General features: G+C 41.1%; 1 protein-coding gene across 2 annotated transcripts; it reads left to right on the top strand.

Annotated features, from left to right (window-relative positions):
- The first annotated feature begins 27,475 nt into the window (after window positions 1–27,475).
- On the top strand, window positions 27,476–51,896 carry FICD (FIC domain protein adenylyltransferase). Of its 2 annotated transcripts, none has more exons than XM_044068410.1 (3): window positions 27,476–27,613; window positions 47,113–47,449; window positions 49,114–51,896. In XM_044068410.1, exons 2-3 carry the CDS (start codon window positions 47,176–47,178, stop codon window positions 50,187–50,189), a joined length of 1,350 nt encoding a protein of 449 aa, XP_043924345.1. In that variant the 5' UTR covers window positions 27,476–27,613; window positions 47,113–47,175; the 3' UTR covers window positions 50,190–51,896. The 2 variants fall into 2 exon arrangements, with proteins under 2 accessions (XP_043924345.1, XP_043924346.1); XM_044068411.1 differs by lacking the exon at window positions 27,476–27,613 and adding an exon at window positions 27,737–27,855.
- Window positions 51,897–72,089: the final 20,193 nt, after the last annotated feature.

Below are 72,089 nucleotides of genomic sequence, written 5' to 3'. Positions count from 1 at the left end.
TTCTAGGGACTTAGTCAGAAGATCAAGTACTTTCAACCCACCCCTTCATCCAGTAGTAAAAATCTTTGAAGATATGATGGAAACAGAAATTAGAAGTTTACCTAGTAAGAATGTTTTCAAACAAAATTTACACCAAGACTGCTTCAAACTTATTGAACAACTAAGGGATGAGCAGATAAGGGTAATGAAACCGGACAAAGGGGGAGGGGTAGTTTTAATGTATAAAACAGAATACGAACAAATAATTTATAATATGCTTCAGGATACAGAACAGTATAGCACCCTTTCAACAAATGAGTTGAACATAGCATATGCAAGGATCAAACACACATTGTATGATATGTTACTACAGGGAGTTATTAATGAGAAATTACACAATTATCTAATAGTTAACAAACCCCTTACACCAGTTATATTTGGTATACCCAAAATTCACAAAGGGTTAGAACCACTCAAGTTTAGACCAATTGTAGCAGGTTCAGGTAGCATTACAGAACCCCTTGGCAAATTTGTTGATGCAACACTCAAAAATACCATCACATCAATAAGACATATTTGTAAGGACTCATGGGATTTCCTTAAAGGCATTAAGGAATGTTATTATACTAAAGTAGACTTCCTAGTGACAATAGATGTAATTGATCTTTTTCCTAGCATCCCACACGATACTGGAACACAATGGTTCAACGAAATATTGATCAAACTTTCAAATTTTAATAATAATATTATAAACTTATTAACTGATTTTATGGTGATTATTTTAAAGAACAATTTTATTTATTTTAATGGGGAGTTCTTCAAGCAAAACAAAGGGGTTGCTATGGGATCACCATGTGCCTCAGCATATGCAAATTTAGTTTTGTGTCACTGGGAAAATGAATATATTTTTGGAACACAATGGGAGAATAATATTTTACACTATAGAAGATACCTAGATGATATATGTATTTTATGGGAAGGTAGTAAAACAAGTTTAGAAACATTTTTAGCATATATAAATGAGACCACAAGTTTTCTAAAATTTACATCCAATATTAGTGACACACACATGAATTATTTAGATGTATTACTAGTTAAAAACACAGAATTACAAACTTTTGAATCTTCTATATATAGAAAACCAACCTTCTCCAACACATATCTTCATTTTAGTAGTGCCCATCCTTTCTCACAGAAGAAGGGCATTGTTAAAGGTCAATTCATCAGGGCTTCAAGAATGTGTAATACAGATGAAAAATTTTTTGTTGAAGCCCAAGTGTTAAGAAAACTCTTCTCTGAAAGAGGTTACCCATTGACATTAATAGAGAAAATGTATCAAGAAGTTTTAGAAGGAAGGACAGGTATATACAGTCCACTATTAGGCACAATGTTGGAACCACCAGTTTTAGTAAACCCCACACTTGAAGTTAAAACGAATTCCCCTTCTTTTCAAACTAATTTTAGTTGTACTTTTAACAATGAAACTGAACAATTAAAGAAAATGGTTAACAAATACTGGCCCATTTTGACTACAAACGAAGAGACTAAAAAATGGGTGCCAGAAAGACCGATGTTTGTAAATGCAAGGAATGCTAATTTGAAAAACATGTTTGAAAATCAACCACCAATACAATCTGGTAATAAAGGTGGTAGAATTGGAACATATAAATGTAATAGCTGCAAACAATGTTCTCACATCCTTGAAAGCAATGGTTATTATATTAAATCAAGAAAATTTTCTTTAAAACCAACATGTTATTACAACTGTGGGTCTAAAGGTATAATATACCTAGGAATTTGCCAGGAATGTGACAGTTTTTATATAGGCAAATCTGAAAGAACACTACGTAAGAGAATTTACGAGCATATGTATGACATTCGGAAAAAGAAAGAAATGAATGCCTTTGTCAAACATCTCACCAAATGCCCTAACATGACACTAAAATTTATAGTTATTGAGCAGGTTCCTCTTAATCCTAGAGGGGGAGACTGGGAAGCTACTATTGAATTTAAAGAGTTGAATTGGCAACTTAGGTTAAATGCATCAAAATTCCCAGGACTCAATGAAGCTATCAGTATTTCAAGCCTCCTCAAATTAAGAAGGGCAAAATTATGATTAATTTAATTAAAATGCTAGGTGCACTTTATGATTAAAAATTTTTAATATTAATAATTTTTCATTGATTAAAGTACATTTTCACATTCACATTTATTATGAAAGAGTTCATAACATTTTTTCATTCTTTCATCTGAAATTAATCATTTAATCATAGACTCATTCCTAATTAAATACAAACGAAATAATAATTTTAAACGAAATAATTTTATTAAATGAAATAATAATTTATTGATAAGATGTTACATGTAGTAGAAAATACCCACATTTTACATTTTAAACGTTTCACATTCTAAATGTTTATGTTCAGTTCAAATACAAGTACATTTTTTAGGTATTTAATGGATATTTAATACATACATATATTTATATTTATTTATATATTTATATATTTATATAATTATATATTTATTTATATATATTTATACATATTTATATAGTTATATATTTATTTATTTATTTTAGTGTCAATCAATAATAATGTACTGAAAGTAGTTGGAATTTAATTAATATAAGAAGATTGTTTCATAGTTATATCCACGTGCATGTACATAGACACACATACAATATTGTATTAAATGGACACTTTTTAGAACTTTTAGCACAAGTTTTAATAGATTTTAAGTAAAGGTTGCTTACTATTAAAATAATATTACAACACTGAAGCTTTATGTTAATTTAACAACATTAGACTTGACATCCGTCTTCCCTTTGAGATGAATTATAAAAGGTCCGATAGAACATGAATTGGTAATTTAAAATTCATATTTATTCTACAAAGTTCGAGCAGTGATAATGTTAAGGAATAAATCTTACATTTGATCTAACTAACATCTAAAAACATATTGTATTTTTTTAATGATTAAAAAACGTTAGAATAAATATTAGGTGGTTAATGATCGTCAAGACAGCATTATGCACGACAACTGAAGAGAACGAAATACACAATACATTAATAGATTTTTCACAATTCATGGGCAACAAAATATACAGAGAGCAATATAAGGACCAAAAGAATTTAGATGAATATAAAACCCAACATTTGGTTCTTCGGCATAGTTTTACCCGCTGTAGAGGACATGACAGCGGAAAGGTTTTTATACAACAAAACTTTCTACGTTTATTTTTATTTTAATACAAGCACTAGTTGAAGAACCTTATTAGTAATTAAAGCAGTAAATTGGTAGTTTTAGCATAATGTTTCACATATCATCACTGTTTGACAGGTATAAATAACAGTGAACAGAATGTACTATGTTAAAGTACTTTAAAAAAACTGTTTGACGAAAATTTATGTGAACTGAATACGTTTAGAAGTGATTCTTCTTTAAGCACTAATGAAATATTACTCTATAAATGACTTAATTGGAGTGTTACAACTTTTCTAATTGAGTAATTGAGTTTTCAGCATTGTATTTAAGCAAGTAAGGAAATGTTAGTATTTTATCTTGAAAAAGCCCGTCATAGGAACGGGTGAAAGCGCTTGACTCATTCTTTGTTTTACTTTGGATTTCATTACTAGCAAGTGTTATACCTGCCGTGTATTTTTAACTGTTGCTTCGCATTAAAGGATTGTTTTATATCAACGGAGAATTATTATTTTCTACTACAAGACTTTCAAGACTTTCAAGAAGAAGTTTATTGGGCTTTTGTGCTTCTGCAACTTTTTTCTAGCTGCCTTTTGGGACTTAGTTCGTGTAGTGTGTTCATCATATATGAACTTATTTCTCCAGGTAATAGTAGCAGTCTTTTGTTTTGGAGGTCTCTCAATATTTCTGGAAACCATGATGTGAAACATGGCCCAAGAACCACTGGCTGAAATTGTTCCATCAGAATTACTCCCAGTTGTAGGTTTGAGGGTTCATTGCCAAATAATAGGCTATTAGTCTGCAGATTATTACAAGCCTAGCTAGTAACCAGAGGTCAGAATCAAACCATGTACCTTGTAGCTCTATGGTAAAAACCTAAACCATTATGCCATCCCCTCTCTTTTTGCCAGATTAGCTGATGACATCTCACCTTCTTCATTCTGCTCTCCCTCTCTGAAATACTTTTTGACTGCCACATTACAGTGCATTGCATCAACATCTCCTAGTTTCTCTTCGCTCATCAACTTGAGCAGCACCATTGTATCTAGACTTCTAGAAGTCACAATACTGACTTCAGTTCAATTTTTTCCATATTACCAGCTTGTTAAATCTGGGACCTTGCAGCACTTCCTAGATCCAGGCAACTGCCACACCATTCCATTGCTGTATTCTTGAGGACTGGCAGCAGCCCCATAGTGACACCTAGTGGTGCAAAATGAGAACGGAAAGTTCCCAGGTGCCTTAGCCAAATTTTCCCTAGTCAGCACAGCTACCACCTCAGGTCTCCCCTAAAAAGAGGTCACCAGCCTAGTTGAACTAATCCAGTTAATAAAGGATAAATAAATAATATATAGAAAGAAAGAAAATAAACTGTTTAGTGAATGACAGTTGCTTGAAACTACAGATTTATAGGTGAGTAAATAAAACTACTTCAGTACATCTCTGACCTAAGAAGTATTGCTAGTGAGCTGTGACCTATTAAACCACCAGCCAAAAACCCCATCATAAATACCTTTCTAAAGAGCACCTACTACATCAGTCCTGAAAGTACTCCTTTTGTGATTACAGTTCTTCAAACCTAGCATTATGGACACTTGGACTACCTTTGTTTCTCCTGCCAGCCTTGTTGATTTGGATTTCCTGAAGCAGTGTAGCAACTGCCTCATGTACACTGACAACCCTCTACTAATAACTCACTCTAGTACAGAGTACAAGAGATATATCTACACCAAGAATCTTGAATCCCTGCTCTCTCACACTCAAAACAGCAGGTTAACTCACCCACCACTACTCATGCACATAGTACCACTACTCATACACATAGTGTGCATCCAACACATAAATCAACATACACAGAGGTTCTCTCAAAAAACTTACTGAAACACCAGAGACCTCCAAAACAAAAGACTGCTACAACTAACAGCTCCTACAGCACCCAAGACACACAGCAACAACAGTGTCCTACCTACCAAGCCCTTAAAACACTCAAAAAACAAATTTTCTTGTCACTGGAGACTCCATAATGAGGCACACAGATGTCCCACTCACCAGGTTAGATAAGGAGAAAGTCGCATTCAGCTGCCTGTCCGATGCCAGAATTCATCAGATTATGCATGAACTCAGGTCTCTCTACAACAAGTACCATTATGACTCTGTCATAGTTCATGTTGGAGTGAACGACCTGAGACATACTTCACTAGACTACATGAAGAGAGACATGATTGAGCTCTCCGAGTATGTGTCCCAGGCAGCTATGTCCCTAGCCTTGAGCAGCATATTACCCTAACCTAGAATGATGTCACAGTTAAAACAAAAAAAATAACTGATTTTAATAAATGGCTTAGATTTTGGTGTCATTCAAAGGGGATCCGGTTTCTGTCAGCCTGGAATGACATGGTCGACAATCCCCGCTGCTTTGCCAGAGAGGGTTTGCACCTGGTACCAGTAGGCTTTTAGCTGCTGGCAAAGGCTCTTGCCTCCCCATAGTGCCTTTTTTACGTAAGGTTTCAAAACCAAAATTGATGACGTGAAAATTGCCAACCATAACAAAATAAGCTTATGTTGCTAAAAGCTAGGATCTTAAACCAAAAACTGCACACACTGGAAGCACTTCTGTCACTGCAGGATGTAGATGCCTGTGCAGTCACAGAAACCTGGTTCAAGGCCTCAGACAGTACCTCAGCCTTGCAAGGCTACAATGCCTTCCATACCTTCAGATTGCAAAATGAATGTGTGAGAACCAAAGGAGGTGATGTTTCTATCTATGTTAGAGATAAATTCACCTCCCGACTAGTTAGACTGGAAAACTTCAGGGAGTTACTCCAACTTCAGATTACTGACAGTAAGATCCCCATTCATGTCATAGTTAGTTATAGATCCCCCTTCATGGACCATCATGCGCACGAGGCCTACTTGACCAAATTGGAGTCAATCCAAATATTGCCAAAAACTCTAGTCATGGGGGATTTCAATTATCCCACCATCATCTGGGAAACCTACTCTAGCCCTAATTCACTAGTGCAAAAGTTCCTTGACATTGTTAACACAAATGCCCTGGAACAAATTGTTCAAACCCCAACAAAAGGAACAAACATACTAGATCTGATCCTCACTAACATGACAAACAAACAAATGCACTAACGCAAATGTCAGACCCTCATTAGTTAAATCTGAACACAAATCAGATGCCCTCGAACTGGCATTAACACCAGAACTCACAAAGGGTGAAGTCAGATTAAAAAACTTCACCAAAGCAAACTATACCCTCCTAGGGAACTGTATAAATGTATTCTAAATCCCACCCCCAGCTAGAAGTGGTAACAACACCAAAGCCTACACTAAAGCCTTGTACAATCACTTGTATAAGTGTACAGACTTAGCTGTTCCAGAAAGAATCAAAGCCAGAGCTCCAAGTAAAAAGGCCACCCTGGTGGACATCCAGCATCAACAAACTTTACAACAAATGCAAAAAGTTGCTGTCTAAGAAAACTAACCTGAGGCACCAGCAATGGAAAAGCCCCCTCTTCAGCTTCAACAGGCAAATAAGACAACATGTCAAATCCTCTAAGGGTAACTTTTAGAAAAACTTAGCAATCACAGCCAAGGATAATCATAAGGTAGGATCCAAGCATGTGCCAAATGAGTGACTAACAGTATCGCACACACTGAACCTGCAGAGATAGCAAACCTGCTAGTGGACAGATTTGGTGAACATTTCACTCCATTATCCCCTCCAAACTTATCACAAACCTTGTCCCCAACTCCCCCTCCTACATATCCAAAGGGAAGGTCATTAAAGCCTTGTCTAAGGCAAAAAACACAGCCTCTATGGAACCAGATGGCATCTCAGACTGTCTTCTAAACAAACTAAATCATGAACTAGTATCACCATTAAGTACCCTATTCAATCATATTCTAACCACTGGCTTTGTTCCTGTGGAATGGAGAACACCAACAGTTATCTTCCACCACAAGGTGGCTTAGCAACAGACCCAGGGAATTATACACCCATAAGTCTGACCAGACTCTTCTGTAAAGCCATGGAACATACCATCATGGACCTCATAAATAAAGATGTAGGCGACCTCCAAACCCTGGATCTGACCCAATTTGGCTTCGCCAAGGGCAGATCATGCCTGTTAAACCTGATGGATTTCTTTGAAAATGTGACCAGGACCACTGACGAGGCAAATCTGTGCACACAGCATACCTTGACTTGGCAAAGGCCTTTGACATAATCCCACACTCTGGCATTACCGATAAACTTGCCATACTGAATGTAAACCTCTTTTTAGTAAGATGGGTTGCCAGCTGGTCACACACTATCAAAGTGGGTGACTCCACATCAATCAGCAGACCTGTTACCAATGGGTTGTCACAAGGATCAGTGCTGGGCCCCCTACTACTTGGTATATACTTCTCAGAAGTCCAGGCCAAAATTAAGGGGCTGTAGCTGACCAAGTTTGCAGATGACTGCAAATTGGGTGCAATTATTGAATCTGCAAATGATGTCAGTATACTTCAGGAGGGTCATATGCAGACCAATGACTGGTGTCTTAGTCACAGTCTCAAAATGAATGCATATGCATCATCATCCCCTTTGGAACAAACAATGTCCCTTCACACTATCAAACTAACAACACTACCCTATGTACTTACAAAGTGGTAAGACATCTGGGATCACAAGTAGACTGCAACCTTAACTTTGATCACCAAGTGTCTACTTGATCACCACATGTCTACTATAGTAAGGAAGGCTTTCTACATAGCACACTTGATTAGCAAAGGCATCACCTCTAGAGCAAAGGAGGTTATAACCCCTCTATACTCGTCACTAATCAGGCCCATAATTGAGTATAAGGCCCCTTTCGGCACATACCGTACAAAGCACCTGCAGTAATTGGACATATCTCAGAGGTTTATAGCTAAGAAGATCAAGGTACTCCAGCACAGACCAGCTAAAGTCCCTGTCACTATACTCAGTATGAAGAAACTAAAAACACTGTCATCTGTGTTAGCATGTCTGGCTGAACCATTTTGCCCTGGTCCTTTGCCTTGGTGACCTTCTCAAAGAAGTCCATCAGGAGATTTATGTATATTTTCAGATTAACTTGTATTGCATGCCAGCATGTCTAACTGTGAAAATGTAAATATGTTTGTTTTAAAATATTGAGTATCACCCTGCTTATACAGAATGTTTAAAGAATCTGGCAGTGTTTTGATATCTTTTCTAATTGTACGTTTGTCAGGGACATTCTAAAGTACTGTGGAGAATCAGATGAACAGTAGTTCATGTCATTAGAATGTTCCTGGTTGCTAGGTGATTATTTGAACGCTGATTGACAGGCAAAGGAACATTTTTTAAAACAGCTGACTGTTGTTTTTACAATTAGATAGTTGAGACTGTTAAATTGAGCAGTTAGTCAAGTACTGTGCAGTTTGTCAAGTACTGAGCAGTTTGTGAAGAGCAGCTGTTAGTGGACACCCATGAAAGAGAACTCAGGAAAAACTGTAAACCTGCCTTTGCCTCGCTGTTATGTGTTAGATTAGATTAGGGACAGTATCATCCAGTTAGATTAGGAAAGTTTAGTTATAAAGATAGAGTTTTTCTAGAATGATGAATTTCTATCCTACAGTTTAATTTTACATTTCTGGTGATTGAATTCTGGTGTTTATTGAAAGCTATTGATATACATTATTGTAATCATTTTACTTATTAGTAAATGTTTTTCATTGCTTTACATTGTGCCTGGAAATCAGTGTTTTTCTTTAAAGATTAGAGAGTGCTTATACCTGTTTGATACTCCCCAGGTCACCTCGAAGGGCTGGTTACTTCTGGTCATAGCTATCATTTATTTTGATATTTAATTTTCATAATTGGACACCCCTTTAGAAGGGCATGAATACACTCTGATTGGTGGCAGCATTATCATATTATTTTGGGGAATGGACAGAGCTGGAAATGTGGCTCAGGCTTTCCCAGAAGTGTTTGGATGTGTGACATTTAAATTTACTTTGAGTGTGAGTGTATCCAAGGTCTTAAACTGGGACACACTGTTCTCAAGTGTGTAATAAGGAGTTACATTAGGGGTGGACAGAAGTATACAATCCAGTCCTAGATTATAGAGCATGTTCCTGTTGTGCATGTAAAGGAAAACTGTGAAATATTACTCCTGTTTAAATGACAGTCTCACATTGGAGTCAGTACTGAGGATTGAAGCTCCTTAGTTGCTGTCCCAGGATAGTGGGGCACATCACATTTTATTGTTGGCAGTCCAGTGGGATATAGTTGGGCATCACATTTAATTGGTGGCAGTCCGGTGGGATATAGTTGGACATCACATTTAATTGGTGGCAGTCTGTTGGGATATAGTTGGACATCACATTAATTGGTGGCAGCGGTGGGATTTTAAATTGGATTCCAGTAACCTGTGGGTAGTTGTTATTAAGGTGTGCACTCTTGACTGCCACAAGGTAAACCTTCAGAATTTCAATCCACCACAGTTTTATTTATTTTTAGTTAGATAGTCAGGGATAGCAGGCAAGGATGTCAGCAGACGATTTTAGCAAGCTGACAAAGATCCAGTTGGCTAAGGAGTGTGAAGAGAGAGGAGCGGTGCATGCCAACCTGACCAAAGAAGTGATGATTTCTGCCTTAGTTGCAGCCAGAGCTCAGACTAGCCATTCAGAGGATATCCAGTTTGGTGCTGGTGATGTGCAGCCTGATGAGATGGGACAGTCCACATTTTCTTCAGAAGACCTAAGAATCCATCTGGAGTTAAGGAGATTGCAACTGGATGCTGAGGAGAAGTAGCACCAGTATGAACTGGAGGCTGAGGCGCAAATGCAACATCAAAAGACTGAAGAGAGACTGCACCTGGAGACCCAACATCTGGAGGCTAAAGAAAGGGAGAGAATGCGACGTTTAGTGGCTGAAGAGAAACAGTGTTAACATGAACTGGAGATCATACAGTTAGAAGCTGAGGAAAATGAGAGACAGCACCAGCATGAAGTGGAGCTTCAAACACTTTGAGAGGGTCATGTAGATAATGAGGAAGGGAATAACCATTCCCAGAAGCTGTACAGGTCAGTACACTTTTTCCTCGGTACAGGGATGGGGATGACTTTGATAGTTTTATTCATATTTTTGCGAGGGTATGTAGACAATATGATGTTAACCGTGATCTCTCGGATCAGCTCCTGACTCCCTTACACCATGTTAAAGCTGTTCAGACCATGTCAAAATTCTCTGATGTAGATTGAATTATGTTAAAGTTAAGAACTGTCTTCTAGATTGTTTTAAACTAACATCTGAAGCTTATAGAAAAAAGTTTTGCGAACATAAACGCAAAGCAGATGAAAATGTATGTGATTATACTGCTGATTTAAGTACTTATTTTCACAGATGGGTGAGTGGGTGTCAGGTCACCACTTCTGAGGGACTGGCATATTTTCTGGTGAGGGAATAAGCCCTCAGTACTTTGCCTGATGACATGCAAGTCTGGTTAGCAGACCGTGAGTGCAACTCTGCAGAGGAGTTTGGGAATAAAGGGGATCTCTACTTGGTAAGCAGAGAGCCACTGCATAGGAAAGGGATACCCAGCACTGTCCATGGACATAAGGGAACTCATGAAGGCAGTCTAAACCACTCCAACAGAGTACACCAGTAACGGGGAAAACTACTAATCCAAGTGCAGAGTTAAGGATTAGATGTTTCAAGTGTAACCAGAGGGGACACATAGCAGTCAAATGTCCATTGAGACAAGGTGAGAAGCAAAAGGTGAGGAAGCTAGCAAGTGGTGATGACAAACTGCCAGTGGTAAGTTGTTTAGAAACAACTGGGGTGCCAAATTATCACCAAAATGTATATTCTATGTTAGTAAATGGTAAACAGGTAACTGCTAAGAGGGACACAGCTTCTTATATAATCATTTTGAGGCCTATAGTAGTTAGAGAAGAGCAGCACTTGCTTGGGCAGTCCATTCCAGTTACAGCACTGGAAGGGACCCCATTCGAAATACCTTTGGTGAGGTTCATCTTGACTAGGAGGGTGGAAGAAGAAGCAAGCAATTAGGTCTGTTTGAGGATATTCCTGCAGATGTCCTGATAGGGAATGACTTTGATGATGCAGTTCCTTGTGTACATGCAGTAACATGCAGTCAGACTTGGAGAAAGGCATGTAGGTCCAGGAGAGAACCAGGAAGATCTCATACCTGAAGCTGGGACTGGCGTGGTGGCTGTTTCAGAGAAGGTGCTATCTGTACCTGGAAGCAGTAAGTCTGAACATTAGTCACAGCTGCTTGTGGGTAATGATGTTCCCTTGGACATGGTGACTGTGAGGATGGAGGTGAGTGGTAGTACCCTGAGTGACAGTGAGGAGCAGCTGTCAGAAGTTACTAAGCTTCCTGTGGAAGAGGAGCTTGTGTTTGAGAATATTCCAGTAGATGTCCTGAAAGGGAATGACTGTGATGATGCAGTGTCTTGTGTGCATGCAGTGACACATACTCAGGCTGGAGACAGGCATGTAGGTCCGATAGTCTGGGAGAGAACTAGACAGATCTCATACCTGAAGCTGAGACTAGTGTGGTGGCTGTTTCAAAGAGGGAGCTATCCTGTAGCAGTAAGTCTGAAAGTGAACCACAGCTGCTGGGAGGTACTGATGTTCCCTTGAACACGATGACTGCAAGGATGGAGGTGAGTGATAGTAATCAAGAGTGACAGTGAGGTGCAGCTGTCAGAAGATACTAGGCTTCCTCTGGAAGGGAAGTTTGGGAGGATCACAAATGTACTATTGAGACAGGCTCAACTTATGGACCCTACAATACAAAGCTTGAGGGAATGGCTAAGGAAGCACATAAGGTTAAGGAAGAGGGGAGTCTGTATATGGGAACAAAGGTTTGTTGCATAAAGAGTGGGCTCCTAAAGAAGGGCTAGAAGGCAAAGTAGTATGGCACTTGTTAGAGCCTAGAGCCTACCATCTGCCACTTCTAGCTATACTGGCTAATATTCAGAATCAGAATCATATTTATTGGCCAAGTATGTGCACATACAAGGAATCTGACTCCGGTTTCAGTGACTCTCCAAGTATGAATTACATATTTGACATACATACAACTATTAAGAACAAGACAAATGACATACATGCAACTATTAAGAACAAGACAAATGACATACATGCAGCTATTAAGAACAAGGCAAAAAAATGTAAATATACATATACCGTATATATACACACAAGGTGCTAAGTGCAACTCAGTGCAAGAAATACTGAAATAAACTCTGAAAGAAACAAATATTAATAATATGTAAACAATACTGCAGAACCCTCAGAGGCTTTAGAAAAATAATACTCCAGCCTAATAAGCTGAGTTAACCATTTATGAACTTGGCCTGTGGAAAAAACTGTTCTTATATCTGCTTATTTTGGTGCGTATTAATCTATAATGCCTGGCTGATGGTAATAGTTCAAAAAGATGGTGGCCTGGATGTGAAGGGTCAGTGATGATTTTCCCTGCCCTTTTCTTGACTCTGGAATAGTACAAGTCCTGTAAAGAGGGCAGATTAGCAACAATGATATTTTTGGCAGACCTGACTATTCTATGTAACCTATTTTTGTCATGATTAGACAGAGTTCCAAACCACAGTATTATGGATGAGCTGAGAACAGACTCAATGACTGCTGTATAGAACTGAATCAACAGTTCCTGTGGGAGGTTGAACTTCCTCAGCTGTTGCAGAAAGTACATTCACTGTTGTGCCTTTTTTGTGATGGATTGGTCACTTCAAGTCCTAGGAGATTATAGACCCCAAAAACTTGAAGGATTCCACAACTGACACAACTGTATTAAATATAAAGGGGGATAATATTGTAGCACCATTCTTAAAGTCTACTTTCATCTCCACAGTTTTAAGAGTTTTCAGCTCCAGATTATTCTGACTACACCAAAGGGGCAGCTGCTCAACCTCCCATCTGTATGCAGACTCATCACCATTCATGATGAGCCTGATGATAGTTGTATCACCCGCATACTTAATATGTTTGACACAGGGGTTCTTAGAGGTGCAGTCATTAGTGTAGAGGGGAGAATAGCAGTGGGGAGAGCAAATATCCCTGAGGGGCACCTGTATTGATTGTGCGATAGCTATAGATTTCCCCAGTTTCACCTGCTGTTTCCTTTTGTTTAGAAAATTGGTGATCCATCGACAGGTGAAAACAGGAACGGAAAGCTGGGAGAGTTTCAAGTGAAGTAGTTCTGGAATTACTATATTAAATGCGGAGCTGAAGTCCACAAATAGAATCCTTGCATCTTCCTTGGGAAAGGGATATTGAGGTAAAGAAGGAAGGCTTGTTGCATAAAGAATGGACTCCTAAGGGAGGGCTGGAAGGTGATGTAGTGCGGCAGTTGGTGGAGCCTACAGCCTACCATCTGCCACTTCTAGCTATACAGCCTACCATCGGCCGCTTCTAGCTAAAGTCCCTAATATTCCTTTTGTGGGTGATATTGATGTGGAAAAGTGGCAAGTGCTTTGCTAGGAATTTTCAACAGAGTAGGTTTTTGCATGGGAAATACTGACTGACCAAAGTGCCAACTTCATGTCAGACCTGCTGACTTGTCTGTGGAAGTGTTTTGGGGTGAAACATTTAAAGAACACTCTCCAGATTAATGGTCTTATGGAGAGGTTAAACTCTAGATTGAAGACTATGCTATGAGCATTTGCAGACCAACATGTGAGGGAGGTCTGGGACAGATTAAGTAGGGCAGGATTAACCATACCCAGTAAGTGTCAAGTGGGTATGGCAGAGGTCACTCACTTAGGACACAGAGTGGGAAGTGGTAACATTAGGCCAGAACCTGTCAAGGTGGAAGCTATCCAAACGTAGCCATTTCCTTTTACTACGAAACAAGGGAGGGCATTTTTAGGGGCAGCAGGGTACTATAGGAAATTTATGCCCAATTACAGTACCATAGCTGCACCCCTTACTGATCTAACTAGGAAGAATAAACCGGACAAGTAGTCTGGACCACAGATTTTTTACAGGCATTCCAAAAACTAAAAGAGATTTTGGGAGGACCCCCCCCCCCATGTTTGCCAGCCTAGTTTATAATAAAGAATTTATTATAAAGGAAGATGCTTCAAATTATGGGGTGGGGGCTGTGCTCAGCCAAGTTCCCTCAGAAGGAGTACAACACCTCAGTGGGGTTAATAATGCCAATGCAAATTGATAGCCCAGGAGAGGAGTGGTGTGATATTCCCAGACAGACCCATTTTTCTTAAGCGTCAGTATTCAAGGGTCACTTGAAAATTGTGCTTGAGTCATAAAGGGGGAGTGTGAAGAAACTGAAAACACTGTCATCTGTGTTAGCATGTCTGACAGGAGATTAGTGTATATTCTCAGATTAACTTGCATCGCATGCCAGCATGTCTAATTGTGAAAATGTAAATATGTTTTAAAATGTTGAGTATCTCCCTGCTTATAAAGCATGTTTAAAGAATCTGGCAGTGTTTTGATATTTTTAATTACACATGGTTGTGAGGGATATTCTAAAGTACTGTGGAGAATCAGATGAACAATAGGTGATGTCATTAGAATGTTCCTGGTTGCTAGGTGATTATTTGAACAGCTAATAGACAGGAAAAATAACTTTTTTAAAACAGTTGACTGTTATTTTTTAAAATTAGACAGTTGAGACTGTTAAACTGAGCAGTTTGCCAAGTACTGAGCAGTTTGTGAAGAGCAGCTGTTAGTGAAGAGTTACAGTCAGTGGACACCTATGAAAGAGAAATCACCAAAAACTATAAACCTGCCTTTGCCTCATTGTAATGTATTAAATTAGATCAGGAAAGTTTAATTATTCAGATAAAGTTTTTCTAGAATGCTGGATTTCTATCCTGCAGTTTTATTTTACATTTCTGGTGACTGAATTCTGGCATTTATTGAAAGCTATTGAATTACATTCTTGTAATCGTTTTACTTATTATTAAATGTTTTTCATTACTTTACATTGTGGCTGGAAATCAATGTTTTTCTTCAGAGATTAGAGGGTTCTTATACCTGTTTGATACTCCCCAGATCACCTTGAAGGGCTGGTCACAGCTATCATTTATTTTTATATTTAATTTTCATAACTGAACACCCCTTTAGAAGGGCAAGAAGATGCTCTGACTGGTGGCAGCATTACTATATTATTTTGGGGAATGGACACAGCTGGAAATTGGGGTCAGGCTTTCCCAGAGGTGTTTGCATGTGTGAGATTTAAATTTACTTTGAATGTGAGTGCATCAGAGATCTTAAACTGGGACAGATTGCAATGAAGTGTGTAATAAGGGGTTACATTAGGGGTGGACAGAAGTATACAGTCCAGTCCCAGATTATAGTGTGTGTTCCTGTTGTGTTCTTAGGGGAAAACTGTGAAATATTACTCATATTTAAATTACAGCCTCACATTGGAGTCAGTAGTGAGGACTGAAGATCCTTAGTTGCTGACCCAGGATGGTGGGGCACGTCACATTTTATTGTTGGCAGTCCAATGGGATATAGCCGGATATCACATTTAATCGGTGGCAGTCTGGTGGGATATAGCCAGACACCACACTCAGCATTATATAGACTTCTTAGGGGAGACTTATGCCTGGCTGACACACCAATCTCCTACCCAAACCTAATGAATTTGCTGCACATCTGTAAATCAAACACGACTAGAGCTACCCATTCCAGGAACCTAAATATGGCCTGCAACTTAAATAAGACATCCTAGAATGACAGATTTGTGTCCCAGTGACTGTCGCATCTTTGAAATAGGCTGCCATTTCATGTTAAGCAGAGTGCCTGTAAGACACTGTTCAAAAGGAACCTGGACAAGTGGATATGGCACCATAAATTCTTACCAGGAATAGCACCCACAACCCTCCTGGACATGGGTAGTCATTAATAAATATAATCTTAGGTATTGACTAGAGTATCTATGGTATTACATTGGGATGAAACTGCTAGGCTTGAAATTACCTCCAGGTCAGTAGCCTATTTACCTCCTATGATCATTTGAGATTTCTTCTGAAGAAGTATAGGTGCTAACCCTAACTGTCCCTATACAGAAACTAGATGGATTTTCTGCCCTCTCTGAGGACACCATACCTTAACAACATTTTTATTAGTAGTGATGAGTAATAATATACATCTGCTCTGTTGTGAGTGGCTGCATACATAAACTGAACTATGCAAGATAATGCAGCTGTAGTAAACAAACTCAGACTCAGAATTTGGGGCTACCAAGAAAAGGACAAAACAACAATATCACAAAACAAATCCAAAAGGACTTGTATGAGATACAAACTGTAAGAGGTCAGTTTCTACCATTCCCCAGCCAAAATTTACTTAATGAATTTGCCTGTTTCTGGCAAACGCCATGCAGTCATGATGCATGACAAAAGTTCCACTATACATCCAATAAAACAGAGCCTTTAAAGTTGTGATACTTTACAGATTGTAATGTATGAGGATCGCTAATATTAAGGTAGATGTAGGTTCTGGAATTAGAATACTGCATGGGTTGAGTGGGGATCCCTAAATGAGTGGTTGTGGGAGCACTAACTTCCAAATGCCTTTTTTTTTTTGCTCCCCACCACCACTGACCTTCATTGTACCAGCCCAGCACCCCAGTACTTATCCATGCCAGGTCTATCGGCTGTTTCATTCCCCCCCCAGGACTTAATCTGATGTTGTTGGGCTGGTTGTAGAACAAAGCATCCGAGAGCATGGCACATTTGTGCATCTATCCAAAGGGAGGACTTTTTGACTTATGATCTACCTCCTTTGTGGACCTAATGGTTTAACCCACACGTGCAATGGAGTCATGTAGTGTATCGCCCTGTCTCCATAGCAGCTCAGCTAAGTTTCCACCCTATACCCTCTTTAGGCACACCTACAAATATGTCCACCCCAGCCTCCACCAAGGACAGACATGGTAGGCATCCATAGGTCCAATCACCCACACAGGGATGATAATTCCCATCCCTCTCTGCCACTCCATCAGTCACTCGAACCACTAATCAAACCCAGGTTGCCTGGGTTGTAGTCAGGGTCTTATTCTTCTTAGCCACTGGAGCAGCTACCTCCCAAATGCTTGAATTTTTTTTATATATTTTGGTTTCTGGCAGCAACTTACAGCAGTTACATCTGTGCTGGAATAAGAGTATTTGGCCATTTGTGACTGCAGTCAGTTTTATTCAGTCAGTTGGTTTATGATATGTCATATACTAAATCAAGAAATATAAGAACATTTACTTTATATATGTGTATACAGAGAGAGAGGGATGCACACACACACACACACACCCACACACACACACACACACACACACACACACACACACACACATACCTAGTCCTCAAATTACAAATATTTTAAAAGCTCCCAAACTTTCTGCCTTTAATATCTTTGCTACCTATACTGAAAAAGTGTTGAGTTAGCAATCTGATCAATGAGGCTAGATTATTCAATAAAATCTATAGTGCAAACTTATTTGAAAACATTTTATGATAGTATGTTATATTCCAAAGTGGTACTCTACAGCCCAGCTTGCAACAGGTTTAGGCATGGTTGTGGTGATTGCAACCATATATGGCAGTGACTGATAGTCATTCCTGCATCATGTACTGATTGTTGTATAACTCATTTGCTCACTTTGTCAAGGATACACACCCCATCTCAAATAATATGTTCATAGGTGTGTAATAAGCTAATGAACACTGGGGCCTTTTAAGCCTAGCCATGCATCCCAAATATCTGACAAATGCAGGTACCCTTGGTAAGTGCAAGCCAGAACTTGGGAGATGAAACATTTACGAGCAGGTGCCTGGGAAATTAACCATCGACAGGCTGTCTCTGTGTCTATTAGAGATATAGGATGCCAAGCCAGGGATGAATTTCCTGTTCCCTATCTAATTGTCCATGTTACACTTGAATTGGGTTAGGAAGGAACTTTGCTTGACGTGGATGAGGAGCCTGTTCCAGAGAAGGGGTAGTCTCTGGGATATATACTTGTCTCTCCAGCACGTCCTATTTATATCACAAGCAAGATTTTTAAGTCTACTGAACAGGCAATTCTGGTGTAGTTTGTTTTGTGGATATGCAAGATCCATCAGGATGGGGTTTGACAATGCCTGGCATGCCAGGCATAGATCTCCCCTCAACAGCCTGTAGGTGACAGAATACAGGGATACGGCCTTGAGGCGGTCTGCATAGCACATGCTACTTACACTCTGTATTCTTTTACTGAGGAACCTCTGTAGACATTCCAATTGTTGGATGTCCCTAGTTAGGTGCAAACCAACAGTGACAATATATTCAATGATAGGTCTGATAAATGCCAAATACTGTGGAACAATGACTCCTTGGACTTACATGCCATACCTTTGTTTAAAAGTTGTGCAACATAGAATAATTTCCTTACTTCCAGACTACCATAGACATATAATGTTCAAAGGCTAAAGTACTGACTCTGCATGTCCCCAAATACCTGACTACTGGGTTGACTGTTAGGGGTATGTCGTCAATATATTTATCGAGGTGGATGACTTTGAGGATAGTATTATGAATTGTTGGCATTTAATGTTAGTCCATGGGTCTGACACCAGTTATTTCTCTGTGCCAGCCCTTCTTCATGAGCATTAGTGTCACTGGGGAATTCTATGACTATTCCTAATTTGCAATTGTCTGAAAATTTGGTCAATCAGAGTCCCTAGACATTGGCCTTGACTTCAGAGAAGTAGATGCCAAAAAGAAGCAGTCATAGAACCAATTGCTGAGGGAATCTGCTGGTGACTGGCCTCTTGGTAGTGGTGGACTCCCCAGTTCTAACTTCCTGGGTCCTGGCTGTGAGCCAGCTGACAATCCACTGGGTGATGTAACAGTTTATAACTAAACTCAGTAGTTTGCCAGCAATGCTCGAGTGGGGTACTCTGTCAAATGCCTTGACCAGGTCAAGGTATGCAGTGTGAACCATTTTGCCCTGGTCCTTTGCATTGGTGACCTTCTCAAAGAAGTCCATCGGGCTAAGTAAGCATGACCTTCCCTTTTTGCCAAAAACAAATTGGGTTGGGTCCAGTGTCTGGAGGTTTTCTATGTCATTATTGATCATTTCCATGATCATTTCTTCCATGGTTTTGTATATGTTACTTGTGGAAATCGATGTTATAAAAATTAATAAAGTACCTGATGTTCAACAGTACAAATACATTTTATTCGTAACATAAAATGCCTTCTCACTTAACCCACTACCAAAAAAGAACCATTATTTATTTAATTTTACAATGACATAATTAATTTGTATCTATTTCCTTTGTTTTAACAGTACAACAGATACAATGCAATATATCTACTGGGGACTGCCATCTCCTTAATCCCACACCACCTTGTTAAAAAAATCATTTTCAACTGGTATAACTGAGTAGTATGTGCAATTTATTTGTTGCTACACATGCAATGTAAGAGGGGGGCTACTGCCCCCTTAAATCCCCTGTAGAAAAAAAATGGTTAAGTAATATGCAGTTTATTTGGTGATAATGGAGAATACTGAGTGTCTCTTAAGTGCAGGTCCAGAATAGCATGTGATATGGTTAAGTCCAGTGTTCTCCACTATCACCATATGGACCAGGCAGTGGTCTCCCTGTGTTATTCTATCAAAGTACTTAAAGGATTATATTTTTTTCTAAAACATGACTGCAATAAACTGTAGTAAACAAAGAACAGTTTCAATCTGTTACAGGTGCTGCAGCTCACAGGTTTCCATCATAATAACCCACTATAGTGGGACTCATGAAGCAAACTTACAGTGAAGCACATCAGTATATTGCAAATGCACTCCTTAAAGCAGTTTACCAATTTCAACAGGTACAGTGTCTGATGTGGTAGTTGTAATACAGCAGTTTCTCTTTATAACTAAGTAATGCAACAGAATTTTGTGGGTTCAATTGATCTTCAGAAAAAAGCTACAAACAAGCTAAACATTGTAAATACAAACAAGGCATGGAGGAAATAAAACATCTTACAATAGTTAATGAACTATAAAATTTATTATCGCAGCTAATATTCAGCTAGTGCTTAGGTATTAATGTTTGGTCAAGTCAGTTGATTGCTTAAATAGACATGTTAGGGCCCATGAGGGAGGAATAGCTCTGCATGATGTTTAAGCTTTGTTCTGTTATTTTTTTCTTTCAGCATAGTGTGCTATAAAGTTGTTTATATATGAAACTGGACTTCTCATGATTGAATCTGTCCTGCCTTGTCATTTTTGTTATGATAATGGAGACTACTGGACTTTCAACATCTTTCTCCTTAGAAGTGAATTAAGGGAAAAAAGTTATAACAATGATAACAGTCAGAAACAAGTTTGGCCACTCTTCCTGTCTTCAGAAATGATTACAGTGTTAGGATGGCATCTGTCCAAGTATGCTACCACCATAACATTCTGAAAACTATGTCAAAATAGTGATAAGATCCTGTATTCTTTATTATCACTGTTACTACACACCAAAACGTACACCATTCTTCAACCTCTCACTAAAAAAGAATAATGTTTTTCTAATGGTATAATTAATTTTGGCTCATTACAACATTTTTAACAAAAAGCATATGACAGGGTGCCTAGAGAGGAGTTGTGGCATTGTATGAGGAATTCAGGAGTGTCATAAAAGTATGTAAGAGTGGTACATGATATGTACGAGGCTAGTGTGACAGGGGTGAGGTCTGCGGTGGGAGTGACGGATGCGTTTAAGGTGGAGGTGGGGTTACATCAAGGATCAGCTCTGAGCCCTTTCTTATTTGCAATGGTGATGGACAGGTTGACAGACGAGATCAGACAGGAGTCCCCGTGGACTATGATGTTTGTAGATGACATTGTGATCTATAGTGAGAGTAGGGGGACAGGTGGAGGAGACCCTGGAGAGATGGAGATATGCTCTAGAGAGAAGAGGAATGAAGGTCAGCAGGACTAAGACAGAAAATATGTGTGTGAATGAGAGGGAGGATAGAGGAATGGTGAGGATGCAAGGAGTAGAGGTGGTGAAAGTGGATGAGTTTAAATGGAGTTCAGAGTAACAGTGAGTGTGGAAGAGAGGTGAAGAAGAGAGTACAGGCAGGATGGAGTGGGTGGAGAAGAGTGTCAGGAGTGATTTGTGACAGATGAGTACCTGTAAGAGTGAAAGGGAAGGTCTACAAGACGGTAGTGAGACCAGCTATGTTATATGGGTTGGAGACAGTGGCATTGACAAAAAGGCAGGAGTTTGAGTGGATGTGGCAGAATTAAAGATGTTAAGATTTTCACTGGGTGTGACGAGGGTGGACAGGATTAGGAATAAGTATATTAGAGGGTAAGCCCAGGTTGGAAGGTTTGGAGACAAAGCCAGAGAGGCACGATTACGTTGGTTTGGACATGTGCTGAGGAGGGATGCTGAGTATATTGGGAAAAAGATGCTAAGGATGAAGCTACCAGGTAACAGGAAAAGAGGAAGGCCTAAGATAAGGTTTATGGATGTGGTGAGAGAGGACATGCAGGTGGTTGGTGTGACAGAGCAAGATGCAGAGGACAGGAAGAAATGGAAACAGGTGATATGCTGTGGCGACTAACGGGAACAGCCGAAAGAAGATGATGATGACAACATTTTTAACAAATTAACAGATGCAATGCAATCTAAGCTCCCCAGCCCCATCCCTGTTACAAAACATTTTTTATCAATTTTATCAATTAACTATGCCTATTGTAATGATATTAAAACAAAGACACCAGCTATGGCAGGGGAAAAAGTTCCTGCTTTCTAGTAAAGGATATTAAGGTGGATGCATTCCACTGTATATGAATGTGTATGCTGCATAACTAAAAAAATGAAATGCATGCAAAACATTTCATAAATTCTCAAGTTACTTACACATGAAGAATTATTAAGAGTGGGTAAAGTTTTCTGGCCTTTTATTAAGATTCTGTGGTAGCATTGGTAACTCAAGGTTTGGTAAAATTAATGGCTTCAATTGGTTAATGCTGCTTAAAGTTATACTGTTAAAAATCGAGCATCCTGCTGCAGCAAGCGGATTTCACAACAGCATACCTGTCAATCAATTCCTTGTGCTGTGGGCCAGTTAAAATGCAGTCAGAACCAGTCACTCGGGGGGGGGGGGGGTGGCAATTCTACAGCATATTCACTACCCATAGCCAGCCTTAGGCATAGGACAACTAGGCGGCCGTCAAGGGCGCCACTCTAGCAGGGGTGCTTTTCCAGTATTTATTTGGTGTAGGTAGACCAGGATGGGAGCAACAGGTGGTGTGGTGGGGGGCGCCATGGAGCCCTTTTGCCTAGGGCACCCGTTGACCTAAGGCCACTCTTGTTACACTACCCGTACTGTTTTTCACAAATGTTTGAGAAAAAAGCTAAAGATTTCCAGACCAAAACTAAGCGCTGTAAAGACTAGCATATTGTGCCCAGCTGTAATCCATAACATCCTTTTTCCTCATGGTTAACATTTTAATACATAGAATTATCTTTAGTGTATTGATTTATTTATTTATTTTACTTATTCATTTAAGTTTATTTAAAATTTTAGGGTACCAGTTTCAGCCCCATCACAGCGCTACAGAGAAATGAGATAAATGAATATCATAGTACAGTTCAAAAACTGTGAGACATACAATGTAAGCAGTGATTAGTAATGTAACATACATACACTGACAAGATACAAAGACTAGGTGGTTAGTAAACATTGCTAGCTAGCATACCATTGCGATAGTAAACTATTTACAAAACATACAATATATACAATACATATATGCATACAGAGGAGGACTACTGCAGTGGATTGTAGGAGATATGCTTTGTGGAGTTACAAACTAGGTATGTGATGTGGCCAGAATAGGTGGCATCCACACTGGTCTTGTCTGACAAGATAAGCTTTTAGATGAGGTCTACAGAGCAGTTAATAAGGTCTTTCAAGCTATTGAGGTCTACAGAATAGTTAGTAAGGTCTTTCAAGCTGTTTGGACGAGATTGCAACAGTTGGGGTTTGGCTAAGAGGAAGAAGCTGTGGTTAAGTTTGTTGTAGATTTGTTCTAAGTATTTGAAGTATGGAACATAGTTTGGAGTGTTATCTGAGAAAGTACATACATAATGATAATTAGTAGCTAGTTTGCAACAAATGGTGTGTATCTGCTGGACTGCAATGACAGTATAATGATAAAAGGTGTGAATCTGAAAAGGAAGTAGTTTTAAGTTAAGGTTCTTGGGTTTGGAAGGAAAACCTATCTGCTAAAGTGAGAAGGGAAGTGGTTTAAGTGATGGAGTATGGTTAAAAAGAAAAGTAAAGTAAGCATTATTTAAGATTAGCAGGATATGTGAAAACTTCTTCTTCTGGCTTTTCCCGGTTAGGGGTCGCCACAGCGGATCACCTGTCCGCTCATGATTGGCAGTGGAGTTTTACGGTGTCGAGTTGCCAGCCCGGCACCCAACCTTCCACTGAAGGCACACACATGCACATGCTCACACCTAGGGCCAATTTGGAGTGTCCAATCCACCTACAGCATGTCTTTGGGATGTGGGAGGAAACCGGAGCACCCGGAGGAAACCCACGCGACCACAGGGAGGACATGCAGACTCATACCTCTCAACTGTCCCTGATTTTCAGGGACGTCCCTGATTTTGACACAAATTTTAACTCTGTCCCTCTTAATCCCTCCTAAAACTAGTGACTTTTGGAGGAAAGGTGGTGAATTACACTTAATGAATAATGACAATAATTAAGAGTTATGAACTTCTTCTACTTCAGAAAATGTGTATTAATTCATATGCTCTAATTCTGTCAATGTTTCAGGTTAATAGCAGTAATATTTTAAAAGTGTCCCTCATTTTTTCTTTACTTGTCCCTGATTCTGTTGAAATTTGTCCCCAATTGGTTGAGAGGTCTGTGTAGACTCCACACAGAAGGCACCCCAGCCGAGGATTGAACTAGAGGACCTCTTGCTGTGAAGCAACAATGCTAACCACTGCACCACTGTGCAGGATATGTAAAAACAATGAGCTTAAAAGTAATGACCAAAGGGTGATGAGCAGATGAGTAGTTGTGAGAGTAACACTGTGCGATGAGGGTAAGTAGGTAAAAGAAGGAAATGCACGATGAACGGTTGTAGGTATGCAGGTGTTGCCTGTGTTATAAACTGTTCGGATATAGACCCGTGGGTTCAATTGAGCAAGTACAAAATGTAGTAAAGGAGGATTGAGTTCAGTTAATTAATAGGTAATCTTAGTGGAAATATTTGGAAAATGTGAAGTGAAACAGGTGTAGGTGTGCACCATATATCTCAAATGTCCCTGATTTTCCTTCATAATTTTGCATGTCACACCTTTTTCCACCCTGGTAAGTCATAACAGATTATACTCAGTCAATAATGCCATACAGAAGTTTGAAGATTTATTTTTGTATTTTGATGCAATCCCTCCCCCATTACTTTTGGCTTTGCCCAGAACTACTGAGCAAAGAAGTTAGGAGCTATTGTTTGATCAAGGGACAAACACAAAGAGAATGAGTGACAAAGGCCCAAATCTAGAGACAGTTTTAATAGTACTCTAATTGGACATATGCTCTCTCAAAAAAAAAACAGATATGATGCTTAGTTCCATGCTGCACCCCTGCACAACCCATTTTATGCATACGAATAGAGTGAATCAGATCAATAGGTAACAGACCAACACGTTTTGAATCAACACGCATTTTCTGAAGTATAAGAACTTCTTCTTTCGGCTTTTCCCGGTTTGGGGTCGCCACAGCGGATGAACTGTCCGCTCATGATTAGCAGTGGAGTTTTAACGGTGTCGAGTTGCCAGCCCGGCGCCCACCTCCCACATAAGGCACACACTCACACCAAGAGCCAATTTAGTGTCCAATCCACCTACTATGAAACTGTAATGTTGGACATTACTGACTGACTGCAATTTTCAACAAAATTAAAAATGTTATGACGAACTGGCCAAAAATCTAACACAAACATCACTGAGAATTGCCAGCCATCAATAAATAGTGAGTGTGACGCATGGCATGCGTCTCAAGTGTACCTCATTACGAGGAACATACCTCATTTGAGGTCTTAAAATGTTCACGTTGCTCGAAGTTCCACATTGAAAGGGTCTATCACACATTCAGTTACAGGAATTTTTAACTGATATCCGTGGTAAATAGAAGTGAGTCATATTAATTCAGTAAAATATATTTTTTATAAGTAAAACCAGCATATTTTAACCATATGACCTTCCTAGCTGAAGTAAGCCGTCGTTAGTAAATGTTCAACAGATTATGAAGGCTAGTGTTCCTCTTTTTGGAGATGAGCGTTTAAGAGCTATGGTGGCTGGCTGGCATTTTTTCATAACCCATACCTCTCAAGTGTACCTCATTATGAGGAACGTACTTCATTTGGGGTCTAAAAAAGTTCATGTTCCTGGAAGTTCCACATTGAAAGAGTTGTTTGTCACACATTCAGTGTTAGGAATTTTTTAAGTGAAATCCATGGTAAATAGAAATTAATCGGTACTTATGCGTTAACGGGGCAGCCGTGGAAAAGTTGTTGAAATTCCACGGTTTGCGTTACCCTGTACTTTCTGAAAGATATGAAGTTCAACATCCAAATGTATTCCACTATGTAGTGGTTTCATTCATCACTAAATTGCTAGAAAGCCACAAGTTTTATGAGGAATACATTGAAAATATGAGGTAAAATCTGGAGACTTGACCGAGAAGCGTCATGTGTAGTAATGTTTCTACGGGCCGACCTCCCCTTGTGGTTTCATTTACAAGAAGCGATGTGTCTATATAGTTTTGCAGCTCAACACATCTTTTTTTACAAAGTGAATGTACTTTGCACTTGACATAACCGCCGAGATCAAACTGCGCCCCCAATGCACTAACAAAGCAAGACCAGCCAAGTCTTCAGCTGCACATCTAAGCAGCGAGCGATGTCAGCACACAACCTTACCTTCAGCCGTGTAGTTTGATATCGGATTCTAGAAGTTACAGTTAATTAGTGAAAGTCCATGTTTACTTAGTGCTAAAGAAAAAAATAACGGCACCCGAATATGTGTATGTGTTTTTCTGTCTTAGTTTGTACTAACAATGTAAATGCTTAGATGAATAGCTGTCACGATTTTCAACTATTGCGCCCGTTTAACTCCCTCATCCTATCACTCTAACACCTTCTTTTACTAGTCGGGCCAGAAAGGCTTCTTTTCTTTTACTTATATAATGGCTGCGTGCAAAATAAACTGTGCTTAACGTTTACATTTTTTACAGCTGTAACAGCTTATTTTACTTATCAGGCTGGAGAAACTGTACTTATTATGGCTTCTTTTACTTATCAAGCAGCATGACGCAGATTTTTGCCTGCTGCCCCGTTAACGGAAAAGTACCAATTAATCATATTAATTCATTAAAATATTTTCATTGTAAGTAAAACTGGCATATTTTGACCATCCTATCATGACCTTCCTAGTTGAAGTTGTTAGTAAGCCATTAGTATGTGTTCCACATTTTGTCCATTTGTGAACTTCCACATTATGAGGGCTAGTGTTCCTCATTTTGGAGATGGAAAGTTGAAACTTGAGATCTATGCCCTGCGGTTATTTACAATTAACAAAAATACGTATTTCTTTACGTACATATCTCCCTTAGGGTTGCCACCTTTTTAAATGACCAAAGTGGGACATTTTTAGTACAAACATCAGATTTTGCAGGCCAAAACATACTCACGGCCAGTACAAAGGACAGAACTTGCCTTTTTTGCCTAAATAAAAGGTTATTCTTGTAGCATTTTAGTTGCTTATTCTGTTTCTTATAACATTTAGGTGTTTCAGATACAGAATAACTGTTTTATGCAACTATCGCATAAAATATAGGAACTAATCTTGTCCTGAAATCTCAGGACAATTCCCATTTTTACACTTTTTTAGCAGGACACAACTGCCCAAAGAGGGACTGTCCCTCGCAAAGTGGGACAGGTGGTAACCCTAATCTCCCTGTATCTATTTTTGGACAAGCTAATCCGTGAAAAGGAATACAGCCCCCACCTTTTTTTATAAACGTGTAACGAGACATTCCCAAACCCACGTGAAACCTGCTCTCGTTTTTAACCCACCAATGAAAGAACAGCCAAATACTGAGAAGGCGTCAATGTGGGAGACCAATCACAAACCGAAACGCGTCCTCTTCTGAGCGACACAGGAAAGGCGGGTACCTTCTCTGCCAATAGTAAGACAGTTTAGCTTTAGAAACGTCCCAAAACCTTTTAACGGGCAGTCGAAATAGCCATTTAGCAATAATATTGTACAGTTACCAGAAGTACAGACGTAGTGTTGCACATTACAGCGGAAGTAAAATTAAATGGATACTGATACTGTTTCGAGGTATAGTGATCTAATTACTTTTCAAGTAGTTATTGTGAGTTTCGTCTGTTGATACTTCTGTATAATCTAGATGACCATAAATTGTGTAGGAGTTTTATGCTTTGCAGTTTTGAGTTTAGTTATATCTAGTTACTTCCATACTTTTTGTTCCAGTGTGTGTTTCATTTCTATCTGTAAAGGATATACTTTGGGAATCTGTTTATTTTCGCATTGTATTTGTATTATAACTTCTATGTCTTTTTGTGAGTATCATCTTATATTGATTTACTAATTGTTCTGTTGTATTCTGTGCAACTGCAAGTCGTTAAACCAGGCAGCTGCTCCCTAGTTATATTAGAAAAGTACTGATCAACAAAGAAGGTAAAATCCCATGAAGCTGTAGTTGCATTTCTGTAGTTTTGTTTATAGTCAGCTGAAAGAAATTCGTTGACATTTTTGTGTTTCAGACTGTTTGTCAACAGAAAAACAAAGTATACAAAGCACCTTCTTGAAATGGATAGGTGTAGTAAAATATGTAATATTTCCAGATAATCTGCTCTCGAAGTTGAGGAAAACTTAATCATTTGTATTGCAGGTGCGGTGGTAGTTACCTACAGTGTAGTCAGGCAAACTAATCCAGTTAGAGTAAAGTGTTCAACTGCTGCTGTAGTTCTGCTAAACAGAAAACTCTTGAGAAATTATGTGTATAACGGTAACTTTTCATCTTGTTGCGTTTGTGTTCCAGATCCAAGCGAAGATGTCTCGCCCCCCTCCCTTTCATTCTGTGTAGTGCCGTCTCCCTAGTTAATGACTTTGTTTAGCCTCAATTCTATGCATTTTATGATTCTTACAAATTTGTTTCATGTTTCATAAAGGGAGATCACTAAATTAGGGAGGCAAAGTAGTAAGACTTTCTAATAGCAGTAATTTATGATTTGAAGGTTTTCCAAAAATCAGAAATGTGAAACTCAAATGCAGTGAACCGAGACCAAAAAAGATGAAAAAAATGTATTCCTTTTCTGTTAGAGGTTAACTTGGTGGTGGCAGTGCCTTTATTCAAAAATCTTTTCCAACGTGATACACTGGGTCCAAGAACATATATATAAATTGGTTTGATGTGCTGGAGCGCCTTCTGTGTGGAATCGGCATGTCCTCCCTGGCTTCGAGTGACGTTCAAAAGGCGCGTGAATGGGCGTGCCTTCGTTGAAGGTTGAGTGTTGGGCTGGCACCTCGGCGCAATAAAAATCTACTGCCAGTCATTAGCAGACCGGAGTTCCGCTGTGGCGACCCCTAACCGGGAAATGCCGAAAGAAGAACAACCTTGATTTCTACCCAAAAACTTGGCATTGTTTCCACGTGAGATAAATACTCTAGTCATAGATTTTTTATGTGTGCACATATATAATTTTTTTACTGCAGTCAAATCAAAATGATTACACCCTAAACATTTTATCTAAAAGAAATATGAGGAAAAGTAAAATATTTTAATAATACAAACATAAAAGGCAATTGGGGGCTGAGACCAAGAATAAAACTAAAATTAAGCAAGCAGCATGTTTTTGGAATGTAACGAACATTCCCTACAGAGTATGCTGCCAGCAATATTGGTGGAGCAAATGGCTGTAACTAAGGAAATTAGTCTTTTGAACCGAGACACAGGATCGGAATTGCTTGAGATAGTGAGACCTTAAGTTAACTACTTCTTCCGGCAGCAAGAAAATTAATTACAAAAAGGAAGTAAAATTCTAAACCAACTATGTCAGTGTTGAAAATTAAAAGAGATTAAAAACATGGAATAGGGATCCTTAGGAAAGGGATGGAGCAAATTACATAAAAGTAAAAAGAGTTTGTGGGAATATCACATGTAGAATAATGTGTAGGAGGAGGAAGAGTGATATTTAAGGGAAGGCAGGGATTCAGCAACTTGTGTTGTTGGGACTGAAGGACCCCAGATTGTGTAGAGTTGTAGATATTAAGATCCCACAGCAAGGAAATACAGTACTAGCTGTGAGAGCAGCCATGGCTGGGAAGCAACCATGTTCTAGAATTGCAGACATTGCAGATCATAATATGAGTTCAAGCTTGATCTGCAAAGCTATGGAGAGGATCATAATGGAACTCATAAATAAAGACATAGGAGACTTACAGACTTTGGATCCGACCCAGTTTGGCTTTGTCAAGGGCAGAATCATGCCTTTTAAACCTGGTGGATTTTTTCGAAACAGTCACCAAGGCCATTGATGAGGGAAAGGCAAGTCCACACAGCCTACCTCGACCTGGCAAAGGCTTTCAACACAATACCCCACTCAGGTATCATTGAAAAACTCATCAGCTTAAATGTAAACCCATACGTCACAAGATGGGTTGCAAATTGGCTAAGTGACAGAACCCACAGGGTCAGAGTTGCTGGCGCCATGTCAGACTCAAAGCCTGTCACAAGTGGTGTCCCACAGGGCTCAATCCTGGGCCCTCTCCTGTTCGGCATCTACTTTTCAGAAGTACAAGCAAACACAGGAGGATTATGGCTGACAAAATTTGCAGATGACTGCAAACTGGGCGCCATAGTTGAGAACACATCTGACACAGATATCCTTCAGAAGGGTCTTATAGAAACGGAAAACTGGTGCCAGAACCATGGCGTAAAGTTAAACGCCAAAACATGCATAGTCATACCCTTCGGGAAAAACAAGGTTACCCCTAGCTACCATATAGGCGGCAACCCACTAAGCACAGAAGAGGTTATCGGGGATCTGGGTACCCAGGTTGACAGTAACCTTTCATTTGATACTCACGTTGCCAAAGTAGTTAGGAAGACCTTCTACATTGCCCACCTAATCATGAAGGGATTCACATCTAGATCAAGGGAAGTTCATCGTCCCCCTGTACTCATCACTCATCAGGCCTATGATTGAGTACAATGCCCCATTCGGAATGTATCTGACACGACACCTGCAGCAACTGGAAAGGCCCCAAAAGTTCCTCACCAAAAGGATAAAGGGTCTCAAAAATATGTCCTATGCTGCCCGACTGAAGGAACTTCAGCTCTACTCAGTCACTTACCGTCTGCTCAGAGGTGACCTGTGCCTGACATACAAAGCCATGTCCAACCCAGAATTGATGAACATGCTTCACCTCAAAAAATCTAGATCCCTCAGAACTACAAGGGCGGGAGACTTAAACCTTGACACGGTTATTAATAGGACGTGCTGGAGGGACAGATTAATCACCCAGAGACTCCCTATGCTGTGGAACAAAATCCCGGTACATGTGAGGCAGAGCACCTCGCTGGCTTTGTTCAAGAGAAATCTTGACCAATGGATGGGAGATCGCAGATATACCCCAGGGATTATCTCAGTGTCACTGCTTGACAGAGGCACAACAAAATAATGGGCATAGTATCCTCCAAACTAAAGGGGTGGCAAAAGCCACAAAACTCTGGCTAGGCTTATAAATGCCCTTGGGCAGATAGCCTAGTATGAACCTATGAACCTAAGATAGAGAGGCATTGCAGTAATTGAAGCAATATAATAAAGGTGCACCAATCACCACAGCAAGGTGCATAGGCAGAGTAGAAAATGTTTGTTTTGTTTATTTGAGTAATAAAAATAATGGGCTGTATCAATTGAGAAAGCTATTAAGACATCTTCAGGAACAGTTTAGATTATTAAATTCCAAATGATACCACACCACACACACCAATAAGTAGGGGAGAAAAGAGATGTACGTATGGTAGCATCTTCATCTTCACCATGTTGAGTTTCAAATGATTATCAGATGACCTTGTAAACATCTATTCCAGACAGTCTTCACTTTAAGTAAAATGTGGCCTCGGGTCTTGAGTGAAGGAGAGACACTAATGGCATTCATTTTTCTAAGATTGGTAAGAAATACCTTTCCTTATGGCCAACTCTGTGGAATAGAGAGAGAGCCCTGACTGTGACCCAGGCAACCTATGTTCAAGTAGCGGCTCAGGTGCTGAAAAAGCTTGGAAGGGAGGTGTTCAGTGGCTGACACCAGCTTGCACATCCTGTCGGGGAGTGGATTCTGGTCAGCCATTTGTTCCTATGCAAGTGGAGTCACTTGCAGGATACCAGTGCCATTCATATGGGAATGTTGAACTTCTCAGTCCCAAGCCAGTGATGGTAATCATTGGGGGCACTTGTGGAAGTGCACACACATGGAGAGGTCATTGATACCCTCCAGTGATGCAGTGTTCACATAAGCCACCAAGAGTAGGGTTAGGGACTTGACAGAAGCACCCCCTTTGCTTGTAGTCTAAATAAAGAGGGGCTGCATAGAATGGATTAGGGCTGAGTAGTTCCTTGTCCTGGGGATAGTTTGGGAGGGGGGGGGGCTGCCCTGAAACACAGATGACTGCTTGAAGGGGGGTGGTTGAAGTCAGACTTTCAGGCTTTTTATGACCAGGGCACGTTCCTTCAGCGATCAAATGGATACTTGGTCAAAAGCAAGGACAAAAACTTTTCCATACTTGCCTGGATAATGGCCCCATATGATAGGCTATCACTGAATCCAGGTAGGTCACCCTACATAAAGAGAGAAAGGGCTAAAGTCTTCGGGGGGGGGTGTGATGGGCACAGTGTGTGTTTGTATTGCATAGCAAAAGTACCTTTCTCCTTTAAGGGCAGTAAAGACACTGTGAAAAATAATGAAGACATACTAGGCCTGAGCCTATGGTGCCCACAGTTTGGAGGGTAACTACTAAATGAGTTGATTCCAAATGCATCCCCTTAGAAGCAGCCCATGGTGTAGGAAGCAAACTAAAGTTTCATTCTTTGCATATATCTACAAGTGTGTGCGCCTGTCTATGCCTTGCTGTGTATGTTTGTGTTTACATAGATGTATCATTCATTTTTCTGAGTTGGTGAGTTCCAAACTTTCAGCCACAGCCTTTTCATAAGGCACAGATGACACCTAAGAACAATATCTGGACATGTCACTGTCGCTACAAAAATATTAAAGGTAGACACTTAAAATACGGTGTGTGTACTACAGAATCCTGAAAACACACAGGATACCAACACTTGTATTCCAGTACAAGTGCATACAGAAACATATTACCCTTCAACTATACTCAGGGGGGCAAGCCCCCTGCACTGCCTCATATGGGGGCTGCACCCTCACCCTACCCACACCCCCTGCTACTTAAATATAACAACTCCGAGATTGCACTTCAATACACTAAATGCAATCTCAGAGTTGATTATATTTAAGTAGCAGGGGGTGTGGGGTGCAGGGGGGCTTGCCCCCCAGCTTATACTTGGAGAAGAGTAATATGGTTTGTGTTTTATTTGCTTCTGTATGTACTTGTGCAGGAATATACTAAGTGTTGGTATCCTGTGTGTTTTCAGGATTTTGAACTTTCAGCATTCTGTAGCGCTCCCATGTGTGCGTGTATATGATATATTTGAGGGGATGTAAGGCAACCAAGTATAAATACAGCTGAAAAGAAGTATACATGAATAACAGTGGTCATACCATATGCATCAAATCTCATTAAATAACTTTTTTCTGGGCATGTATCTTGAGATAAGAGTCCCTATCATTGTTCTGATAGCAGTTGCACTTAGTTTAAATGATATGCCTTTCCTTCATTAACAGGTGCCATTGTGGTCCCTTGGTGTATAGTGTATTAACTGAGCATAAGAAGCTCTTTGCAGAAAGAGGTTGTGAGGTATGGCACAGCTGTCCTTGTAACTGTCTTCTAATAACTCATATTTATCATCGCAACTGTTCTTATTCATTTCATTTTGTAACAGATGCTGACAGTCTATATTTTGCACGTCCTTTTCTGTAGTGTTCTCCATTTTGTTTTTCCTTAAACCTCACTTCTTTAAAACCTTATTCTGCATGTATTGTTCCCACAATTTCCACTATTTTCTGTGTAATTTGTTACTATATTTTCTGTGTAATTTGTTACTACATTTTCTAAAGACCCCACTTCCAGTTCTTTTATGCCTGTTACAATATCCAGTACTTTGAATACAGTTGGTTTAGACTTTGATTTGTTTTCTAGTAATTGCTTTTTTGTAGCCACCAGAATTAAACATAAGACCTTACTATGTCTTAAGTAATTCATATCCTGTATCTCAGCTCAAAAAATAATTTCTTTAGTTACATTCATTTGCTTGCCAAATATTTCTGAACAAGTAGCTGGTAGGGATTTTATGAAGTCTGCCAACTCATTACAGTCTTAAAACATATGTTCCCAGTTACCTTCCTTTCCCATTATGCCTCCAACATTTGCCATTTACCTGAGGAAAAGGTCTTTGTAGTCTGCTTGGGTTGTAAAATACCTGCAAAACTTCCAAGCAAAATCCCAAATCCTCTAACCTGTGTTGCATATTTGGGAGCCATGCATATGTCCTCCTGTTTCCTTGTGAAATGCTTATTCATAGGTAGGTACTAGGCTGTTGGCCCTAGGCCCTATATAAGCCTAGCCAAATGGTACCCTGGCTCTTGCCACTCAAGAAAATTATTTTCCTGTGCCCCTGTCAAGCAGAGCCACAGAAGTGATCCCCGGGGTGAATTTCCTATCTCCCATCCAATTATCAAGATTTTTCTTGAAGAGTGCTAATGAGGAGCTTTGTTTGATATAGGTAGGTAGTTTGTTCCAGAGTATGGGAAGTCTCTGGGACAGGAATCTATCCCTCCAGCATGTTCTGTTTATTGTGGTGACAAGGCTTAGGTTCCTAGAGCGTGTAGCTCAGAGGGATTTCTTTACATGGAGCATGTCCAACAGCTCTGGGTTTGACATAGCTTTGTATGTTAGGCAGAGATTGCCTCTGAGTAGGCAATATGCGACAGAGTAAAGCTGGAGTTTTTTGAGACGGTCTGCATAGGCAGGGATGCCAGATTTCCAACCAGCCAGGTAGGGACAAAAAAAAAAAGGTCTTTCACGACAAGTGAATACCAAAAAAAAAAAAAGGTCTTTCTTTAATGCGGAACAGAGTTAAGCACGGAGCTTCTCGTGTTTAATGCATTGCAGTTCTGCATTCAACACAAGTAGCTCCATATTTAGCGATTTTTGATTGGCCCGTATGCCGGTATACGGGCCAATCAAAAATCGCTAAACATGGAGCTACTTGTGTTTAATGCGGAACACAAGAAGCTCTGTGTTTAGCGATTTTTGATTGGCCCGTATGCCAGGTATATGGGCCAATCAAAAAAAAAAAAACAAAGAAAGCGGAGGCTGGCCGTGATTTAAACCGGCAGGGCGGGACTCGGGATCAGGCTGCTGATCTCTGGACAGTCCTGCCCAAATAGGGATGTCTGGCAACCCTGTGCGTAGGGCATCTGTTTGAGGCCGGTAATACCTCTTTGTGAGGTATTTCTATGGCCTTTCCAGTTGTTGTAGATGTCTTGTGAGGTACATACCAAAAGGGGCGTTGTACTCTATATAATGAGTCTGAGTGGTGAGTAGAGGGGAACAATGACCTCTTTTTTTCGTGCATGAGAAACCTTTTGTGATAAGGTGTGCCACGTAGAAGGATTTCCTGACTACTGTGGTGATGTGATTATCAAAGGAGAGACTACTGTCCACCTGTGTCCCAAGGTCTCATCACACTTTCAGTGTTAAGTAGACTACCGCCTTTGTGGTAGTTCATGGGTACAGAGTTTTTACCAAAAGGGATGACAGTGCACTTTTTGGCGTTGAGCTTGAGGCCATGGCTTTGACACTAGGCATCTGTCTCAGTGAGGCCCTTTTGTAGGATGTCCACATCGTTAGGAGTTTTGATTATAGCTCCTAGCTTGCAGTCATCTGTGAACTTTGTTAGCCAAAGACCTTCTGTGTTAGCCTGTACTTCAGAGAAGTAGATACCAAACAGGAGAGGACCTAGGACTGAACCCTGTGGTATTCCACTTGTCACTGGTCTGAAGTTGGATTTAGAGTCTGCTACTTTCACAGTGTGGGTTCTGTCAGTGAGCCAGTTGGCAACCCATCTAGTGACATAGGGATTTATACCTAGTTTAGTGAGTTTGTCTATAATTCCAGAGTGGGGGATGGTGTTGAAAGCCTTCGAGATCTAGATAGGCTGTGTGTACCACCTTACCCTCATCTACGGCTTTGGTGACCGCTTCAAAGAAGTCTTATCAGGTTTAGTAGACCTGATCTGCCTTTTACAAACCCGAACTGGGTAGAGTCCAGAGTTTGGAGTTTACCAGTGTCATTGTTTATAAGTTCCATGATGATACGCTCCATAGCCTTGCAGACCAGGCTAATGGGGTAGTTCCCGGGTTCCGTGGTGGCTCCCCCTTTTGTGGAATGGGATAACTGTTGCTGTGCACCATCCAGTGGGCACAAAGCCTGAGGTGAGGCTATGATTGAACATGGTACTTAGGTGGGGTGCCAGTTTGTTCTGTAGTTCATGTAGAACGCAGCTTGGGATGTTGTTACGTCCCATGGATGCTGTGTTCTTGGCTTTGGAGAGTGTGTTTTGTACCTGTGCAGCCGTGATTACAGGTTGCCAGGATGTTTGCTATCACTTGGTTCTGTATATTTAGTGCCATTGTGCTGTAACTCAGCGCAGATCTGAGTGTTGCCATTGAGATTCTTGACATAGCTATAGAATTCTTTGTGGTTGTTTTTAGAATCCGTGGCAATTTTTGTTTTCGTAACTAGCTTTGGAGGATTTTATGAAGGATCTCAGCTTCTTACTGAGGCTGACCACGGAGTTCCTCCAATCATGGGATTTTACTTTTTTTTTTTTTTTTTTTTTTTTTTTTTGCAACAGTTTCTTTCTTCTGTTGCAGAGTTTTGTTTATAGCAGTGGACCACCAGATTAGCTTGGAGGATAGCATCTTGGCATCTTGGTTCTGTTAGGGTTTGCACTTGTGTAAGTGCTTATAAAGTGCAAATTATATAGGATTCAGCAGTCCTATCTCTGTTCTTCGTCAGCATGGGTGTCGTGAAGTTTGCCACTTCTGTCTTAAGAAGCATGCAGTTGGCTTTGGAGAAATTTTTTACTGTGCTTTCCCTAATGGGGGGTGTGGTTGGGATGTGGATGTCTGGGGTGATTTGCTTGTGGTCTGATCTAACCAACGAGGAATTGACATCTGCTGTGGAACACCAGTTGCCCATGTTGGTAATGACCAGGTCTAGGATATTGCTGCCCCTGGTGGGAGTGTGGATAAGTTGATCCAAGGCAAACGTTGAGCATGAGAGTTGGTACATGAGTAGTTTTCCCAGTTAATGGTGGGGTACTTGAAATCACCCATTATTAGGGTGTTTTTCCAGTGTATCAAGAAATGAGGAGTGGGAATCCTGGGGCGTAGTGGGGGATCTGTAGCAAGCTATAATTTGCATCATTGCGGTCTTGCCAGAGTTAGTTGCACTTGGATAATCTCAGATGCATTATGCTGAGCAACTAGCCTGGAGGTGTGGATATCCTTAATGAATATGGACATGCCTCCATTAGTGCTTCGGTCCAGTTTAGGTGGCCGAAAGGTGTGGTATGAATTATAGCCTACTTATGCATAGGTACTCTCTGGAACCTTGAACCAGGTCTCTGTCACTGCACAGATGTCGATTGTTCTCCATTTTAAGGAGTGCCTCGAGTGAGTGCATTTTGAGGTTTAGACTTCTAGCATTAAGTAGCATTACCGTCAGATTTTGCTTGCTTGTACCTGTTACAATGGTGAATTTGTCATTTGAATCTTGCCTAAAAAAGGCAGTATAGGGGTGGCAAGAGCCTTAGCCAGTATCCGGAATCCCAAGGGCGACAGGTGCAGGCCATCTCTGGCAAAGCATCATGGTTTGTCGATCATGTCCTCCCAGGCAGACAGATACTGGATCCCCTTAGAATGACACCAGAAACTTAGCCAATTGTTGAAGTCAGTCATTTTGTCCTTGTACTGTGGTATCATTGTGGGTGATGACAGGATGCTACTCAGGGCTAGGGTCATACATGCCTGGGCTACAAGATCAGAAATCCCCTCCATATCTCTAGTCCAGGGAGGTATATCTCGGGTCATTCACACCAACATGGGCAATGACAGTCATATTTGTACTTGCTGTGGAGTGACCTGAGTGCATGCGTTATGTGGCGGATCCTGGCACCTGACAGGCAGCTGACAGTAACTTTCTCCTTGTTTAGCTTGGAGAGTGGAACATCAGTGTGCCTGACTATATAGAGTCGCCTATGACTAGAGTGTTGGGTACGTTGTTGTACACTGAGTTTGTGGGCTATGTGTCATTTGGGTTGTGTTGGGGGGGGGGGGTGGAGGTTGCTTGCGTTTCTGCTTTGGAGGTCCCTGCTGCTTGGGTAGATTTTTTTTTTGAGAGCCTCCACGAATGTAGGTGTGTGTTTTTATGTTTGTGTGTGTGTTTTGGTGGTGTAGGTTTTGAGGGACTTTGTGTGGTGTGGTGCAAGTTTTTACCTTCTCCAACTGTCTAGTCCAGTCTTGGGTGAAGAGAGCTTTACTTCCAATTTGGTTATATAAGTGCATCTCTCACAGGTTGTAGTGTTGGGTGGTAGGAGGAGAGGGTGTCTGTGTACATGAGGCAATTGCTGCATTGCCCCAAGATGCCTAGATTCATCAAGTAGACAGAAGAAAACACCGGGAGCTGACCCTTAGACATGCCTGGATAGGTGCTTTATTGATTAAGTACTAAAAACTGTTTTCCTCTAGACAAGTGAGGAAAGTTTGAGTGCTGTAGTAATTTGTAGCTTATTTAGTGCTTAGAGTTCTGAACAAGTGCTGAGCTCAAAGAAACAGATTTGAGTGCTGAAACTAGAAAACTGGTTAGTTCTAAGAAACAAAATTAAGCTAGAAGGCTTCCCTCCAACACAGAAAGGCTTGGGGGGCTCAGAAGCTTACAAACAGTCCTGGATACAGCAAATCTGTATCTGGGCTTGACAACTTATAGGAAAGGCAAGAAACAAGCGTAGATTTTTTTTTTTTTGTAAAGGGGAAAGGAGAAACAGAAGCTAACTGGGTTGGCCTTCTCTGGAATAGGTAGAATGAGGTAATGACACTAGATTGGGACGAGTGCCCCAGATCAAATTTACAGTAGGGGCGGGCAACTGCAAAGCCACCAAGTATAAAAACACAATACCAAGAGGGAGGGAGGGCGAGAAACAAAAATCAGAACAAATTGTAGAAAATTCTACTTAATACCTCACACACAGTGAGTAAAATAAAAGTGCTATAAATAACTCAGAAATAAGGAAAAAAACAGGATACTTAATGTTGTATATCACGTATTAGTTAGCTCAGAGCCCTTCCTCCGACTCTCTCTGATTAGCTCCGTGTGAAATTCAGTCTCTCTCTTCCTAATCTTTTCTAACCTCCTCTTATTCCTGTAATTATTGTGAAGTATTTTGTTGTTGTTGTGTCTTTCAGGAACTCCGGTCCGCTAATGATTGGCAGTAGATTTTTACGTGCCGCGTTGCCAGCCCTGACGCACAACCTTCAGCGAAGGTGCGCCCATTCATGCATGTCTCCATACAGAAGACGCTCTAGCTGAGAATCGAACAGGACAACGTCTTACTGTGAGGCGACAACCCTACCACAGCACCACTACCACAGTCTATTGTGCAGTATTTTGTATACCCTACTAATTATCCTTTTTTAACAGTAGCTTCTGTTCTAGATTCAATTAAAACTTTTACCAGAACAAGACCTTCACTTATGATTCCCCTATCCCTTTCCCTTTGCATATACTCTGATATCAATCATGGTAGAAAAGGCAGCCTGCACCCTGCAGTCCAAATAGGTTCATAGGTTGGTACTAGGCTATCGGCCCTAAGGCCTATGCAAGCCTAGCCATAACAATTCCCTGGAAATTTTTTCCCACAATATTTACTTCTCTGGGCCGCTGTCTAGCAGGGCGACTGACATGCCGCTGTCTAGCAGGGCGACTGACATGATCCCCGGGGCGAATTTCCCATCTCCCATCCAATCATCAAAGTTCCTTTTGAAGAGGGCCAATGAAGTGCTCTGCTTGACATGTATGGGCAGTCTATTCCAGAGTATGGGGAGTCTCTGGGTCAGGAACCTATCCCTGCAGCATGTTTTGTTCATTGTGATGATAAGGTTTAGATCCTTGGAGCGTGTGGCTCTGAGGGATTGGGATTTCTTTAAGTGGAGCATGTCCAACAGCTCAGGGTTTGACATGGCCTTGTATGTTAAGCAGAGATCGCCTCTGAGTCGACGATATGCCACAGAGTATAGCTGGAGTTTTTTTAGATGGTCAGCATATGGCATCTGCTTTAGGCCTGTGATTCTTTTAGTGAGGTATTTATGTGGCCTTTCCAACTGTTGCAGATGTCTTGTGAGGTACATACCAAATGGGGCATTATACTCTATAATGGATCTAATGAGGGATGAGTACACTGGGACAATGACCTCCTTTTTTCTGGATGAAAAGCCCTTAGTTATGAGGTGTGCCACGTAGAAGGATTTCCTGACTGTTGTGGCGATGTGGTTATCGAAAGTGAGACCACTGTCCTCTTGTGTCCTTAAGTCTCTCATCACACTTTCGATGTTTAGTATCCTGACACCTATGTGGTAGTTCATGGGTACATGTTTTTTTTCCAATCTTTGCTTCTTCCGGTCTATTAACTTTCCCTGTCTAGATATTTGCTCCCAATACTTTGTTTCATTTGCCTGATTATCACCATTAATGTTTAGCTATTAAATGAATTATAGGGTGATGTATCACCCTTACCAACTATTTTCTTCTGAGCCATACTGCATAGGTTTTCAACCATTCTGCAAAGCTTTGCAGTGGGTATTGATTCTCCTAACATACTGTTGCAGCCATACTGAAGAGTTTTTGAATCTGCAGCACACCTTATGGCTGTACAAACCAGTATATCTAGTTCCCCTAAGTACAGTGCATTTAAGGTATGTTACTTCTACCTGGATCTGTAGTAAAGTACCCCGCAAGTCTCTTCTAGTTTGGCTGCACTGAGGGGGATACTGCTAAAACTGAAGTGGAGAAAAACTGATCTGATGTTGTAAATCTTTGTTCATTAATTACTATTAGGACTTCGGTTCCGTCCTTGGAACTGATACGGCCATTTCCAAGTTCGTGCCAGCCAAAAACTCTCAAAGACCTACCCATAATGCCCCTCTCCTAGTTGCTCCAGATCTCGTTTGCCGCGTTCCTAGTCAGACGTGCTAGCCATCTCTCTCAAAGCTAAGTAGAAAATTATTTTTAAGACAGTTTCTCTTCAAAGTTGTTTATTTTTTAGTCAATTTAGCCTTTTCTCACTGTTGCCTGTAACCTAATTCTATTCCCTACCCTTTACCTTGGTAATGTAATTTCTACCATTATTGGTACTGTCCCTCTCTCCTGACTTTGACAGGCCCTTCCTTACCACTTGTAGTATTTTTTAAATACCATCGTTGGTATTCTCTTACCTTTTCTCTCCCTTATTTTGTTTTTCTATAGGATAGCCTTGTTGCCTTACTATGCCAGACAAAGCTATGTTGGGGTTTAAACAGTTTGACAATTGTGGGCATAAGATGCTTAACTCTGATACGCATGCTCGTTGTGTCTACTGTTTGGGCGTGGGTCATATTAAAGCTGACTGACATTTGTGCTAGTTTTAGTAATCTAACACTAGCAGAACGTAAAAATAAACTTATTTTAAAAGGTTTAATCAAGACACCTTTTTTTGGAGTCTCTGTCTGGGTCGGAGGTCTCACCCCTTCCAAAGACCAAAAATGTAAGGAAAAACAGAGTCACTCAGTACCTACATCTCTGTCAGTTACGGAACTGAGTCTGCTCCGTGCTTTGCTGGCGCCTTTGGCGCAGACCTCTTCGGCACCAGGCTCTGTATCTTCTCCTTCAGTGCCGTCCATGATATTCACCCCTATTTTGGTTCCAACCTCAGCACCACTGACTTCAGTGCCGTCCTTGGATCCGACATTGGCTCCGATGACTGTACCTGCTTTGGCACCATCCCCGGCCACAGTGTCGACAGTTTCTTCAGCTCCATCGGCTCCAAAACTGGAATGTCTGCCAAGGACAATATACTCTCCAACTTGCGACCCTTTTTCAGGCAGAGGTTTAGTCCCTTTCTAGGAAGACCTGATTCTCCTTCAGCAAACTCCTTTAGATCCACTAGGAGTTTTTCTGAATTAGATCTAGTGCGGGTTGTGGACCAGCTTCTGGCAGCTAGGGGATTGCCCATTACAGCTAGACCTTCCGTCCCTCTTGTTTCGGAATCTTTTTACTACATCTTCCCCCTGTTTATCCTCCTCCTCTGGCCTCTACCCAGATCCCGGTACCGATGTTCACTCCAGTGCGTACTGTCTCGGCTCCGACAGCAGTTTTTCCCGTCAGCAACGACCACCCTTGCTGCATCAGCTCCAGTGGAGCCAGTGCTCTCTCGGAGCACTGCTTGGGCCGTCCGTACCTTGGTACCTAGCCCGGTACCTATTTTCTTGCTGATGCCGTCTTATGTCCACAGCTCTGGCTTTCAGTCCTCTAGTAGCTCCTCATCTAGAGGTGGGCTCTTCAGGGTGGGATGTGACCCCAGTTCCAGGGTTGTCCTTCCCGGTTCCGGGCTCCCATCCCTCCTCGGGTGGGCCTGCTGTCCAGGTGATGGAGAGGTTCCTTCACTCCGAAGGCTCGCAGTCAGCACCAGTGGCTCAGTATCAGAACCCCCCCCCCCCAGCATGCACAGAAGATCCCACTGGGGAGCCACTCCAGAAGAAACTGTGCAAGAGGAAGCACCTTGATTCCCCAGAGGAATCTATCACGAAGGCACGGATTGTGATGAGGGAGAAGGGTCCCCACGGTCTCCCCCAGACGACGTCTCATTCGGAGACCTTCTTGAAGTCCTCAAGCAGCGGGAAGACTGGAAGTCCTCTAACTCTTCTTCTGAGGAATCAGTGTTCTTGCAGGTCTTCATGCCCGGCCATCTACTTCCTGGATGACCCCACCGGCAGATGATCTTGTTAAACTCGTTGTGCAGTGTGCCTGGAAGGCCCCAGACAACGTACAACCTGTCCCCCGGAGGTCAGACAAAAGTTTATCTCCACCTGAAGACCAGCCCCACTGGTCCAAGCAGTTGACTGTTGATTCTATGGTCGTGGCAGCGGCCACCAAGAGGGAACTGGCAGAAGATAGTTCCACTGTCCATCCTCCAAACAGGGAGTCCCGGAACATGGACAGACTAGGGAAGTGGACCTATGCTTCAGCGACCTTCGCCATTCGGTCACTGAACTATCTGGCACACTTTTTTTACTTGCCTCCAAAGAGACCTAATTTCCAAAATATCTTCCTCTTTGGTGGGGGTGCTGCCTGGTGAGGTGCGTGATACTGTCTAACATGTGTAGCGTGATATTGGTAGCAGCTAGCTACCCTTCTAATCCATCTCAAACTCCTCAATGCATTTGATATCTCACACCACCGAGGGGGCAGCTCGAGCTGCCGCATCAGGCATTGTCATGAGACGTAATGCTTGACTTCGCAGACCCCTTTAATCTTCCTTCATCAGTGCACCTGTCGACAAATCTGCACTTTTTGGACCCAAAGTACGAGACACACTTGCACATAGTGAGGAAGATGGAAAGACCTTGTCTGCTGTGGGCATACGCTTTTCCAACCCCCAGGGGTCCTACTCCATGAACCAGAAGGGAGGAAAAATGTGGTTCAAGAAATCCCAAGGATGTTTTCATGACGCTCGTGGTGAACAATCCCCCCGGGGCAGAGGGGGCAACTCATATGGAAGACACCCCTTTCAGGGTAGAGAGGGTCCATGTAACCAGGGCACTAGAGATTCTTTCTCTGGCAGACCCTACCAGCGCTCCTGAGCAGCGGCCCAATTGCTTTCCTCTGGAAGCAGTCGGGGCCGTTTTTCTCTACACCTACCAGCCTGGCGTCTTATTACTACAGATGTTTGGGTGCAGAAAATAATATCCAGGGGCTACCAGATATCATTGGATTTAATTCCCAGACCCGTCAAACAAATCCCCGATGTACCACCCAATCGGAGTGAGTTAGCAGCCTTAGAAATAGAAAAGCTGCTAAAGTGTCATCCAACCAGTCCCACCAGACCAGACAGGATCCGGGTTTTACTCTAGGTTCTTTTTAGTGCCAAAAAGGATGGGACTGGAGACCAATCCTGGATTTCAGCCTATTGAACAAATTTATCAAACCTCAAAAATTCCTTCTGGTCACGGTACAGTCCTTTCTTCTCTTCCTAGGGAGGGACAACTGGATGTGCTCTATAGACCTCCAGGACTCGTACTACCACATAAAGATGGATTACTGCTCCCGGAGGTTTCTCCGCTTCCGGCTGGGAGCCAATCACTACCAGTTCAGGGCACTGCCATTCAGTCTCTCAACAGCCCCCCCGAGAGTTCACCAAATGTATGGCAGTTGTGGTAGCTCTTCTTCGACTACAAAGATTCCAGGGGTTTCCCTATCTAGACGATTGGCTCCTTACCGCTCCGACCAGGAATCTTCTAGTCCGCAGCCTGTCTTACACTCAATGTCTCGCTCGGTTAGGGTGGGGGGGTGCGTTTCCAAGACACCTGGTCCCCCATGGAGGCCAATTTGCACATAAATGTCCTGGAACTGAGGGCAGTTCTCTTAGCGTTCCATGCATCCCTACCCTCTGGGAACCATTGCAATTCAGTCAGACAACATGTCATTCATCTGGTATATCAACAAGCAAGGCGGAACCAGGTCTTGCCTCCTGTGTCGGAAAGCCATGAGGATTTGGCACTGGGCAGTAGCTTCCAACCACTTTCTTATAGCAACACATATTCCCGGGAGTTCCAACTTTATTGCGGACAATCTGAGCAGGAAAATCCTGATGCCTCGCTAGTGGTCCCTCAACCCTGTAACAGCGGATTGGACTTGACTTTGGTACTTCAGTTTCTCATAGGTCCTCCTTTCGAGCCCTTTGATTCATGTGATTTAAATTCTTTGTCATGGAAAACCTTACATGTGTAAGTAGCACTTACCTCAGCGAGAAGAGTATCTGAGCTGCAGGCCTTGAGTGTCAAGAGACCTTACTTGATTTTCCACATGGATAAGGTGTCCCTTCGTACTGACCCTTCTTTCTTGCCCAAGGTCATTTCCAATCTATTGACCTGCCGGTTTTCTTCCCTCAGCATGCTTATAGCGGGGAGTACCTTTTGCACACCCTTGATGTGCATCAGCAGCTTCGTTATTATTTGCACAGGACTAAATCTTTTAGGAAAACAGACCAATTGTTTGTGGCCTTTGCAGGACCCAGATTGGGTAAACCTGTTTCCAAAGTCACTTTATCCTCCTGGCTTAGAAACGCCTGGCCTAGAAACATCATTACCTTTATCTACCAACAGAATAAGCTATCCTTACCTTCCAGAATAAGGGCTCATTCTACCAGATCTATGGCTACTTCTGTAGCATTTCATTCCAGAGCCTCTATGGGTGATATCTGCACAGCAGCCACTTGGGCAAGACCTCATACCTTTATCTCTCATTACAAATTGGATTTGGCCTTCAGGGGACGAGCATCTTTTGGTTCTATGGTGCTCAGGAATATCCTTCCTTAGGGCCACCCAGGACTCAATTAGCTGGGGACTTGGTCCCAATAGTAATTAATGAACAAAAATTTACAACATCAGATAAATAAGTTATGTATTACCATAATGTTCCATCTGTGTTGTAGATCTTTGTTCTTTCATTACATTCCCCCCTCCTTCCCCCTGCCTGGACTCCTGGTAGACTTTAGTAACTCCTGGTTAGGGTATTTTGCTCAGACAGAGCCTTCTACTATGTCTGTTATATAGGGGGGGCAAAATCGATCTGGAGTAACTAGGAGAGGGGCATTATGGGTAGGCTGAGAGTTTTTGGCTGGCGTGAGCTTGGAAACGGCCGTATCGAGGTCCTAGAGTTAATGAGTGAACAAAGATCTACAACATAGATGGAACGTTATGGTAAGACATGACTTCTTTTTAGCTTTTCTCACAAGGGAGGTAACTTGACAAGAGCTACTCCATGGCAACCCCTCTAGTATGCAGTCTGCTACCAAGCCCTAGATTGCAGTGCTGTAGGCAGGCATCTTGTCATTTCCTGCCTCATTATATTTGAAGCAAGTTAGCCAATGTAGAATTTAAGCAGTTATTTCAACATGAGACTTTATCACTTATGCATTATTATCACTTGAGTTTAGACTTTCTCATAGTATTGCTGCTAAAATTTTCCTATTCGGCTTTATTTTCAGCTGTTATAATGTGCACGCCTAGGTCCATAATTGACAGTTTGCAGTTCATAAGGTGTTTTTGGCAACTGCTTAGTCAACACTCATGATCACTTTTTTTATGTGATTTCTGCTGCCATTGTAGTACAACATGGAAGTTTTAAGCCCTGAAACTGTGGTTTTTTTTCTTATTCATATAGAATTGGAATAGCTTCATATAAACATATTTGACATGCAGCAGTTGTTCATTTATTTTGATATTCAGTGTTCATATTGGTGGTAAAGGGGGGTGAATAGTTTCGAGGTGGTATTTGAAAAAAAGTAACCTTCTGTGCCAGCAGTAAACAGTCTGCCATTATTTATTTTACATTTGTTGACCAGGCTAGTCTAACTGGATATATGTCCATTTTCAGTAGAGGCCCGAGGAGAAAAGCTCCAAGAAAAGAATTATACATAGTCCACAAAAACAGTGGAAAAACAAAAAAAATATGCAAGTATTGCAACTACTTAGCAAAAAATTTTACAAAACAGTTATAAGGTTACACATATGAAGACAGATTGTTATTATACAGTTGTATTAAAAGCAATAACAAAAACATGATTCCTTGCCTATTTACAAGCCCTGGGCTTCCTCTGAAAGGGGGTTTATTTTCCCAGTTGAACATTCCCATTAAGTAAATAGAATAAAAAGTAATACATGATTTCATCTACATATTCAGTTTACTGGATCTTCATCCATAGCTGGATAGGATCATAAATCCAAAAAAAAAAATGTGTATTTCTTGGGATGAAAAGGCATGCTTGCCCAGCTACATCCAGCCACCTAATTATTCTAACCATTTTGTCATTATGAGGGCAGAGACTTTGAGAAGAATATTTGTTGGATGTCCTTTTAGTCATAAATCCTGTTTTCAGTAGTGTAGTACAGGATGCAGCAAAAATAGAACATGATTCTGATTTAAGCTAAGCCCTGTGATCATGAATACTTGTGTCTGTGTATTTTATATCGCAGTGTGAGTGACACTGCTGGTATTTTCCCTTCTTTTTGGAGATGTGGTATCTGCTTCCTTAGCACTACCCAAGTCAGTCAGTGGAAAGCATTACCAATGCAGATGCTGGGAGTGGCATTATTAAAAAATAAAATCAAGTCATTTTAATCTCGCCATAACCAATACTTCTTGTTTTGAAGCGGTGCATAGATTTTTGCATGTGTATGTGTTGGTAGGCATACATGTGTATGTATGCAAGGTTTTTTTTTTTTTTTAATACTTGGTTGCTGAAACTTGCATAAAGTTGTGATGACTGACAGGCTTCCGTGATTGAATAAAGTCATTTTTTCCTCCTTAGATCCACCTCCTGAGCTAAAATGCTTTGGTCTGTTCAGAAGCTGGGCGAAATTGTTTATATTCGATGGCATTCATAAAGACAGAATCATGTTTTATTCTGCGGGCCCCATATGGATTACTGTCTGTGGTTTTGCTTCTGTCTGGTTCTCTGATCGCACTGCTGCTACCAGGAGTAGTTCTAGAACAATGTTGGACAGTGTTGAAAGGGTTTTCCCTTCTAAGTTGCCATTATGGGTTCAGAAATGGAGGGCTTGCCAAGAACAATGGCCTTCCTACAGGGCTCGCTGTGGCATCCACAGGAATTGAACTGTTTGCATTTAAACCCAAACCAGCCCCAGGTAAGGGCAGCTGTAACTATTATATAGTCTTCATTTTCTTATTTGTGCTTGCATTATATTGTCCACTTACCATCTTTTTTCCCTCTTGCTTGTAGTTATGTCAGTTTATTTTTTTCCTCCTGCTTATATTTATTTCAGTGTAATTTTTTAAATGTTTACAAATTTTCCATATTTGTGTATTTTGTTGCAGTAGTGTTTCATTGCACTTTTGTCTGGATTTTAGATTTGAATAAATATGGAATACTGTATTTAATCATTCAGCTACAAAAATGTCCATTTTATTATTTTTAGTATAAATAATCCCATGCCTGCCTACATTTCTAGTATATATTTTTTTCTTTGGAAGTTGAAAGCAACAAAAACGCAAAAGGATTTCTATTTAGGGATTTAAGTATGTTATAAATGTTTGAAGTTTCTTGCCATGGGATTAGTGTAAATATTGTATGCTAACTTGTTTTTATATTACCCCCCCCCCAGCGCGCACACACACACACACACACACACACACACACACACACACACACACACACACACACACACACACACACTGAATATTCTGCTTGCTAAAAGAGAAGTTGATTCCCTTATTCTTGCATGTGTTTTATTTTGGGCATCACTTGCTCTTGGAGCCTTGTATTTTTCCCCTTTGTTTTTAGCTTTGTGTTCCCAAGTGGCAAATATTTAGGTGGTGTTGAGTTGATTATTCTTGCATGTGTTTTATTTTGGGCACCACTTGCTCTTAGAGCCTTGTATTTTTCCCCTTTGTTTTTAGCTTTGTGTTCCTAAGTGGCAAATATTTAGGTGGTGTTGAGTTTTCTTTGCATGTTTTTCATGCCTATGTTGTTGGATGAATCTTTTGAGTGATGGTGTGGCGATGTACAGGTAGTGAAGCTATCCCTTCATGAGAGAGTAGAGTCACTTTTCAGCTGCTGAGTCCTATCCTGTCACCCAAGATCTAGCTCCCAATTAGCCCAATGGCTAGTATGTTATCGGTTGTTACTGAGGTGGGGCTGTCAGTGCCTGTCTGCACCACCTAGTAAGTCCAACATACATTTAGTTACACAAGGTGAAATAGTAATGTAATGTTTTTTGGAAGTGGTGCCAACAAGTTTGTGCCAGACAGCTTGTTTCCAGAATGTGCCTACCTAAGAAGCCTGTATGCCTAGGATCCCCAGGTGAGTGTTATATTAATTGTACGTGTAGGCCACGTAACCGCTTAATGAATTTGCGGTTCCCTGTCTGCAAGCATATTTATAGCTGTCAAAATTTAGTGGGGTATGTGTGTGCTGTAGAGTGTTTATAGTTGTATACAGTCATGACGTAGACAGTTGTCTCCAAAGGTACCTGCCTTCAAAAACGGTTGTTTTTTGCAGTAGAACTGTTTGCTCATACAGCTGTTGCATTTTGTATCTCAAACTTCTTAAGCAGGAGGTGGAGACAAGTTAGAATTGTAATAGTTTTGCAGAACGTGGGCTAGTTCTGGACCTAAGATCCAAATTAATAGGCGATGCCAACATATGTTGCTGTTTGACAATCTTTTAGAATCCTTAGCTGGACAAATGGATTGAGTTGTGTAGACATGCCTTGTGACATTTGAGCTTCTTTTGACTAATCATGAAAGTCACCCAAGTTCTAACACATATTCTTTATGGCTTGTTTTTCAGAGGTCCAGCTAGAAGCAAAAGCAGCTTTGTATCAAGCACTTGAAATGAAACGTCAAGGGAAGAGAGAAAAGGCTCATAAGCTTTTTCTGCATGCTCTGAGCATGGACCCACAATATGTGGATGCATTAACTGAGTTGGGTATACTTTTAGAGGAAGAGAAGGACATTGTACAAGCTGATCATCTTTATTCCAAGGCCCTGACCCTGTCTCCATCTAACCAAAAGGCAATGATCAGACGTGACAGAACATTACCACTTGTAGAGGAAATTGATCAAAGGTACTTCAGCCTTATTGACAGAAAAGTTAAGAAGGTGATGTCCATTCCAAAGGGAAATTCAGCACTGCGCCGTGTAATGGAAGAATCCTACTACCACCATATTTATCACACTGTTGCAATAGAAGGGAATACTTTAAGCCTTTCTGAAATAAGGCATATTATTGAAACCAGGTATGCAGTCCCAGGGAAGAGTCTCTTTGAACAGAATGAAGTAATTGGTGTAGATGCTGCCATGAAGTACCTTAACACAACTCTAGTATCACGAATTGGCACAGTAACAATTAGTGACATTTTGGAGATTCATAGGAGAGTTTTGGGATATGTGGATCCAATATCAGCTGGAAGGTACAGGACAACCCAGGTGTTTGTGGGGCACCATATTCCACCACATCCTCTAGATTTAGAAAAGCATATGCAAGAGTTTGTACAGTGGATAAACTCAGAGGAGGCATTAAGTTTACATCCTGTGGAACTTGCAGCCTTGGCTCATTATAAGCTTGTTTACATACACCCATTTATAGATGGAAATGGCAGAACTTCACGTTTGTTGATGAATCTTGTATTAATGCAAGCTGGTTATCCCCCTATCACTATACGTAAAGAACAGAGATCTGAGTATTATGATGTCTTGGAACTAGCCAATGAGGGAGATGTGAGGCCATTCATACGCTTCATTGCAAAGTGTACTGAAACAACGCTAGATATGTTGCTCATAGCAACTACTGAACATTCAGTGGGCCTCCCTGAAGCTAAGGCCAATCTACCTGGCTGTAAGCAGACCATTCCAGTGAAAAACTAAGCCCACACTTGCATTTTTTTTTTTGGGGGGGGGGGCAGGGTATAGAAGCTAACAAGTACTAAGTTAACTAAGGGGGTCATGGCAACTGAGTGGTAAGATTGATCTTTACTCTGTGGTCACTCTTGGGAGTTTGCTTGTTACCCCAGTGTATGCTTCATATTTCTGTGGGTAATCTGGGTTTTCTTCTAAAACATGCTGTTTGATTACACTAATCTTTCTGCATGTATTTATACAACACATTTTTCTTTTACTGGCCCTTGTTACCCAGGTGCTGGCTGAAACAGATATCTTGACCAGCCATTTAACAGAGAGTAGAAAAGACTAATTTCTATGGTCTCTGTAGATGGCATTTCACAAGATTCATGCTCTGTAGTAACATCTCTGTTAAACAGATATCATTAAGATAAAGGTGTGTATATAGCACTTTTTCATGTGCCTGAATTTTTGTGTTTGCAGCTTTTACTAATTTTACCAAGTAGGTGCTGTAGTGATTGTATTGCTTACAGTTGCTAATTTGTGTATCCAGTACTTGATATAAAAGATAGTCTTTTGTTTGAAAGAGGCCATTAATTCTGATTCCCTTCAGTACTGCTGTCCTAGCAAGTGAGTCTGAAAGAGGCTAGATCAGAAAGCTACACAGGCTTCCAGGTTGGGTATTGATTTTTACAAGACGCCATGCATTGGTAACTAAGAAATGTCTTGCAGTTGAGAAAACTAAAAAGAAATAATGAAGGGTTCACCGTTATGTAAGGTTCTTTATATCAGCATGCTAACTTATTTCTTCTGTATGCTAGTAGCTTGACAGTTTTCTCTAGTTTGGTGCAGAAGGCTGTGTTCTGTTCTCGCACTAGTTTGATGGATTGCTGATACTGCAGTGCAGCATCAGTGGGATATTACACTCCAGAGTTTGTCATCCTTTTGGATGAGATGTTCAGCCAAGGTCCCATCTGCTTCAGTTAGTGGTCGCTCGGGTAGATGTAAAAGATCAAAAAGAGCAGAGGAAGTTCTCAATGCCCTGGCCAAATTTCCCCTAGTAATGTAGATAACCACCTCAGGTCTCCCCCAAAAAGAGACCACTAGCTTTGTGTTTCTAACATGGTCAACAAAGGATAAACTGTTAAGAGTTTACTACTATTGGGGTGGGAGCGGTTGATTTCTCCAGTCACTTGTATTTGTGTACTGTATATGAATAGAGCACTCTTGTGCTTTCCATGGTAGTAAGTAAAATTGTAGTTGTTCACAACAAGCTTATATTTTTATTCTAAGTATGCCAGTATGTCAAATAGCTGTTGTGATCAGAGCTAAATGCATTTAATTTGACAATATCTTTCTGATATCTTTGAGAGAAATGGCGTCTTGCATTCAGCTAACCACTTACTCCTTTATTTAGTGTTGCTTATAACGGAGTTTCTTTCCATGCACTTACATACCTGCACTAATATCGTGCTGAGTTTCCAGGTGTGTGGCAGCCTTTTCCAGCATCCAGCAGTATCCTAACAGCTTTGTGATGTAGTTTAAAATGCTGACAGACCTGGAGGTAAAATTGTTCATTTTGGTTAGGAGTGGGGTTTATGTATTATGTAACACCTTAAGGAGCAAAAGCTCTGTTACCTGTGAAGTTACAGTTCTCAACAGGAGCCTACGAACTTTTGAATTGTTCAATAACAACATTAAGAAAATTAAAGATTTTAATTTTAGAGATCGCTATATAATCTTGTGTGTTATATGTACTGTAGTTAGTCAAAGGTAATGCTTATCTTGCCTAAGGAGGTAGTGGTATAATATACAGCACTTAAGACTGTCCCTGTCCTTTTTTCTGCTCTTATCGATGAAAAATTTGTGGTAATTTTAACATCTTTATTCCATTTACAATTAGTGAATGCTGTTTGACACCAAAGATGTACCAAAGATTACAATGCCCCATTCGGGATGTATCTCACCCGACATCTGCAGCAATTGGAGAGACCCCAAAAGTTCCTCACCAAAAGGATAAAGGGACTCCAAAATCTGTCATATGCTGCCAGATTGAAGAAACTCCAGCTCTATTCAGTCGCATACCGTCTGCTCAGAGGTGACATGTGCCTGACATACAAGGCCATGTCCAACCCGGAATTAATGGACATGCTCCACCTCAAAAAATCCAAATCCACCAAAAACCACTAGAGCAAGCGACTTAAACCTTAGCACGGACATAAATAGGACGTGCTGGAGGGATAGATTTATCACTCAGACTCCCTATGCTGTGGAATAAAATCCCGGTCCATGTGAGGCAGAGCACCTCGCTGGCTCTGTTCAAGAGAAATCTTGACCTGTGGATGGGAGATCGTAGGTTTACCCCGGGAATCATCTCTGTGTCACTGCTGGACAGAGGCAGAACAAACTAATAGGCACAACAAACTAATGGGCACAGTATTTTTTCATATAAGGGGTGGCGTAAGCCACAAAAATTTGGGCTAGGCTTATAAATGCCTTAGGGCAGATAGCCTAGTATAAACCTATGACCCTAAGACTGGAAAGGAAAACTTACTGTAGCCAATCTGCTGGTGTAGGTGATTAGTTTCTAACTTCTGTGTTTGCATATTGGATTCAGATAGCATCACTGGTAAAGGAGAAACATTTTACGACTGAAACTGCATCAGCCATGGCCAGGGCTCTCATCCTGTGAGAGAGTTGCTCCTTGTAGAGCAGCACTCCACCTTGGGTGGAATAAATGGATAAATCTCCCCATGATGGAAATGGATTATCCTGGTGTGTGCCACAATAAGGGCTGCCATCAGATTTTGATGGTAGGTTTGATGTATCTGTTTACAGAGACGTGGAGGAAAGAACAGGTGTGGTGTCATGATGACTGGTGGCCTGAAGTAAAAGAATACACGCACACAAGCAGCAGCTAGTGTCACACTACTTGAGTATCAGTAGACCCTTTCTAAAACTGTTCCTTTTATTAAACAAAATAAGGTACCTGGCACTGTGATCTTTCTTCAGGTCTGGTATGTTCCTGGCCACATTCTTTTATTATAGTGAGCCCTATACCATTCACTCCTGTTTTTATGGACATTTGCAGTGAATGGTAGTGATAGATGCAGTTTAATACATTTTAAGTACACCTTAAGCCCAGTTCCAAAGAAAAGTGTTGCTCTTGGTCTAAGTGACTTATTCTGATGTAAGCCTGCTTTATGCATAGGATTTACTCCGGAGTAAGTCTTTTGGAATCTGACCCAATGTTTTTTTTTTTTTTTTTTTTTTTTTTTTTCTTTTTTGTTTTGTTTTATTTTTATGGAGTCTGTGCATGCTTCAAGTTAATTCATCTGCTGGAATATGTTCATTTGTTTTTTTCTTACTGTGAGTGGTGCCATAGTAATAGAAAGTTATAGTGCAGAAGCATTTATCTGTTAGTTTGATTTAGATTTTGTTTCATTTTTTTTTTTGTAGCTGTTAAGACTTCCACATCTACCAATAGGATCACCTGAGAGGAATGCTGCAGTGTAGTGTAAGCATCTATCTTTGTCCATAACTGGAGTAAGAATTTTCTTGTCATTCAAGATTTTTTTTCAGGAAGTCTAATCTGATGCTTGGAGTCTTCCGTGAGCCAGTATTATTGTATGTGACAAGACCATGAAAACCTTTTATTTCAGTTTCATGAGTCTTTTTTAAGAAAACTATTTTTAATATATTAACAGTGTGCACAGAAGGGAAGAAATTTAAAATCACTTTCTGTTGTACAATGTTAGGAATACCTTGAATCATCAATCAAGGTAAGCTTATTAAGAGACTTGCTATTTCAATAGCAACATTTTAAGGCTATCCCAACCACCAAAAGTCTTAATATGATTTGTATATGTTATTTTGATCATTTCTTAAATTCTTTGAATGTAGAATTTGAGTCTGATTTCCAATTTTTTTGTGAATTTTTCTAGCAACTGCCAAAAGACTCCAAAATATTTATTTATTTATTTATTTGGGCTTTTACAGATACAGGAGGTGGAACGTTCATTAGTATTATTGATCTACTTAAAGAATTATCAGACCATAATCCCTTAAACATATCCATCTCTTTCCAATACACATTTAATTGTTCACAATCCATAAACGTTTGACAGTCAGTTTTTACATCTTTACTACATTTTCAAAAAAACTTTTATTACTCCCTATAAAATATCTAGGTATATATTTCCATATTAAAAACAACTGTCCAGTATAAACTATTTTAGTAACAAAAGTTTATTCTTGCCTCTGAGTCACTACTTCTACTAAAAGTTCCAGAAATTTGCTTCAAATTGTATAACTTGGACACGGGTCCTTTTTAGGTCAATTTACCTTTGATAGAATTTATATAATGGGGGAATAGTTTTCACTCATTGTCTTCAAATCCATTTAATTTCTTACTGATGTATAATAACTGGTTATCAGATGTATCTAAATTATAGTCTTTAAATATTTTGGCAATATATCTTTTCCTTTGTCAAAGCAAGCAGACCATAATACTAATCCATTCCTTTTTAGTAAAATAATTTTAACATTGTTTCTTTAAATCTAATCTAGAGGTATCTAGAGGTATGTATGTGGAATGGGAAAGAACAATTTCCATTTTGATATTAGTGGAGTATTTAAAACACATTTCTTAACTGTTTTAAGAACTGATTTCATATATGCACAGAATGAAGATAGAAATTTCCTTCTAAGGCAAACTTTATCAACTAGGTGAAAAGATTGTTACATATTTCTAATTTATTATATTTGATAAACTTAAGAATTTAATGTAATCTGCAACTGAATATTTTTCCATTGACTAGTGTAAGTTGAGCCTATCCAGGGTATACTAGAATTAAGGTCTGCAGCAAAGGAATTAGATTCTGCATCTGGGAAACTAATACACCATATTAATCTTGTATGATTTCTATAAGTAATTCTCTGCCTTTTAGGATACTATAAAAATGAAGTTAACTTTTAAAGAAAATTTATTTTTCCAGGTATTTCGTAAGTATGTATTTCTTTAATTGCTTCAGATTCGAAGAAGCCAAATTGGTTATTATGGGAGCTGAAGTAAATTCCTTTCCATTGTATATTACAAAACCAGCCTAAAGTTTATTAGATTGCTACTACTTTTGCTTCTACAGTACGTTTTTGGCAGTCTGTGCTTTTGAAACCCTGGTATTGCTTTTATGAAGAACAGTGTGTTGCTACTTTGAGATCTTAAAAGTATGGCTTGGGTTACAGAACTAACTACATAGTTGTTGCAGCTTAATCTCGTGTTCTTATTACAGCACTTTAGCAATTTCTGCATATGCAACTCTATTGTTTCTCTCAAAACACAGTGTGCGTTATTTTGGAAACCTAAAGTCTACTGTGAATTACAAGACTGCATAGAGTTCTCCTTGCAAACCTTTGGTGGCAGGCTGTGCTTTTGAAGTCCTGTGTTTGTTTTTCACTGTTGCAAGTCATCACATATATACTTGCATTAGTTAAAATCATAGTAGGAAAATGCCTGAAAATATTTGATGTGATCATGACGTATAAAGCCATGTCCAACCCAGAATTAAGGGACATGCTTCACCTCAGGAAATCCAAATCCCTTGGAGCTACACGCTCCAGGGACTTGAACCTCAGCACAGAAATAAATAGGACATGCTGGAGGGACAGATTCATATCCCAGAGGCTCCCCTCACTCTGGAACAAAAGACCAATCCATGTTGGGCAGAGCCCCTCACTGACCCTCTTCAAGAGAAATCTTGACGAGTGGATGGGAGATCGTAAGTTTACCCCTGGGATCTCTTCTGTGTCCCTGCTTGACAGAGGTACAGTAAACTAACCTTAAAAGGGCTACCTTCTGTGACCTACTATGCAGAGGCACAGTCAACTAATCTAAAAGGGTGGCAAAAGACTCTGGCTAGGCTTATAAATGCCCTAGGGCAGATAGCCTAGTATCAACCTATGAGTCAGTGGCAGTGAAACAGAAGTATGCATTGTTACTGTGCACAAGGACATGGAAAGCACTGAAGGTATGTGTTTTCTCTTGTCTGTTCGTTAGTAATAACTCCCCTGAAGTTGCATTGGTACTTCAATTGTTTAGACTCAAGTTTTGTGCTTTGTTCCTTTCAGAGTATATGGAAGCAACTTTTATAGAAAGGTATACCAGAAGCAAAAGGGCACATTTTAAAAGTGGCTTTGTTAAATGAATGTTCTACATTGAGAGCATTTTACATGGGTTTGTTTTGTGCCACATGGTAAAAACCTCCAGTTTTGGAGGAAGTAGTTAAACAACAAATAAAACATTGAGATGAATTTTTAAACTAATGGGATATTTATTCTGACTGTGTGTGTTGAGCAACAAAGGCAGTGGAGTGAATGAAGTGGTACTTGGCAGCATGATCATTTAACCACTAGTGATCATTTAACTGTAGTCCTACCACTTGTAAGTGTAGTTCATCTGACTTGTGTGCAGTATGACCAGTGACCAGCTTTCAGTGATGTCCTTGCTGTTATCTTTATGATAAGCTGTTTGACAGCTGTTTTGCTCTTGGCCCAGAAAATACTATCAGTCTTTATCAGTTGTAAGGTAAATAGTTTGCCACATTTTTTTATGTTGGAGTCTGGTGTTCTACTGCCACTTTAATGGAAGGCTATACACAAGTTCTGACAACAGAGCAAGCACAGTGTACTTTCCTCATAACTGGACAGCTAGCTTGTATGTTGCAGTCAGTCCTGAAGTATGTCCTTCTCCCTTAGGCCAAGAAGCAGTGGCCCAATTTGGGACTTTGCCTAAGAATAAATGTATTTACATATCTGACTTGAGCATTAAAGAATATCCAGCTTTTAAAACTGACTGGCATGCTATCCTTGCAGGACACACCACCTTTTCACCCTAAACCTAAAAATACCCACAACGTCCATACTATCTCCACCCCTGATTCTAAAGATATTGACCTGCCTAAGTGCTAAAGCAGTCGTATTCACCCAGCTGCATTTTCATTTAGTGGAGCATTCGCCCATATTGAAATTAACCAGTGTTTTTAGGAAATCTACTACCATACCCCAAGCAGTATGGGACCTAAAATGCAAATGACCACAGAAAGCTGAAATCTATTTCGGGATCTGTTGGAATAATGTAAAATTACTGTATGTGGCATGACTTAGAACTGTGAAATATGCACAGAGAATCAAATGAGACTTGACCCCCCCCCCCCAAACAATTGAGGAAATTGTTTGTCTCTACTGGAAAAAAAAATAAAAAAAACCTACACTATTTATCATATTTCAAGTTGGAAAAAAAGTGATTGGTAATCACAGAATCAGATGTATCCCCAGCCTTGTATTTCACAACCGTGTGGCTCATGAATGGGATTGTATTATTATTATTATTATTATTATTATTATTATTATTATTATTATTATTATTATTATTATTGCAAAACATAGTATTGAAACTGTACCTGTGTCTTGGCTGTTTGGTTCAAAAGGATGGGAGCTTGACTATGACCCAGGTGACTGCTGTTCATTTTGCACCCCCAGCACTGGAGAAGTTTGGTGAGAGGTGAGGAGTAAAGGTCTGTTGCCTGCTCACCTCTTTTTGGGAGTGGGATTTGTGTACTGTGGCGGAGGCACACTGGACAATGAGAACCACACAAAAGCACCCTATGATGGCTACTGCCAGTCCACCCTCACCTTGGTGATAGGGAAAGAGTAGGACTATTGAGTGTGGAGGGTGGAATTGATGATTGGCAGACTAGCACTGGCAAAGAATGGCAAAAGTAAAAACAATATATGTTTAGTTAATTAGTTTTGATATAATGTATTATTTGTGTTCCTATTTTGGAAATGAATCCATTCAGGTGTCACTGATATGTGTTTCTAATAGTCTGTTAATTGGAGTGGGCATTTTGTACTCTTTCAACGTGCTATGAAAAACTGTTGAAACCTTCGGTACTTTTGCTGTCTTTATCAGTGACTTAAACATACCTTTCAACCTTCAAACATTCAAAACGAGCACAAAGGTCCTTAAAAATTAGGTAGACGAGCCAGAAATCTGGACATCTAGTTGGGATAGTAGTTGAATGCTTAATAGCACATAACTCTTCCTTCTCCCAGTAGGAGGTTGTCACCACATAAACACATTTCAAAAAATATAAGCACATTCTCCGAGACAGTGTAAAATCTGTATATTTTTTAATGAACTGCATTTTAAAATTCTTCCACACAAGGTCATTTTATTTTTTGCTTCTGAAAAATAGATGGAAGATGGTTTCCCCTTACTTTGTTATTAGTGCCACCAGAATGTTGGTCACATAGTGTGGTTTTCTGTGTACTAGACAGCTTCAACATTCATGTGTGATGATGGGAGAGCCAGAAAATTAAGAAATAAATCAAGCCCGAAAATAGATATATGCCTCCAAAAATAGGTACATCAAGGGCTAATATTTTTAGCCATAAAAAATAGGAATGTTCCTTCAAAAATATGGAAAGTTGAGAACTCTGTCTTTAAAAACAGATTTTATGGGAGTTGCGGTGTCCAATGTGCAACCAGAAAAGCTGCTTGTACATCAAGGGCTAATATTTTTAGCCATAAAAATAGGAATGTTCCTTCAAAAATATGGAAAGTTGAGAACTCTGTCTTTAAAAACAGATTTGTATGGGAGTTGCAGTGTCCAATGTGCAACCAGAAAAGCTGCTTGCTTTTTTAGTATATTTAAAGTATTCTAGAGGTACGTTTTAGCATGCTTGGCAAAACTGTATTGCTCCATCTTTGTTTTATTAGTTACCTGCAGTGACATTTCTGTATGCTGCAGTCTCTCTCATGTCTGTGTGTCTATACTGAAATAAAGAATTCATTTTATTAACTGTTGCAAGTTACTAGGTGGTCTGAACAAAAGTAGAACCTAAACAAATACCCTAAAACTGTAGGCAAGACCAAAAGTCCTGACTAAAGCGTGATAGGACACATATGGGGCTGCCAAGACATATAACAAGAGAGAGAGATGGTGCATGTGACTGAAGTTGCTTTTTATATTAAGAAAGGTGAGTAAAAAGAAATTAACAAATTCTGGCCACTATCAAAAATCAGATGTTCTGCAAAGGATTTAGTATTAACTTAGGAAATCCAAGCATCCAACTGTTTCAGCTGTTGTGAATGCCTGCGTGCCTTAGTGCAGCATTACACAATACAACCCTAGAGTTCTTAAATTAATGCCTGATAATATATACACACACAAACATTTCTAGACTTCTTCTTGACTACATTTACAGCCTGCCAGGTTAACATACAATGATGTACTTTTACAGTAGAAGTTTCCCGCAGAATTGTATTTGGTTAGTAAGCCACTGGGGTCAGTGTTTTCTCTTACCACTGGTGACTTAAATATAGTTGCCAGGAGTAATGGCTTATAGTCAATTCATCTAGTTTGGGGAAGGTGGATAATACGGCTGTCACTCTATTAGTTTTGGTGTTTAAAAAATATTTTATAGTCTGCTATCAAGTGAAATGGGTAAGGAAACATGACCATTTTCTGGGAATTGAATCCAGGACCTCCTACATTCCATGCGGCTATCACTGCCACTGAATACAGAATTACATGGCAATTTCATACTACTCTTCCCTTAAGAGTAGTTAATTCTACATTTGGCTAGACGCCACCAACCTGGTGATTAGACGCGTGTGTGTGTGTGTGTGTGTGTGTGTGTGTGTGTGTGTGTGTGTGTGTATCTATATCTATATCTATCTATATATCTCTATCTATATATCTCTATCTATATATCTCTATCTCATACATCGACATTCAGTTCTCCGATCAGTTCTCCGACTCGAAATCACCGACAACTGAAATAACCGAAATGCCACATTACCGACGTTCACATGTTCGACAAACAAGCTGTCAGCAAGGAAATGCTCCTAAGAACTGCACAAAACCACTACACTTACTAAAACATGGTAGGCATGAATAGCTAAATGAATACCCCGTTGCAGAATTATAACGTGAATAAACATCCCCAGGTTGTCAGCAAGTTGAGAGGCAGTGTACAAGCGCAATACTCACGTTACTGACATTACGCGTTACTGGGGATGTTTATTCACGTTATAATTCTACAACCGGGTATTCATTTAGCTATTCATGCCTACCATGTTTTAGTAATATCTATATATATGTGTGTGTGTGTGTGTGTGTGTGTGTGTGTGTGTGTGTGTGTGTGTGTGTGTGTGTGTGTGTGTGTGTGTGTGTGTGTGTGTGTGTGTATATATATATATATATATATATATATATATATGTATGTATATATATATATATATATATATATAATTATACACACACACACGTGTGTGTGTGTATGTATATATGTCCATGAGCAAGCCGCGGTGGTGCAGCGGTAGCGTTGTCACCTCACAGCAATAGGTTCTCCGGTTCGATTCTTGGCTGGAACACCTTCCCGAGTCTGCATGTCCTTCCTGCGGTTGAGTGGCGTTTGAAAGACCTGCGTAGAATGGTCGTGCCTTCCTTGAGCTGGCACCTCTGCATAAAAATCTATTGCCAATCATTAGCAGACCGGAGTTCTGCTGTGGCGACCCCTAACCGGGGTAAAAGCCGAAAGATGAAGATATACTGTCCATAATGTATTCAGTTGCAGTACAAATCTATAACCTAGCATTGTTTTTAACAAGTGAAACAAGAAAACTTTGACCCTTGCCTCAACTGATTCCTCTAAGACCTGCATTCCATGTGTTTACATTGTCACTAGACTAACAAGGGACTCTCTGGTCATTTAGGTACCGAACTTCCCCTGACAGCAGTCATTTCCTCCTCCTCCTCCTCCCCCTCCCCTGACAGGAAATCATTGGGGTGATTTTATACTGGTATACCCATCCAAACAGAACAAATCTTCAACCTAGCATTGTTTTAATAATGGAAAGATGAAAGGAAATCTGGTCCCTCTTTGAGAGTCGAAACCATGATCTTGCACACATTTTTAATCACTGGCATCCTTTTTATCAGACTAAATTTCCCTGTTTCCATTATTTCTAAAATTTCTCCCAGTAATTATCCCCCTTGGAACAGGATTTAGTGTATGTAATAGAAGCAGTTACTTGGAAAGTTGGATCTCTTGAGGATGAAGACTTGTGTGTACTAAACATGCTAGAAGTTTCTATGTATCTGTATTAGAATAGGGGCTGTACAGAAGCTGAGAAACAAATAGCAGAAGTGAGCATACCAGATTTTCAGTTGACAGGCTGTCACCCAAGATTTTTAATCACAATTTTGTTTGCTTTCTCTTGCATCCAGCGTAGCAGATATTTCATGTCAACTTGTTGGCTAGTTACTACCTTAAATGCTTAATACTAATACTGAAGCTAAAGCTAGCTTGGCCAAGTAAATTTCAGTGTGTTTGTTGAGGTAGAAGATGTGTGCACTTTAAGTCTGTTGTATAGTTTTATTTGGCACAAGTTTTGACATTACGTATTTATTATAAAAAATAAAATATTTTGAGATATGTAAAAGTAATCCGTCTGTCATTTAAAATGTGATGGCATAATAACTGACAGCATACCTAGATCTTTGAGAATTTCTGCTTCGATAATGCCACATTGTCTCCACAGACTAAAGCAAGTAAAGAAAGCCCAAAGAATTAACTGTGTGCTGTTAAGTAAATCCAGGATAAATGATTAAAAAGCACACCCACAGAAACACGACGAGTAAAATAACGAACATGTAAAAATAAACATAGTTAATAGTAAAACTGGTAAGTGCTTTCGCTTTATAAAATAGCTTCTTCAGACCAAAATTGAGCATTATTTTTACATGGTGGTGGATTTACTCGTGTGTGTGTGTGTGTGTGTGTGTGTGTGTGTGTGTGTGTGTGTGTGTGTGTGTGTGTGTGTGTGTGTGTGTAGGCTTTTTTTGTGTTTCTCCACAGACTGTGTTAGATTTTATATAGAGTGTCTCCTTCTTGAAAGGAACAAGGTTATATAATGTATTTTTAATCCTGAGTGACAGGAGTGTCAGAACACTGATGATTATGCATAAGTCATGTTATCCAGTGACCATAAATAAAAATTAAATTTCATACTACATTGAACCAAGTAGGTTCTCTGGCATACTCTTGAGGAAAGATGATATACTGGAAGTGCATCATTGCACATTGACAAATTGACTTTATCTTACTTTATCTTTGATTCTGATAATAGGAAAATGCATTAGTTAATGAGTTCATGTTTTCAGATATGGCAAAGAACTGTAAAGAAAGGAAATGACCAATTTGGCAGCAAGGCAATCCTTTATTTCATATAAACTCACGGTGACTGCTTCATTAATCATCTTATTAAGCGATCAGGCTTGACCAGGCCATTTCTACATTTCATCCCTACTGGTTGCAAAGTATAATGTATAAGAAATGCGTCTAACTTGTCCGTTGTACACTTCTTACCATGATCTCTAGATTAAGAAAGGAGATTACAAAAGATAGTTTTTAAAACTATTACTATTTTGAATTCATTCTTTAGCATGCAGTGCTAAAGAACTGTTGAAATAACTTTTTTTTTTTTCCATCCCTCATGAGTTCTTGTATCCCAAATTTCTCATTTGGCCTGTATACTACTACAAAACTTGATAATGAGAAAAAAAAAAGGCATACATGAACTGCCATATGTGAAATGCTGTCTTATATTGAACTATTTTTATCTTGGTCTGTTTCTTGTATACCTTACTATAAACATTGCATTTGGTATTTGAAGTACTTTTTCTTATGCGTAACTAAAGATTTAGATGAACATATATTTAAACGCATCCCTCCAGAGGCCTTTCCAGTACAGCAAAAAGTGTTTCTTCCCTACCAGCAGAGTAAAAAGTCAAAAAAAAAAAATAGATGGCTCCCCATAGAAAGTTGCATAAAGCTATTGGAACAAAAAGTCAGGGTGAATACTCCTGAATGTCATTGAAAAGTAGAGAAACGGAGAACAGTGAAATGCAGCAAAGTTCTGAAAACACTGAGCAGCTTGTATCCCTTACCACAATCTGGGGAAATCTGGGAGATAAAATCAGCCTTCCACGATATATTAACTACTCATGAAAGAGGATTAGAAGACCTAGATTAGGCCACAACAGACATGCTACATCTTTGTAGCATGTAATAGATATAAATGTTAAATGAAAAGCGTACTTGGAGTCTGCAGATGTCAGTTTGGATTGGGCTAAAGCTAAAATGACTGATCTGGAAGAAGAGTTTTGTAGATGGAGCTTAAAAGTAATAGGTATATCTAAAGAAAGGAGGGGAGTGACTATAAAGTGGTGGTGACCAAACCAACAGAGAAAATATCGCACCACATGGAGACCTGAGAGAGAGGACAACCAGAAACCATTTCCTAGCATATTAAAACTGGAATCCTACAAATTGAAAGAATGTATACTAAAAGAAGTCTGGAGTCCAGCTTTTGAAACTGGGTATTGTTGACCAGGACTATTCATGGGAAATCAGATGCCAAAGAGTAGCCTTTATACCAGCAGTAAGGATTTGTAAGCTAAGAGGAATAAAATGAGTATTATATCTGACAACCCTGTTTTTCATCTACGGGCAAGCTTGTTCATCCTACCTCTCAACTGTCCAGATTTTCACAGAATGTCCAGAATTTTACCTCATATTTTTGGTCTGTTCCTCATAAAATTCATGGTTTTCTGGCAAATCAGTGGGATGATCTGAGGACTGAGGTCAGCAAATAATGACATTTGAATTTCAGACTTCAAATCTTTCATGTAGGTTAACACAATCCCTGTTACTCTAGCAATTTTCTATGTTTATATGTGCAATATTTAAAATATGTCCCTATTTTTGGGCTTTCATCCCCCCCCCCATTTTATCAGGCTTTGTCCAGATTTCTTGCACTAAGTGGTTGAGAAGCTTGCTGTTCATTTGTAGACCCAGAAGCAGCACTGGAAAGGCTGCATAAAACAGTCAATCACAGGGAGGATCTTGTCTCAGAGGAAGTGCAAGGGAAAGCAGAGAATACTTTGGAGAAAAATGATACAAAATGAAAATGTAAGGAATTTTTTAAAATTTTAAAGGGAAGCAACTTTTGCTTTGGGGAAAAAAAATAGGAACCGAGACTTAAGCTAGTCACCTAGAGCAGTTGTGAAGGGTCCCTATTTGATCGAAGACTCATTCTTTTGAATGCGTCTTGATCGAACTTTAAAGCACGAAATGGCAAAATACCGAAATGGCATATAAGCGAATTCTTTCCCTGGGAAAGAAATCGCTTGGCCACCTTTGTTATTTGGCCATTTATGTCACTGTAGTGAGATCTCGGAGTTGGTATATTTAAGTAGGGGGTATGCGGGGGGCAAAGCCCCACTTTATGTAATGTTTTAAAGTTTTTTTTTTTTTTCTTTTCTTTTTTGGAACAGCAATATCCCCCCCCCCCCCCCCGGGGAAAAACATCGCTGTTGGGAGGGTGGCTTAATGCCTAAGGTGTTTGCCTTACAAACACAAGGTGCAGGGTTTGAGTCTCACAAGGGATAATTGGCTAGGCTTAAAATGGCTCGCAAGGGCAGTTAGCTTAGTACTAAACTATGAACTATGAACTAAGTGTTCGGGATTGTAAGCTTTTGCTTACATGAGGTCGATTAAATCAGCATTTGCTTTTTTAAGCATTCACTGATTTAATATAGACCCGTTGTAAAGGTGCCATGGACAAGAGCAACATGCAGAGTGGTCAAGTTTAATAACTCTGAATTTCTTGATCTTGCTATTTCCCATGGAAAATAAAAACAATGCCCACATTACTGGTATACAGTATGCTATATAGAAACATTTTCTGAAGACGACCAGAAAACTTCCTCCAGTCAAAACCTACCTGCTGCCCTCACTAATCTGTGGAACATCAATTCTAAGTAATTGACAATCCTCCATTTAAAAAATAAAAAAAAAACTTGAAAGCTGCTACAACAAAATTGCTACATTTGCCACCAACTCCTCCTCCTTTACCCTTCAGTGTAAACCTCTGCATACCTTAGCTGGCTGGAATTCCCCCTCCTCCTCTCCTACATTCAACTTATAGCAGTACATTAAATCCATACACAAACCATTAGCCTGCCCAGTTCTTACCACTATAATCCACATATTTTCAATAGAAGAACTCTCAGACCCGAAGACAAAACATCTTCTCACCATAAATAAAACCAATAAATCTCCTGGACAAAGCCTGAACTCGTACCCAATAGCAAAAAAATATGGAACTCCTCATCTCTAACCACCAGAACTGTTTCTAACCTATCCACCTTTAAATAGTCCCTAAAACAGTACTTAATAAAATCTTGGACTTGCTCGTGTGCCAGTCCTGGCTGAACTTGCTCACTATACCTCACTCTCACCCACTTCAACCTAAATCACAGTTCACAAGCCTCTCCAGCCTCCTACTCTATTCCTTTTTTCTGTGTTTTTCCCCATTACTTTACCTTGTTCACTTCATCTCAGCAGACCTTTCTTCTAGCTCTCTTTCCTCCCTACTCACCTAAGCTACCTGAAGACAACCTACCCCTGCACTCTAATTAAAATAGGTTCATAAATTAGTACTGGGCTACTGCCGTTGTGAGCCATTTTAAGCCTTGCCAATTAACCCATGTGAGAATCAAACCCTGCAACTTGTGTCTGTAAGGCAAATATCTTAACCATTCTGCTTGATTGTATTGTATAATATGTGTCCTTCTGTCCATCTTTCTTCCTTCTATAACTGTTCTATAACCATAATATGAACACCATCCCTCGTGCTAAGAAATCACTCAGGATCTGAAGTAGTTACTTAATTTGTTCTGCAACCTGTGGGTCTCTGATCCGACCGGCAGCTTTCCAAGCTTCAAGATCCGAGCTCCTAGCTCCTCCCCTCTACCCACAATCCCCTGTCACCACCACACTACCTCAGATCGTTTTTGCCGCGGCTTGAATGACAAGCATCTTGTGAAGAGCTCCTGAGCTTAGACAGGGAAGTGAATAATTTCTTTCAAAATTTTTCTAAAAACTTAAAAAAGGAGAGTATTGAGTGTTTATCTGCCCTTTTTTGTTTTCGGGATTGCATTTTCTTTTTTCAAACCCTTGGTGTTTGGGCGTGTGAGTGTGTGTGTCAGCAAAATGGCCGAAGGCCATAAAGCTATTTTTTCAAAGTGCACTGGGTGTGGCCATAAGCTTTCCCGAGCTGAAGGCCACACTCAGTGCGTTATATGCCTGGGGGTTGTTCATTTGTCTTCAGACTGCCAGGTTTGCGCAGCCTTCAACCCCCGGGCTGTGAGGGACAGAAGGAACAGGCTTATTCTGGCGGGATTGCTTCCCCTGGAGGAGGCCTCTTCCTCCTCTCCCTCCAAGGTGCAGGCTACCCAGGTAACTTTGACACCCCTGATTCCCTCGACTCAGGCTGGGACTCAAACCTCCCACTACTGCCTTGAGTACGAAGGAAGTTCAGTCTTCTCCTTCTAGGGAGCACTGGACCAAAGACAGGGAGAATCACAGACACAAGAGGCGAGCCGAGCCTCATCCCTCGGCTCCGTCTTCAAAAACTGTTAAATCACCTCCGAGGGTGTCCGGACCTTCTCCTTCTCGGCTCCGATCTCCTTCCTTCTCACCGGAGCCGGAGGAGGAGCTCCTATCACCCTCGAGGTCGTCGAGGCGGCCCTCCAGACCCGCCTCTACGACCTCCTCTAGATCTACTAGGTCTCTCTCCGACGCCGACATGGGATAGGATGATGCGTCGTTTTTTGCAAACCCAAATGCAGATGGGGGTGCTCCTGCCCCCCCCTCCACAGGGGGGGGGAGTGCAGCTTCAATATTTGCCCCGATTTCTCCTTCAACCCGGATCCGGGTTTTGGAGTCTTCGGAGCCGGGGTTTTGTCGGCACCGGTGGCCCAAGCCTTCCCGACGCCGATCATACCCTCGAGTATCTCGGATCCGAGCTCTTGGGGCTGTGGGCTGGGTGTCGGATCCATGGGAGTGGGTGCTTCTTCGGCGCCACCTATGTCGGAGAGCACCTCCCTTTCGGATCCGATGGCTTCGGCTCCGACCCCGATCCCTATCTCTGAGCCGAGGAGACTACTTTCGGGGCCGGAAGAGAGTAGTTCTCCCTCTGCGTTCGAGGTAGTGGAGAGGGTACTGCCGAGGTCTTCCAGGTCCCCGACTCGGGTTTTGAATCCCTCCCCCCCCCCCACTGCATACGGGCCTAACTTCCATCATCCTTCCATCGGGACAGCCTGCTCAGACCCTCCAGTTGGTTCCCTCGGAGGCACAAGAGGCCGTTGACGAGCCCTCTTCTGATAGTCCCACAGAGGAGGTGCCTCGTAAACGGATGTGTAAAAGGAGGCACATGGACTCCCCCGAGTCCGTCACCACAGATACTGACTTAGAGGAAAGGGAAGGTTCCCCAAGGTCACCCCCCGAGGATGTCTCCTTTTGGAGACATCATGGAAATGTTGCATATTAGGGGGGGGTGGTCTGCCCAAAAACCTTCCTCGGATGAGTCCGTATTTCTGGAGGCGTTTGAAGCGGGCCCATCTACCTCCTGGGTGTCCCCACCAGCAGATCCCCTGGTAGATCTCCTGACTACCAGGGCTTGGCAGGAACCCGACACCGTGGAGCCTATCCCATGTCGACCGGATAAAATCCTTGGCCCCCCCCCCTTCAGACAGGTAGGTTTGGGCCAAAGGGTCTCCAGTTGATGCCATGTTGGTGGCTGCTGCCACTAAAAGAGAACTCTCCCAGGAGAGCTCCACGGTACACCCGCCGGACAAGGAGTCCCGGGAGCTGGACCGTATAGGGAAGCGGACCTTTGCTTCAGCAACCTTTTCTGTGAGGGCGCTGAATTATATGGCGCATATCATCAGGCTGCAACAGGATTTGATCAAGGAATACACTGCAGCCCCTCCTGAGTCCATGTCGGTCGAGGACAAAACCGTGTTCTCGACACGCATGGCCACTCTCAAGTCCATTTCAAATACATCCATGCGGCTACTGTCTTATGCCGCAAGGGCCAGCGGAGCAGGTGTTGTCTTGAGACGTCACGCCTGGCTCCGTCTTTGTAATTTCGTGGAACCTTTCAAGGCCCCTTTGACAGTTCTTCGCTTTTCGGCAAGACCGTACGTGATGCACTAGTCCAAAGCGAGAAGGACAGGAAGACACTGTCTGAGTCCGCTTCTCGAGCCCCCAACGTTCCTTCTCAAGGAATCAGAGGGGGCAAAAGAAGCTGTGGTTCCGCAAGTCTCAGCAATCCTATCCAGCTTCGGACTCCGCGCCCTCCAGAGGCAGAGGAGGGCAGGGTGGACGCCGGCCCAGAGGCAGAAGGGGACAGCGTAACTTCAGGTCTAGGGAGCCCTTTTCCGAGAGACCCGCGCAACAGCCCTGAGGGCTTACCTGACTGTCCTGCTCTGGTGACAGTCGGGGGGCGTTTAACGAAGCACCTGTCAATGTGGGAGTCCATCACGAACGATCGATTGGTGCTCCGAATTATATCCAGAGGCTACAAAATTCCCTTCCTATTTCGTCCTCCCTCAGGTGGTCACCTCCCCAATGTCCCACCCAATCAAAGAGAGGCGGCAACCGTAGAGATTTCAAATTTGTTAGAAAAAAGAGCCATCCAGCAGGTCCCCCCAGACCAGTCCGGATTGGGCTACTGCTCAAGGTTCCTTTTAGTGCCAAAAAAGACTGGGGACCTCAGACCCATTCTAGACTTGTCCGCCCTGAACATGTTTGTTCCCAAAGAAAAATTCCGGATGGTCACTCTACAATCTATTCTCCCCTTAATGCAGGAGAATGACTGGATGTGCTCTATAGACCTCAAGACGCGTACTACCACATTCTAATGGACAGACGGTCCAGGAGGTTCCTCCGCTTCCGGCTAGGGGCCAGTCATTACCAGTTCAGGGTCCTTCCGTTCGGACTCACCTCAGCCCCCAGGGTGTTTACCAAAGTCATGGCAGTGGTTGCGGCCCACCTGAGGGTTCAGGGCATAAGGGTCTTTCCGTACCTAGATGACTGGCTCCTCACAGCAACCAACAGGCATCAACTTTGTATTGCGAGAGACTATGTGCTGTCTCTTGCCGACAGCTTGGGCATCTCAGTCAACATACCGAAGTCTTTTCTTCATCCTGTGCAAGCATTAAATTTCATAGGAGCCAGGCTAGATTCCTGATCTTCTCGGGCCTTCTTGACCTCGGACAGGCTGTCCAGCCTCTCACTCCAAGTTTTGGCTCTTCTTCGCACCAAGGCCCCACCGGCGGAGTTAGTCCTGAGGGCACTAGGCTCGATGGCAGCGGCTATCGGCCTCTGTCTCCATGCTCACCTAAGGATGCGTATATTACAGTGGGCACTCCAAGTTCAATGGTCACTGTTACTCCACCCATTGAACACTCCTATCCCCCTGAGCAGAATTTGCACGGAATCCCTCCTGTGGTGGCTTCACTCCCCAGAACTCAGGCAAGGGAGACCCTTTGTGATCCCCCCCCAGGTCACATTAACCACGGATGCTTCTCGCCTAGGGTGGTGGGGGGTATTGTTTGGGCAGAAACGTCCAAGGTACGTGGACCTTGTTGGAGACCGCTTTGCACATAAATATTCTGGAGATGAGGGCGGTGCTTCTAGCATTGCAGGCTCTCAAAGACCTTCTACCTCTAGGAACGATTGCAATACAGACGGACAATATGTCAGTGGTCTGGTATATAAACAAACAAGGGAGAACCAGATCCTATCCTCTTTGTCGAGAAGCCATGAGAGTTTGGGAATGGGCGATATCCACCAACCGCTTTCTGATAGCAACGCATATTCCGGGACGATCCAACATTCTGGCGGACAAATTGAGTCGAGTAAGGACGGAGAATTACGAGTGGTCTCTCAATCCGAAAATTGCGAAGGAAATTTTCCGCAAATGGGGTTGGCTTCGCTGCGATCTCTTTGCTACTCCCCAAAACCACAAAATGCAGCGAGTTCTTCACAATTCTTCCCCCAGAAGGGGAGAGCCCCAGAGACGCTCTGATTCATGCTTGGCCTCCCGGTCTACTCTATGCTTACCCCCCGCTTCCGCTCATGGCGAAGTTCATTCAGAAAGCCGCACGGTTGGGGAGCAAAATTATCCTCATAGCCCCATTCTGGCCTCGTCAAATCTGGTTTCCATACCTGCGGTCTCTGTCTCTCCCCCCTTTAATCCCACATCCCATTCCAGATCTGATATCGCACCCAACAGGGTGCCCAACACCGAACCTTGTCAACCTCAAGCTCGCGGCTTGGTTGATCCAGTTCCACTAATGGCAAGGACTCCCGGTATCTCGTCACCAGTGAAAACTATTCTGGTAGCGGCTCATAAACCATCCACCAGGAAAATCTATAATAGTAAGTGGAAACGATTTTCTATCTGGGCTAACAGCCAAGGTCTCAACCCATTTACTGTTCCGATTCCTACAGTATTGGATTTTTTGTCCATGATTTTTGAACAAGGGGCCAGTGCATCAATGGTCAAAGCTTTGTGCATGAAACCTCCCTATCTTATTTTCCACAATGACAGAGTGGCATCTGTGGCAAATATCAATCAGACTATCAATCTGCCAGTGTTTTTCAAAATAAGGGAGAATACATGTTGCATACACTAGACGTACATAGACAGTTACGTTTTTATCTGCACAGGACCAAAGATGTTCGTAAGGCTGATCAACTCTTTGTGTCATTTGCTCCTTCAGACATGGGAAAACCTATATCCAAAGTGACACTGGCTAATTGGATTTGTCAATGTATTTCTCAGGCTTATAAGGCATCAGGCAAAACAACCCCATTCAAAATCCGTGCACATTCCACAAGGTCCATCGCAACTTCTGCAGCCTTCGAGTCCAGGATGCCGTTGTACGACATATGTTCAGCAGCCACTTGGTCTTCTGCTCATACATTTATTTCTCATTATAAGCTGGACATGATATCTAGAAGCGGGGCGTCCTTTGGCTCTGCAGTGCTTAGGAATATCCTCCCATAGACCACCCAGGTTTCTTTGTTTAGGTAGCTGGGGACTCTCCCACAGGTTGCAGAACAAATAAAGTAACTAGTTCAGATTTAGAAGTTATGTACTCACCATAACGTTCCATCTGAGTAGGTACTTCATTTGTCTGCAACCATCCCCCCTGCCATCCCCCTAACCTGTATCGGGTTTCTAGGATCTTTGATTCTTGAGAATATCTGAACCTGTTTATTACAGGTTTTCTCAGGTGATACAGCAAAACCGATCTGAGGTAGTGTGGTGGTGACAGGGGATTGTGGGTAGAGGGGAGGAGATAGGAGCTCGGATCTTGAAGCTTGGAAAGCTGCCGGTCGGATCCGAGACCCACAGGTTGCAGACAAATGAAGTACCTACTCAGATGGAACGTTATGGTGAGTACATAACTTCTAATTTCCCCTCACTGACTCTGAATCTCTGATATTTTTTTAAATATCTTAGAATTTGTGTCGGGTCTTATGTATCACATACCGAGTACCGGCTTTGTCCCAGCCGATTGGAGGACAGCTGCTGTTATCCCTTTGCACAAAGGTGGAGCGTCCACCAGTCCAGAAAATTATAGGCCCATCAGCCTATCTAGCCTGATCTGCAAGGCCATGGAGTGATTAGCATGGACCTCATTAACAAGGGTATTGGCAGCCTCCAGACACTTGATCCCACATAGTTTGGTTTTGTCAAGGGGAGGTCATACCTTTTAAATTTGGTTGAATTCCTTGAGACTATCACCAAGGCCATAGACGAGGGTAAGACACTGCACACCGCCTACCTTGACCTGGCCAAGGCCTTCGATACTATCCCCCACTCGGGTATAATAGATAAACTCTCTCAACTAGGCATCAATCCATATGTTAACCAGATAGGTAGCTAACTGATAGACCCCATATAGTCAAAATAGGGGAAGCCACCACAAGTAGTAG

The sequence above is a fragment of the Protopterus annectens genome, chromosome 4.part0 (assembly GCF_019279795.1).
Source record: "Protopterus annectens isolate FY-2018-M chromosome 4.part0, PAN1.0, whole genome shotgun sequence".
Lineage (NCBI taxonomy): Eukaryota > Metazoa > Chordata > Ceratodontiformes > Protopteridae > Protopterus > Protopterus annectens.
Note: the sequence above shows the minus strand (reverse complement) of the source record. Positions and strands in the feature narration are given on the sequence as shown.

Excerpts from the sequence above, each read along its gene's own strand:
- FICD (XM_044068410.1), top strand. The coding sequence starts at position 47,176 with ATGGCATTCATAAAGACAGAATCATGTTTTATTCTGCGGGCCCCATAT. Across the intron at positions 47,450-49,113 it reads TAAACCCAAACCAGCCCCAG|AGGTCCAGCTAGAAGCAAAA; the intron begins GTAAGGGCAGCT and ends CTTGTTTTTCAG.